This window comes from Tachyglossus aculeatus, chromosome Y3 (assembly GCF_015852505.1).
Source record: "Tachyglossus aculeatus isolate mTacAcu1 chromosome Y3, mTacAcu1.pri, whole genome shotgun sequence".
Classification (NCBI taxonomy): Eukaryota; Metazoa; Chordata; class Mammalia; order Monotremata; family Tachyglossidae; genus Tachyglossus; species Tachyglossus aculeatus.
Window position 1 is genome coordinate 3,252,452 of NC_052095.1, and position 59,673 is coordinate 3,312,124.

The following is a 59,673-nucleotide window of genomic DNA, read 5'->3' on the forward strand; positions in this document are numbered from 1 at the left end:
AGCACTTGAAGATGGAATTTAATAACAGAGGAGAGAAGGGAAGGGGTGAGAGATTTCATAAGATGAGAGGGAATGGGGTCTGAAGCACAGGTGGATGAAGCATCATCATCATCATCATCATCATCAATCGTATTTATTGAGCGCTTACTATGTGCAGAGCACTGTACTAAGCGCTTGGGAAGTACAAATTGGCAACATATAGAGACAGTCCCTACCCAACAGTGGGCTCACAGTCTAAAAGGGGGAGACAGAGAACAAAACCAAACATACTAACAAAATAAAATAAATAGAATAGATATGTACAAATAAAATAAATAAATAAATAGAGTAATAAATATGTACAAACATATATACATATATACAGGTGCTGTGGGGAAGGGAAGGAGGTAAGATGGGGGGATGGAGAGGGGGACGAGGGGGAGAGGAAGGAAGGGGCTCAGTCTGGGAAGGCCTCCTGGAGGAGGTGAGCTCTCAGCAGGGCCTTGAAGGGAGGAAGAGAGCTAGCTTGGCGGAGGGGCAGAGGGAGGGCATTCCAGGCCCGGGGGATGATGTGGGCCGGGGGTCGATGGCGGGACAGGCGAGAGCGAGGTACGGTGAGGAGATCAGCGGTGGAGGAGCGGAGGGTGCGGACTGGGCTGTAGAAGGAGAGAAGGGAGGTGTGGTAGGAGGGGGCGAGGGGATGGACAGCCTTGAAGCCCAGGGTGAGGAGTTTCTGCCTGAGAATGAGAGGAGGGAGGAGATCTCATCTAAAGATACTGCTGGGAAGGATGGGAGAGTAGCAGAGAGGGTTGAGAGCGGAGGGTTGGAGAAGGGGGAGGAATGGCTTTGGGGAGCTCAGACCTGATGGAGTTAATTTTACAAATGAAGTAGGAGGCCAGATCGTTGGGGGTGAGGGATGGAGGAGGCGGAGGCCTGGGAAGGAAGTTAAATGCATGGAAGAGCTGACGGGGATGATTGGCATGGGTGTCAATAAGTGAGGAGAAATAGTTTTGCCTGGCACAGGAGAGGGCAGAGTTAAGGCAGGAAAGGATAAACTTGAAGAAGTGAACAAGGTTGGCTTGGTGTTTAGACTTTCACCAGCAGCGTTCATCAGCTTGAGCATCAGAGCGAAGGAGGCGGACAGTGGGAGTGGGTTAGCGGTATGAGAGCGGCAAAGGGAAAGGGGAGCGAGCGAGTTGAGTAGAGAGGGTGGAGTTGAGAGCAGTAATCTAGTCATCAAGATGGGGGAGAGAGGATAGAGAGGTGAAGTGGGGTGTGATGCTCTGAGAAAGAGATGGGGTCGAGACAGCGGAGGTCTCTGTGAGGTAGTAATATAGATTGGTGCTGAACTGTACTTCCCAAGTGTTTAGTACAGTGCTCTATACATAGTAAGCACTCAACAGATAAAATTATATGAATGACTGAATGAATAAACTGCTTTCTTCAAAGTCATCTATGACCTCCACTTGTTCAATCCTCATTGTATCTAACCTCTCAGCTGCCTAATACTATGTACTACCCTATTCTCTGGAAACATAAATGCTTTCTCTGATGTTATTCTCTCCTGGTTCTCATACCTCTCATTCTGGTCCTTCTCAATATCATTTGCTAGCTCATTTATCTCATTCATACAATCATACTTAATCAATACTTATTGTGTGCAGAGCACTGTATTAAGTGCTAGGGAGAGTACAATATAAAAATCAACAGAAACAATCCTACCCACAACGAATTTATGGTCTATAGGGATAATGCTGGGAGTCCTTCCAAACTCAGACCTGGGTCCCATTTTATTCTCCATTTAAACACCCCTATCTTGGTGACATCATCCGTTACCATAATCAACTACCACCTCTATGCAGATAGCTCTGAAATCAGGCTCTCCAGCCCTGACCACTCTCTCTTTCCTCACATTTCCTCCCTTATTGACTTAGGAACATCTCTACCTTTATGTACCAATGTCCTCAAACTCAAAACTGATCCCATTTTCCCTCAAAACTCTCCCAACTTTCCGATCATCATCATCATCATCATCATCAATCGTATTTATTGAGCGCTTACTATGTGCAGAGCACTGTACTAAGCACTTGGAAGTACAAATTTGCAACATATAGAGACAGTCCCTACCCAACAGTGGGCTCACAGTCTAAAAGGGGGAGACAGAGAACAAAACCAAACATACTAACAAAATAAAATAAATAGGATAGCTATGTACAAATAAAATAAATAAATAAATAAATAGAGTAATAAATATGTACAAACATATATACATATATACAGGTGCTGTGGGGAAGGGAAGGAGGTAAGATGGGGGGGATGGAGGCGGGACGAGGGGGAGAGGAAGGAAGGGGCTCAGTCTGCGAAGGCCTCCTGGAGGAGGTGACAATACCATTATCTTTGCTGTCTCACAAACCCACAATCTTCACTCTTAGGAAACAGCATAAAGGCATAGGCCAGGGAGTCAGAGGACCTGGTTTTAACCCCAGTTCTGCCACTTCTTAAAAAAAAATTGTATTTGTTATGGTATTTGTGTTAGGCACTGTACTAATCACTGGAGTAGAAACAAGTTAACCAGGTTGGACATAGTCTCTGTCCCACAGGGGGTTCACAGTCTTAGTCCCCATTTTACAGATGAGGTAACTGAGGCACAGATAATTTAAGTGACTTGGCCAAGGTCACACAGCAGACAAGTGGTAGAGCCAGGATTAGAACCCAGGCCCTTCTGATTTACAGGCCCCAAGCTCTTTACACTGTCATACTACTACTCAAACTCTTTCCAAACTCCTTTAACAAGCTATTTCCAAAGCTGACCAATGGTAGCAACATGCAGTGGCTCTTGTCAATCAGTTAATCAATCAATCATATTTACTGAGTGCTGATGATGTGCAGAGCATTTAGGAGAGTACAGTACAACAAAATTAGTAGACACATTCCCTACCCATAACAAGCTTATAATCTAGACGGGTATTTCACTGCTTAGTGTGCAGCTCATTACATTTTTATTATTCTACCACCAAGTTAGGTTATAGTATGCCATGGCTTCAATACTTTTGGCAGCAACAGAGCCTTTATCCCCAGTTCCTGCTACCTCTTGCTTACTGCCACATTCAACTCAGCCCAGGAATACCTGTTATCTGCCAGACTCCTCCACCATAACCATGGGAAGCACCATGACTGACTGCTTCCCCTGACTCAGAAATAACCACTTGATATTCTGGGTAAAGGCATTTTTTTGTAATATCCAATTCATAGCCATATTAATGTTTTTGGTTTGTTGCTTAAACTCCTCACCCTTGGCTTCAAGGCTGTCCATCACCTCGCCCCCTCCTACCTCACCTCCCTTCTCTCCTTCTACAGCCCAGCCCACACCCTCCTCTCCTCGCCCGCTAATCTCCTCACCGTGCCTCGTTCTCGCCTGTCCCACCGTCGACCCCCAGCCCACATCATCCCCCTGGCCTGGAATGCCCTCCCTCCCCACATCCGCCAAGCTAGCTCTCTTCCTCCCTTCAAGGCCTTACTGAGAGCTCACCTCCCCCAGGAGGCCTTCCCAGACTGAGCCTCCTCCTTCCTCTCCCCCTCCATCCCCCCACCTTACCTCCTTCCCTTCCCCACAGCACATGTTTATATGTATATATGTTCATATGTATTTATTACCCTATTTATTTATTTATTTTACTTGTACATATTTATTCTACTTATTTTATTTCGTTAATATGGTTTGTTTTGTTCTCTGTCTCCCCCTTCTAGACTGTGAGCCCACTGTTGGGTAGGGACCGTCTCTACATGTTGCCAACTTGTACTTCCCAAGTGCTTAGTACAGTGCTCTACACACAGTAAGCCCTCAATAAAAACGATTGAATGAATGAATGGCTTGTCCATCTATGAGGGTTGTGCCTCTTGATATATTAACTGCCAACACCTCCCCTTAACTAACTCAATTCTTGACCTAAAACAATCCAGTTTCCAGTCTTTCTGAGACCAAACTCACCATAGTCCTCCTCTTACTGGGGTTCTAGTCTGACCTAACCCTTTTAAGATTAGGGCAGGTAGAGTTCTCAGAAGCCTTAGGGCATTTTTCCCATACAGGTTATCTCACCAAAATTTCACCACTCAAGGTAATCTACATAAATGCTGTGGGGCTGGGAGGGGGAATGAGGAAGCAAGTCAGAGCAAAGCATAAGGGAGTGGGAGAAGAAGATAGGAGGGGCTTAGTTAGGGAAGGCCTCTTTGGAGGAGATATGCCTTCAATAAGGCTTTGAAGGCAGGGTGTGTAATCGTTAGATAATGTAAATGAGCAGTGTTGCTAAGTTAGAAAAACAGATTTTGATGACAGTTTGACTATGGGAGTGGAATCAATCAATTGTATTAATTGAGCATTTTTTAATAGTATGATACACATTTATTATCAGTCAAACTGTTCTGAGTGCTAGGGTAGATACAAATTAATTAGGTCAGGCATAATCCCTCTCCCCCAACGGGCTCACTGTCTGAGTAGGAGGGCAAACAGATATCCTAATTTACAATTGAGGAAACTGAGGCACAGAGAAATTAACTTCCCTAAATGTTACACAGCAAGACCCACCAGTATAAGTCAGATAGTTCTGACTTCTGGGCCCGAGATTTCCCCATTAAACTACTTATTGCGTGCAGAGCATTGTACTGTACACTTGGGAGAGTATAATATAACAGAGTTTCTAGACATGGTCCCTAAAGGAGAGACGAGTCGAGGAAAACACCAAGGGTAAAGCACTGTGCAGTAGGGAGAGTAGTGATACTGTCTATCACAGTGACAGAAAAGACAGTGAGAGGACAGAGTTTGGTGAGATGAGTTCCATTTGGACATATTTAGTTTGAAGTGTCAATGGGACATCCAGTTAGAGGTATCCCAAAGACAAGAGGAAATGTGAGATTGGAGAGAAAGAGGTCAGGAATAGAGATGTAGATTTGGGAATAATACGTATAAAGACAGTAGTTGAAGCCACAGGAGTGAACGAGTTCTCCAAAGGAGCGGGTGTAGATGGAGAATAAAAGGGGACCCAAAACTGAACTTGAAGAACCCCATCTATTAGCGGGTGGAAGGCAGTATAGTGAATATAATATACACTTTGCTGCTCTCCTACAACCCAGCCCTCAAACATCGTTCCCCTGGTGCTAACCTTCTCACTGTACCTCCATCTCATCTGTCTTGACACTGACCTCTTGCATTGAATGCCCTCTCCCCCTCATATCAGACAGACAATTGCTTTCTCCCATTTCAAAGCCTTATTGAAAGCACATCTCCTTCAGGAAACCTTCCCTGACTGAGCCTTCCTCTTTTCCCATTTGCTCCTTCACTCATACTCTCTCCCTTCCTCATAACACATATGTATACATCTGTTATTTATATTGTCTGTTTCCCCCTGTAGACTGTGAGTTTTTTGTGAGCAGGGAATGTGTCTGTTGTTATACTGTACTCCTCCAAGTGTTTAGAACAGTGCTTGCATGCAGTAACTGCTCAATAAATGCAATTATTATTATTATTATTGTTAACAATGATAATAACAATAATAATAGCTGGGAAATAGTTTAAGGCCCTATAGGATATAACACCCTTTGCTTCCTGCAACATTATTCACGGTTACTCTTCTCACATCAACGTACTTGATTCTCTTCATGGACCAGCATTTATTAATTGCTGTCACATGGACAGCCAGGGGACTGGGCAGATCACCATGAAGTGGCTCAATCAGTTTTCTACTCTACCTTTTCTATTTCCTGGCACACCTTTAAAATAAATCATTGCTTATTATTTCTATTTGCCTATTATTTCTGTCCTCAAAAGCTTGAAATTGAGCCATACCCAGTCCTAGTATACAAACTCTTGCCTGTTTTAAAAAGATGGAAAAAAATTTCATCAAATCTCCACATCCCAATCACTTTTTCACTTACTCTGGTGAGAAGAAGTCAAAAAGCTGCAATTGAAGATGGAAGGAAATAAGGGACTTCAGGAGACAGGAGACATTCAAGGAACTCAAGCCTAGTCCTTTCTATGAATCAAAAGTCACAGAGAGCAATGTTAGTGTGACCTAGTAATGGGAAGATTCTCACTTCTACCCTACCAAATTTAGCTGGTTCCTTACATCTTTCCATTTACACATCACTTCCTAATCTTTCTCTGGATAAACCAACAGAATATACTTGTCAGTCAAGTTTGCTCAAAACCCAAAAAACTGTTAAAAAGGCTAGGTTTCCGCCTCTATTTGATGGTTAGTGGAATAAGTGGGAAATTAAGAAGTAAATCTAAACTGGGAGCCTAGCAGATAACTTCCCAAGGAAAGAAATGAGAAACAATTAAAGGTAGTCATTAAAATAGACAAACTTCTCCTCAAATGCAGTTTAATCTCAATGACTTTTGATTACAAGGGACAATGGCAAAGTCAGTCCTTAATTTCCCAATTACTAGATCTGTTTAGCTATTGTTCTCTCAGCCACTGGGAAGTGATTCTTCTTGAGTTGGGAATAAGGCTTTCTTTCTATCCTGCACAGATTTGAGGAACTTCAAGTAAGAGCACATAATCTCTCAAGGTTTACCCAAGGAACCTTGGAGTGAGATTCAGGATGGCCTGCAAAAACCATTGCAGCTTCCAAATAACACTGCTAGATGAAGAGGGACCTACGGATCTTTGACCTTTGCATATTTGATAGTTGCCACAGCCCAACCCTCTCAGCACTTGTGTGTTCATGTGTCTGTATATATATACTTTATATATATTGTAAATTGTTATACTTATTCATTCATTCATTCATTCAGTTGTATTTATTGAGGGCTTACTGTATGCAGAACACTGTACTAAGCGCTTGGGAAGTACAAGTCAGCAACATACAGACAGTCCTTACCCAATAATGGGATCACAGTCTAGAGGGGGGAAACAGACCTCTTGCAACTCCAGGAGGTGATGGAGTTCATTCTCAGTCTCTTTCGCAGGCTCCTCCTCCCCCTCCCATCCCATTATTGTAGGGGTTCATCATGGGTCAATTCTTGGTTCCCTTCTGTTCTCTATCTATACTCACTCCCTTGGTGAACTCATTTGCTCCCATGTCTATAACTATCTTCTCTATGCTGATGACACCCAAATCTATATCTCCACCCCTTCTGTCCCTCCCTCCAGGCTCGTATCTCCTTCTGCCTTCAGGACATCTCCATCTGGATATTTGTCCGCCACCTAAAACTTAACATGTCCAAGACTGAGCTATTGAGCTATCTTCCCTCCCAAACCCTGTCCTCTCCCTGACTTTCCTGTCACTGTAGATGGTACTACCATCCTTCCCGTCTCACAAGCCCACAACCTTGGTGTCATCCTTGACTCCGTGCTCTCATTCACCCCACACATCCAATCTGTCACCAAAACCTGCTGGTCTCACCTCCACAACGTTGCCAAGATCTGCCCTTTCCTTTCCATCAGAACCTCTACCTCGCTGGATCAATCTCTCATCCTATCCCAACTGGATTACCGCATCAGCCTCCTTTCTGATCTCCCATCCTCCTGTCTCTCCCCACTTCGGTCTATACTTCACTCTGTTGCCTGGATTATCTTTGTACATAAGTGCTCTGGGCATGTCACTCCCCTCCTCAATAATCTCCAGTAGTTGCCTGTCACCTATGAATCAAGCAAAAACTCCTCACCCTCGGCTATAAGGTTGCCATCACCTTGCCCCCTCCTACCTCACCTCCCTTCTCTCCTTCTACAGCCCAGCCCACACCCTCCGCTCCTCTGCCGCTACCTCCTCGTTAAGCCTTGTTCTTGCCTGTCCCGCCATTGACCCCTGGCCCACGTCCTTCCCCTGGCCTGGAATGCCCTCCCTCCACATCTGCCAAACTAGCTTCCTCCCTTCAAAGCCTTAGAGCTCACCTCCTCCAGAAGGCCTTCCCAGACTGAGCCCCTTTTTCCTCTCCTCCTCCCCTCCACACTGCCACTGAGCCCTTTTCCTCTCCCCCTCCCCTCCCCACTGCCCCCCAGCCCTACCTCCTTTCCCTTCCCCACAGCATTTGTATATATTTGTACATATTTGCAACTCTATTTTACTAATGATGTGCATATAGCTATAAGTCTATTTATTCTGACAGTTTTGACACTATTCATGTCTGCCTCCCCCTCTAGACTGTAAACTTGTTATGGGCAATGAACATACTCACCAATTCTGTTACCCTGAACTTTCCCAAATGCTTAGTATAGTGCTCTGCATAAAGTTAATCAATAAATATCATTAATTGATTAAATTATTGAGGTAATTATTTCCACAAATTCTAGAGGCTGGTCTAAGTCTAGTTCCTAATAATAATAATAATGACAGTATTTGTTAAGCATTTACTATGTGCAAAGCACTATACTAAGCGCTAGGGGTGGATACAAGGTGATCAGGTTGTCCCATGTAGTCTTAATCCCCATTTTACTGATGAGGTAGCTGAGGCACACAGAAGTTAAGTGACTGCCCAAAGTCACACAGCTGACAAGTGGTGGAGCCAGGATTAGAACCCATGATGTCTGGCTCCCAAAGCCCATGCTCTTTCCACTGAGCCATGCTGCTTCTCAGTGAAACTTGAGGGAAACACTGGAGGTGATCTGCTCTGTTTTAAGTGCACAATAACTACTTGACCTCATTTACCATCCTTGTGCCCCAAAATACTACTGTGTCCAGGATTTTCACTGAACAAAACCTTTTATTCACCAGAAAGGACACAAAAACTCATATTTTCCTTCATCACTAAAATATTTGTATAGCATTTTAACTGAGCAAATAACCTCTTTTAAATCCTTAACACAGATAGTGCTCCGTGGATTTAGAAGGGGTTTGTTTGTTTAATAGTTTTGTGACTTAAAAAAAGGAGTGAAAAGTTAAAAAACAACAAACATTTTTTTCATTTTGTTTTCAGTTCCAACTGCCTCTGCAAACAGATGTACTGTAACACACAGCCCATGAATAAAAAGGAGGAAGTGTTGCAGGGAAACCAAAACGAAGCAAGCAAAGCAGGGGAAAAACTGAGGCTTTACTGTTTAGATTCAAATTTTAAAATTTTAATTCAAGGACTATTCCAACTCCAACTAATGTTTTCTCATTTGAAGAATTCCATAAATAACTAATAACCAAGAACTAAGACACTGCTCATGAACAGTAGTGATGAGAAGGATAGTGGCCTAGTGGAAAGAGCATTACTCTTGGAGTCAGAGGACCTAATCTGGAATCTAATCCCAGCTCTGCCACTTGTCTGCTGTGTGACTATGGGCACAGACTATGTACCTCAGTTACTTCATCTGTAAAATGGGGATTACGCCTGAAGAGTCCCATGTGGGACAGGCACTAGGTCCAAACTGATCATCTTGTATCTTCTTCAGCACTTCAGAGCAAGCCTGGACTACAGTAAGTGCTTAAGAAAGGCAAGAAAGGCCTTTTATATTTTTTTAAAAAACACAGTACAGTGTCTAGCACATAGTAACTGCTTAACAAATAGCACAAAAAAAGAGAAAAATAAACACATCACCCTGAAAAACAGGCAGTTTCATGAAGGCTAATCATTTTATTTTAAATTTTTTGGCAGAGATTTTTATTTCTCATTCTTTTCTATAACTGAATAAGGAAGTTCTTGGTCTTCAAGAGAGTAAGGAAGGAAGAAAAAGAAAGGCAAAATGATGTTGCCCAACCCAAACTTGCTCTCCTTTCATATTCTCCCTTTGTACAGCTGCGGAAGGAGGAAGGGAGGGATGGAGGGAAGGAAGGAAGGGAGGCAGAAAGGGAGAAAAGAAAATAAGGAAAACTTTCACAGATGAGGAAGTTCTCATTCATTTGTTTCACTGAGCCTGTGGAGAGGGAATAAGTAGGAATTGGTCGATTGATCACTTCCAGAAGAGAGATAAAGACTAGGGGAGGGCTATAAGGGTCAAAAGAATGGGGTTGAAACAGTTCAGAATGCAGTGAAGTGGGCAAGTAGGAGAAAAGGCACAAACTTCCCTTCTCCCTTTTACAAATGTAAGATAAGTTACAGGTTTAGAGATTGTAGTTCAGCTCCTTATACAAACGACCATTTTATTTGTTTTCAAGGTAATTCTGTTTCCTTGACTGGGCAGGAGAATGATAATGGACTGGAAGAGTGGGCAGCTGTGGCAGGGTCTTTTACTAGCAAGGACAGACCCCAATACTTAACAAAACATTTAATTCATTGTGTCCCCACAACATCCCTGTGAGGTAGGTATTGAGGCTAATTATTATCTTCTTTTCACACCCAAGAAGAAGACAAGAGGTGCAAGAAAATGGAAGTGGTCAAGTCTTCTGAGAGAAAAAGGGAAAGAAGCAGGAACCATGGAAGAGTAGTTTTAGATGTTTTGTTCATTCCATGAACTTCCTTTTCTCACTGATATTAGTGAACATGCACATCTTCTTGAAAATGGGGGAAAGCAAAGGGCCATTATGAAAAGCAACAAAAGGAGTGAAACCCTTTCCAAAAAGCTTTTTTATTATCAGATTTAGAGAGATGAGATAATGAGAAAGACAGTGAGTTAATGGCCAGAACAGCAACCAAACTCACCCAAGTACTTGCTTTCCCAAAGACCAACCCACAACTTCAAAAAATCAACTTTATTGTGCTCTCCCCAAAATTACAACAGCAATACAAAGGAACAAACAGGCTGGTGAGAGAGGGCTCTTCCTTTAACTCTGGACCCAGTGCATAAAAACCCATCTATGGGGACACCTGGAAGCCTCCATGCACATGGTCCTTGCAGCTGGCATCAAGGACACACCCCACAGGGGAAGGGATTGCCAGTGCCACTCAAGGCAGGGTGAACAGTGGCAGGGGGTTGGAAAGAAAAAGGTGGGGGTGGGTGGCAATTGCCACTTGCCTGCTGTCCTGGTTGTACAGGTGGTGGTTGGGGGGCACCAGGACCAGAATTTTGTCCATAGTAAGCAGCTTGTTGTCTATAATATTCAGCCCAAGCAGCACTATAGTCTGGCTGTGAGCCAGGTGGTACTCCGGGTCCTCCACCAGTGACCACTTGTGCTAGAGTAAGGAGTAAGAGGAAATGCAAAATTAAATTTCACAGCACCCAGACCTTTCTCCACAAGACTCACTGTGCACCCATATAACCCTCCTTGGCTAGCTTACCTTGTTTCTTGTAGTACTCCTCCCAGGCTTTTGTATAATCCTGTGGTGGGGGAGCACCAGGCTGCTGGGGCTGCTGGCCTAAAAAGGTAAATGGGGCACCCATTTATGGAACAAGTAAGTGTTGCCTGTGAACTTCCCATTTTCCTAGTCACTGCTGGCTCCTCTCCCACTTATAAGTTTAAAAATTTCCCCCAATACCTTTAGCACTTTTTCCCAACTTACCTATTTTTTTGTAATACTCTTCCCAAGCCTTAGTATAGTCTGACTGTCCAGTAGGTGGGGGTTGAGGTGGTTCCCCCTGCGATGGTGGAGCTGTGGGAGTTGGCACTGAGCCTTGGATGGGAACAGGGGGTTGTTGGTAGTAATGTGAGTAGTATGCAGCCCAAGCTGTGTTGGGATCAGCTGTTGTAGTTGTTACTTTATCTAAAAAAGTGAGGCACAGAAAACAGGTAGAGTTTAGCCCACAGATCACCTGAGTTCTGAGTTCCTTATTTCTGGTCCATTACTTACTTGGGTCATGAGGAGCAGGTGGCTGCCACTGTGAGTAACTGCTCCCCCAACCCTGGGGTGGATACTGATGTGGGGGAGGACCCCCAGCACTACAAAACAGGAAAAGGGACAAAAATTCAGGAGAAAAGAGACTAGAACTGAAGAGAACTTCTCCAGAAAAGGCAAAAAAAAACCTAGAAGCATCAAGCCTCTCTGAAACAAAACATGAAAAGGAAATAAGTGCCTGAACATTTTAAAAATTGCTGCTTTAATAGAAAAATTCCATTTTGATAGGTTCTTCTTGCCCAACAATGCACCTGAAGATGATACTCACTGAGGAGGAGCTCCAGGTGGACCTTGGTTGAATGGTCCTGGATTGAAAGGTGCCATGGGGCCAGCAGGACCTGGTCCTCCAGGTCCAGGTCCTACAGGGCACAGAGGACCCTGGAGTAGAGAAAGTTTTGAAGTTAACAATTTATACTCCTGCACCAGTCCAAGATAATCTTTCTGGTGACTGTCCCTTTACAGCCTACCTCAATCTTTTCCTCAATGAGCTGCTTGGCATGATCAATTTGCTGTGGGGAGCCCCGGATAATAAACAACTTAAAGTTTGGGTCACCATTCGGAGGAAGCTGCCGGGATATCTCTACAAAAGCACCTGTTTGCTGGTTTACAGCTTTCACGTTCTCCCCACCTGAGAAGGAAGGAGAAGGAGTAAAAGCTCTAAATTATCTAGGTTAGGAAAAGAGGAATGTGGGTGTGGCAATAGGAAAGAATATGAAGCAAAGTGTAGCAGGCAAACCAAGGCCTGAAACTTACCTCGTCCAATCACTAATCCACATTTGTGGGTGGGGATAGAAAAAGTCATCTCACCCCCAGGTGGACCCCAATTTCCGTGGCCTCTGCCCCTACCCCTGCTTCCTGGAGGCATGCCAGGACCCCCCAGAGGACCTGGGTGGCCACTCTGGAAAAGATTAGGAGGCAAAGTGAAATTCTGAGACAAAACTGCAATCCAATATTAAGAGTTGCAAACACATATTGATAAAATCTGCAAGTTGTCATATTTTAGAGAAGCCAGAGGGGCAGGCAAGTCTAATTCTTTAAGTTTAAAGCTTTCTAGTTCTACAGTATCAGCAATGAACTTGTACGGTGTCCTGTAAACCTACCCGCAGGCTCTGGAGAAGATCATTGATGATTCTGGCAGCATGCTCACAGCGGTCTGGGGGTCCCATGATGTGGGCAATCTTTTCAGGGCCTGTCCCATCATCTGAAACCACCATATGTAGCAAACATTCAGTGGAGTTTTTTTAGTTTGCTAGTTTAGTTGGTGTCATCCTTGACTCCACTCTCTAATTCACCCCACATATCCAATCAGTCACCAAAACCTGCCCATCTCACCTTCACAACGTCACCAAGATCTGCCTTTTCCTCTCCATCCAAACCACTACCATCTTAGTACAATCACTCATCGTATCTCAACCGGATTACTGCATCAGCATCCTCTCTGATCTCCCAACCTCCTGTCTCCCCCGACTTCAATCTATACTTCACTTTGCTTGCCCAGATTACCTTTCTACAGAATCGTCCTGGGAACCCTCCTCAAAAATCTCCAGTAGTGGCCTATCAACCTTAAATCAAGCAAAAACTCCTCACTATTGGTTTTAAGGCTCTCCATTACCTTGCCACTCCTACCTCCCCTGCCTTAGCTCCTTCTACAGCCCAGCTCACACTCTCTACTCCTCTGCCTCTAACCTCCTCACTGTGCCTCGTTCTTGCCTGTCCCACCGTTGACCTCTGGCCTGGAATGCCATCCCTCCTCAATTCCACCACACTAGCACCCTTCCCCGCTTCAAAGCCCTACTGAAAGCTCACCTCCTCCTGGAGGTCTTCCGGAACTAAGCCCCCCTTTTCCTCTGCTCCCCTTTCGCTCCCCATCACCCCCACTCACTCCCTCTGCTCTACCTCCCTCCCTGCCCCACAGCACTTGTGTATATATATGTACATATTTACAGTTCTTTTTGTTAATGATGTGTATATATATCTACAATTCTATTCATTTAAATTAATGCTATTTTTACCTGTTTTCTTGTTTTGATGTCTGTCTCCCCGCCCCCCACCACCCCCGCCAGAAGACTATGAGCCCATTGTGGGCACGGATTGTCTCTATTTGTTGCTGAATTGTACTTTCCAAGTGCTTGGTACAGTGCTCTGCACACAGTAAGCGTTCAATAAATATGACTGACTGAATGAATGAATCTATTTTAGAGAATAGGTTCTGAAGGGCAGAGACCGGTGATTATTATGAACTTTTGTTTCATATGGATCAGGAAGACCTACTGATAATGCTAGTAGATACAAATCATATTATGTCCACTCAAAACAACCCATGGCCAAGATTCTTTCTAGAAAACTCTAACCAGCATCAACCACTTTCAAAAACACTACTCTTTTTCCTTCCCAGACCCCATATTTAAATTATTCACTTTCTGTTGATGGCTCCTTTCTAACTTCAAACATGACCACGTCTACCCTAGCTGAAAAAATGTTCTTTGGACACCACAGTACCCTCCAACTACTTTCTCATGTCCTTAGACCCATTCCTGACCAAGATCCTCAAACACCTTACATACCTTACCATACATACATACAAACATACCATACCATACATTACCTCCCCTTCTTATAAAGTCTAGCTTTGCCTACTTTGTTCTGGCACCACTGTCTCCACTGTTCTCTCCACTGTCATCAATAATTTCCTTTTATTTCTTAATGGTATTTTTTAATCATATTTGTTAAGCCCTTATTAAGGGCCAGGCACTGTACTAAAAATACGGTAGATACAGTACAGTCAGGTTGGCACCAATCCATGTCCCACAAGGGGCTCACAGTTTTAACCCAAGACTGAGGTAAATGAGGCACAGAGAAGTTAAGTAATGAGTGGCAAAGCTGGGATTTGAACTGAGGTTCTCTAACTCCCAGGCTCATGCTCTTTCCACTAGGCTATGCTGCAGCTCAAATCAAATGGACTCTAATACTCTAATCCATCTTAAACCTCCCTGCCCTCTTGACAGACCCAAACTAATACCACATTGGTCTAAGTACTTATATCGCAACTTGGCTATCACATCAACTTCTTAACTGATCTCCCTGCCTATGGCTTCTCCTCTCCTTTCTCCAGTCCAAATTTCATTCCTTTACATCATTGCGTTGCAGATGTCTCCCTAATTCCCAGAAACCTCCAGAAATAGCTCATTCACCTTCCGACTAAGGGAAATTCCCCAATATCAACTATAAGGCATTCCATCCGCTCTCTACACTACTTATCTGCGTTCCTGTTTAACTACCCTCTGTGATGTCATCACCTACTTATATCATTGCTACTGTTATTATTACTTCATTTTAATTAACCTCCCACTGTGCTGTCATTTACCTTGCTGACCTTACCATGAACTATCAGTTCTCCTGCTCCCAACTGCCATTCCCATTCCTTACCTGCCCCTTCCCTTCTCCCACCCAACTCTTTCCCACCCTTTCCCCTCCCCACCTCCCCAGGATCCCTCTGTAAAAGCGCCAACCCTCAACTCCTCCCTCTCAGCCCCCTCACTCCCCTCCTCCCTGCCCCCACCCCATCCCAGTTCTCCTTTCTCATCGCCACCCCTCTTCCCACCCTCCCTGCCCAGGCCCCCACCAACTCACCCCATTCCAAACCCTTCCCACCCCTCACACCCTTCCCCTTCCCTCCCCTCCCTCCACAGCTCCTGCCAAGTGTGGCCTTTGGAACTCCCGCTCCATTATAGGTAAGCTCCCTTTCATCCTGGACCTATTCCTTTCCAGCTCACTTCTCCTCCTCACCCTAACTGAAACATGGCTGTCTCCAGACGACACAGTCTCTTCTGCTGCTCTTTCCACTGGTGGCCTCTTCTTCTCCCACTCCCACAGACTCACCGGAAGAGGAGGTGTCGGTTTCCTTCTCACTCCCCAATGTCACTTTTGCACTATCCCTCCTCCCCCTTCCCTTTCCTTCCCCTCCTTTGAAGCCCACATTATTCACCTCTACCACACCCTCCAGATTCTTGTGGCCATCATCTACCACCCCCCTGGCCCCACCTCCAACTTCTTTAGCGATTTTGACCCCTTTCTCACCTTCCTTCTCTCCTTTTCCATGCCCACTTTGATCCTTGGAGACTTCAACATCCACATGGATGTCCCAGGTGACTCCTCTGCCGCCCGCCTTCTATCCCGCGTTGACGCTGCCAACCTCCTGCCCTACCCCACTTCGCCCACTCACCAACTTGGTCACACCCTACACCTCACCATCTCCTACCACTGACTCCCTCCACCCTCACCAACTCTGAAATCCCTCTCTCTGATCATAACCTTCTCACCTGCCTCCTCACTCACACTCCTCTCCCCTGTAAATCTACATTACTACCTCTCAGATACCTATACTCTCTCGACTCCATGTTTCTGAGTGCTTCACACCCTACCTCCTTCACTCCTCCCCCTTCTCCAACCCCCCTGTTCTCAACCCTCTCCACTACCCTCCCATCCTTCCCAGCAGTATCCTCAGATGAGAGCTTCTCCCTCCTCTCAAGTGCTACTCCAGCCTCTTGTGTTTCTGACCCCATTCCCTCTTATCTTATGAAATCTCTTGCCCTTTCCCTCCTCCCCTCCTTAACTTCCACCTTCAACCGCTCACTCTCCATTGGTTCCTTTCCCACTGCCTTCAAACATGCCCACATCTCCCCCATCCTAAAAAACCCCTCTCTTGACCCCTCCTCCCCTTCTAGTTATTGCCCTCTCTCTCTCCTACCATTCCTTTCCAAACTCCTTGAATGAGTCGTCTACACCTGCTGCCTCGGATTCCTCAACACCAACTCTCTCCTCAAGCCCCTCCAATCTGGCTTCTGTCTCCTACATTCCGCTGAAATTGCCCTCTCAAAGGTCACCAAAGACCTCCTTCTTGTCAAATCCAATGGCTCCTACTCTATCCTAATCTTCCTCGCCCTCTCAGCTGCCTTCGACACTGTGGACCACCTGCTTCTCCCCAACACTCTATCCAACCTTGGCTTCACAGACTCCATCCTCTCCTGGATCTCCTCTTATCTCTCCGGCCGTTCATTCTCAGTCTCCTTTGCAAGTTCCTCCTCCCCCTCCCATCCCCTTAATGTACGGTTTCCTCAAGGATCAGTTCTTGGTCCCCTTCTGTTCTCTATGTACACTCACTCCCTTGGTGAACTCAGTTGCTCCCATGGCTTCAACTTTCATCTCTACGGTGATGACACCCAAATCTACATCTCTGCCCCTGCTCTCTCTCCCTCCCTCCTGGCTCGTATCTCCTCCTGCCTTCAGGACATCTCCATCTGGATGTCTACCTGTCATCTAAAACTCAATATGTCCAAGACTGAACTCCTTATCTTCCCACCCAAACTCTACCCTCTCCCTGACGTTCCCGTCACTACAGACAGCACTACCATTCTTCCCGTCTCACAAGCCCACAACCTTGGTGTCATCCTCAACTCTGCTCTCTCGTTCACCCCTTACATCCAATCTGTCACCAAAACCTGCCGGTCTCACCTCTGCAACATCTCCAAGATCCGCCCTTTCCTCTCCATCCAAACTGCTACCTTGCTGGTTCAATCTCTCATCCTATCCCAACTGGATTACTGCATCAGCCTCCTCTCTGATCTCTCATCCTCCTGTCTCTACCCACTTCGGTCTATACTTCACACTGCTGCCTGGATCATCTTTGCATAGAAACGCTCTAGGCATGTTACTCCCCTCCTCAAAAATGTCCAGTGGCTACCAGTCAACCTGCTCATCAAGCAAAAACTCGTCACTCTCGGCTTCAAGGCTGTCCATCACCTCGCCTCCTCTTACCTCACCTGCCTTTTCTCCTTCTGCAGCTCAGCCCACACCCTCCACTCCTCTGCCACTAACCTCCTCACTGTGCCTCGTTCTTGCCTGTCCCGCCGTTGCCCCCGGCCCACGTCTTCCACTGGCCTGGAATGCCCTCACTCAGCACATCCGCCAAGCTAGATCTCTTTCTCCCTTCAAAGCCCTACTGAGACTTCACCTCCTCCAGGACGGCTTCCGAGACTGAGCCCCATTTTTCCTCTATTTATTTTGTCAATGATGTGCATCTAGCTTTACTTCTGTTTATCCTGATTACTTGACACCTGACCACATGTTTTGCTTTGTTATCCGTCTCCCCTTTCTAGACTGTGAGCCCGTTGTTGGGTAAGGACCGTTTCTATATGTTGCCAACTTGTACTTCCCAAGCACTCAGTACAGTGCTCTGCACACAGTAAGCACTCAATAAATATGATTGAATGAATGAATGAATGACATCGCAGCTTTGCTCATTTCAAGTCAACCTCATTCTTATCTCTCTTGCTAATGGTCTTATGATTCCTTTCCCTCTTGCCTGAATTATCCCTTGCTTCACATCTAAGAAAGCACTGCTTTCCCTTTCTTCAAGGCCCTTCTGAAATCAAGTTTCTTGTAGGAGACTTTCCTTGAATATATCTTCTTTTGTTCTCCTACCATTCCCACTTCAACTCTTTTTTGATCAATACTATTTGCTAATATTTTTATGTCTCCTTACCCCCATCAGAAAATGAGCTACTTGTGGAATGGAATGTGTTGCTTGTTTGGTATTTCCCAATTCCTAATGGGGGCCTAATAAACATCCCTACTACTTCCACATCCCAAAAGCCTTTGGGTGCTTGTACTCACGTTCATATCTTTACACGCTATTTTCTCTGTATATTTAATTTCAGGGAAGTGTAGAAGTACATTTTAGCAACATGACCTACAGGAAAGAGCCTGGGTTGGGAGTCAGAAAACCTGGGGTCTAATCCTAGCTAATTCTGCTACGTGGACAAGTCAACTAATTTCTCTGTGCCTCATCTGTAACTGTGTCCAATCTTATATCTTTTACCTACCCCAGCACTTGGTAAAGTGCCTGGCACACAGGAAGTGCTTAACAAATACCATTAAACTTTTTTTTTAAATCAACCCTCTGCTGTACTATCTCCCAAGAAATTCAACAGTAAGGGCTTACTCAATAAGTATGTCATTTATGTGGGAAGAAAGGTGGTCTAGGTTGTAAACACCTTATGGTCATGGCATGTGTCTAGCAACTCTGTTATATTCACTGAAAACCTTAATATAATGTTCTGCACACAGTGAGTGTTCTGTAAATACAATCAGTTGATTCATCTGTCAGATAAATATTAAGGCAGAGAGAGTTCCAAGACAGAAGGAGGATTTGAACAAGGGGTCAACACCGGGAGAGAGGAGTTCATGGTAAACTGCACAGGTGTGTGTTTGAGGAGTAAAGTATGGGCTGGGGTATTGGAAGATAAGTTACTGTAGGAGGGGACAGTACTTTCTGAGCTCTATGTGCAGAGTACTCTACTAAGCACTTGGGAGAGTACAATACAACAGAATTGTTACACAAATTTCCTGCCCTTAAGGAGCTTACAATCTACCACTAAATGTAATGATATGAAGTTTCTGTTTGATAAAGAAATGGACAGTCAAGATTAGAGGCTTCTGAGGAGTAGGAAGGCATGTGGAGAAGCAGAGTGAAGTATGGACAGGAAAGGGGAGACCCAGGAAGCAGGGAGGTTAGCAATGATGTTGTTGCTGTGCTTGGATCAGTATGGAAACAGTTTGGAAGCAGTATGGAAGCAGACATGCTCCAGGCCCACAGTGAGGATAAAGCCAAAACTACCTTGCTTAAGTCTCCACAAACACCTTAGGATATGTCTACTCTGATAAAATTTAGCCATTTTGAGAACAGAATTGAATTTTCTAATGTAATGTATTCTCTCAAATCTTTGAACAGTGCTCTGCACACCACTGATACTTCATAAATGGAATTAACTGATCAGCATTTCCCAAAACAACACCTCATTTTTCCTAGACTTTAGAACAAAAATCTGGCAAGATATATAAGAGTGATTTGAGAAGCAGCATGGCTTAAATAGAAAGAACAAGGGCCTGAGAGTAAGGAGACCTGAGTCCTAATCCACCTCTGCCACTTGTCTACCGTGTGACTTTGGGCTAGTACTTAACTTCCCTTTGCCTTAGTTTCATCATCTGTAAAATGGGGTTTCAGTACACATTTTCCCTTCCACTTAGTGAGGGATGTGTCAGTTACAAACTGTTTACAGACTATTATCCAACCTAGTGATCTTGAATCTACCTCAGTGACTAGTACAGTGCTTGGCAGATGGTAAGCTTTTATCAAATACCACAATTAATATTATTATTAAAAGTAACACTAGTAAATCTCATTAGGAGAGACCTAAGCCACCTGTGATCTGAATGAAATCATGAAAGTGTCTTTGATGTCTTAGCGCTGGCTTATGAACTGGCATTTAAAATACTTCAATATCTGGGTAGGACTAAACTAAGAAGGGTGCAAAGGTATATTTTGGCTCAATCTCACCTGATTAGACATCACACAAAAGAACTACATCAGTTTCCAAGCACGGTGTTACAACTCGGTAGTGTAACTTGGCCTGTTAGCTAAATTACCCAAAGAACGGTAAAGTGGACCTAACTCCTCCTGGGGTCAAGTATCGGAGTGCAATTTGATCATGGCTTAAAAAAATTCTGCCCTGCCAACTAAGGAGTACTCTGAACCGCTCTCCAACCCAGGCAGTCAGTCAATCACATTTATTATTATTATTATTATCATATTTTAAGAACTTACTTTATATCAAGTACTGTTCTAAATACTCAATAGACTCATTCATTCATTCATTCAATCATATTTATAAGTGCTTACTGTGTGCAGAGCACTGTACTAAGCGCTTGGGAAGTACAAGTCAGCAACATACAGAGTCAGTCCCTACCCAACAATGGGCTCACAGTCTAGAAGGGGGAGACAGACAAGAAAACAAAACATATAGACAGGTGTCCGAACCGTCAGAAGAAATAAAATTACAGTTATGTGCACATCATTAACAAAGTAAACTGAATAGTAAATATGTACAGGTAAAATAAGTACAGTAATAAATCTATACAAATATATACAAGTGCTGTAGGGAAAGGGAAGGAGATACGGTGGGGGGAGATGGGGAAGAGGTGAGGAAAAAGGGGACTTAGTCTGGAAAGGCCTCCTGGAGAAGGTGAGTTCTCAGTAGGATTTTGAAACGAGGAAGAGAGCTAGTTCAGCAGATGTGTGGAGGGAGGGCATTCCAGGCCAAGGGAAGGATGTGGGCCAAGGGCGATGGTGGGACAGGCAAGAACAACGCATAGTGAGGAGGTTAGTGTCAGAGGAGTGGAAGGTGCAGGCTGGGTTGAGAAGGAAAGAAGGGAGGTGAAGTAGGACGGGGTGAGGTGATGGAGAGCCTTGAAGCCAAGAGTGAGGAGTTTTTGCTTGATTCGTGGTTTGACAGGCAACCACTGGAAATTTCTGAGGAGGAAAGTGACATGCCCAGAGCATTTCTGTACAAAGATAATTCGGACAGCAGAGTGAAGTACAGACTGAAAGGGGGAGAGACAGGAGAATGGGAGATCACAGAGGAGGCTGATGCAGTAATCCAGTCGGGATAGGATGAGAGATTGAACCAGCAAGGTAGTGGTTTGGATGGAGAGGAGAGGGCAGATCTTGGCAATGTTCTGGACATGAGACTGGCAGGTTTTGGTGACGGATTGGATATGTGGGGTGAATCAGAGAGCAGAGTCAAAGATTACATCAAGGTTGCGGGCTTGTGAGATGGGAAGGATGGTAGTGGCGTCTACAGTGACGGGAAAGTTTTAAGGAGAGGACAGGGTTTGCGAGGGAAGATAAGGAGCTCAGTTTTGGACATACTCAGTTTTAGATGGAGGGAAGACATCCAGATGGAGATGTCCTGAAGACAGAAGGAGATACGAGCCTGGAGGGAGGGAGAGAGAGCAGGGGCAGAGATATAGACTTGGGTGTCATTAGCGTAGAGATGATAGTTGAAGCCGTGGGAGCGAATGAGTTCATCAAGGAAGTGAGTGTACATAGAGAACAGAAGGGGACCAAGAACTGACCCCTGAGGAACCCCTACAGTAAGGGGATGGGGGGGGAGGAGGAGCCCGCAAAGGAGACTAAGAATGAATGGCCGGAGAGATAAGAGGAGAACCAGGAGATGACAGCGTCTGTGAAGCCAAGGTTGAATAGTGTGTTGAGGAGAAGGGGATGGTCCACAATGTCAAAGGCAGCTGAGAGGTCATGGAGCATTAGGATAGAGTAGGAGCCATTGGATTTGGCAAGAAGGAGGTCATTGGTGACCTCTGAGAGGGTAATTTTGGTGGAGTGTAGGGGATGGAAGCCAGATTGGAGGGGGTCAAGGAGAGAGTTGGCATTGAGGAATTCGAGGCAGCGGGTGTAGATGACTCATTCTAAGAGTTTGGAAATGGAGGGTAGGAGGGATATAGGGTGATAACTAGAAGGAGCAGTGGGATCGAGAGAGGGTTTTTTTAGGATGGGGGAGATGTGGGCATGTTTGAAGGCAGAGGGGAAGGAACCAGTGGAGAATGAGAGGTTGAAAATGGAAGTTAAGGAGGGGAGGAGGGAAGGGGCGAGAGTTTTCATAAAATGAGGCAAGCACTTAGTACAGTGCTCTGCACACAGTAAGCGCTCAATAAATATGACTGATTGATTGACTGACTGACTGACTGACTGAAGGAATGAATGAATGAAAGGTGGATGGAGTAGCACTTGAGAGGAGAGGGGAGATTTCATCTGAAGATACTGCTGGAAAGGTTGGGAGAGTAGCGGAGAGGGTTGAGAGCTGGGGGATGGAGAAGGGGAAGGGGTAACTTTGGGGAACTCAGTCCTGATGGTGTTAATTTTACAAATGAAGTAGGAGGCCAGATCATTGGGGGTGAGGGATGGAGGAGGGTTAGGAACAGGGAGCCTGAGATACGAGTTAATAACGTTGGACAGAGTCCCTGTTCACAGTCTAAAGGGGAGGGAATACTATTTGATCCCCATTTTACAGTTGAGAAAACAAGAGGCACAGAGTGCTTACTGTGTGTACAGCATTGTATTAAGCGACTGGGAGACAGAAGTGTAATGAGTTTACAGTCCCACATCACCTTTAAGCATTTTTATATTTTAACACTCACCAACCCTTACAGTCCCACTGAACCTAATGTCTACAAACACTGTTGCTCCATACTCTCCCAAGTACTTAGTACAGTGCCCTGCACGTAGTAAGTGCTCAATAAATACCCATGACTGATATCCTTGTACTCTGCAATTCCCCCTCTTGTACTTTATTTTCCTGTATCTCCCAGTACTCTGTAAACTCCTTGAGGGCAGGGATTATGTGTTCCAAATCCACTGAATTGTACAATACGGAATGACACTGTGGACCACCCGCTTCTCCTCAACACGCTATCTGACCTTGGCTTCACAGACTCCGTCCTCCCCTGGTTCTCCTCTTATCTCTCCGGTCGTTCTTTCTCAGTCTCTTTTGCAGGCTCCTCCTCCCCCTCCCATCCTCTTACTGTGGGGGTTCCCCAAGGTTCAGTGCTTGGTCCCCTTCTGTTCTCAATCTACACTCACTCCCTTGGTGACCTCATTCGCTCCCACGGCTTCAACTATCATCTCTACGCTGATGACACCCAGATCTACATCTCTGCCCCTGCTCTCTCCCCCTCTCTCCAGGCTCGCATCCCCTCCTGCCTTCAGGACATCTCCATCTGGATGTCCGCCCGCCACCTAAAGCTCAACATGTCGAAGACTGAGCTCCTTGTCTTCCCTCCCAAACCTTGTCCTCTCCCTGACTTTCCCATCTCTGTTGACGGCACTACCATCCTTCCCGTCTCACAAGCCCGCAACCTTGGTGTCATCCTCGACTCCGCTCTCTCATTCACCCCTCACATCCAAGCCGTCACCAAAACCTGCCGGTCTCAGCTCCGCAACATTGCCAAGATCCGCCCTTTCCTCTCCATCCAAACTGCTACCCTGCTCATTCAAGCTCTCATCCTATCCCGTCTGAACTACTGCACCAGCCTTCTCTCTGATCTCCCATCCTCGTGTCTCTCTCCACTTCAATCCATACTTCATGCTGCTGCCCGGATTATCTTTGTCCAGAAACGCTCTGGGCATATTACTCCCCTCCTCAAAAATCTCCAGTGGCTACCAATCAATCTGCGCATCAGGCGGAAACTCCTCACCCTGGGCTTCAAGGCTCTCCATCACCTCGCCCCCTCCTACCTCACCTCCCTTCACTCCTTCTCCAGCCCAGCCCGCACCCTCCGCTCCTCCACTGCTAATCTCCTCACTGTACCTCGTTCTCGCCTCTCCCGCCGTCAACCCCCGGCCCATGTCATCCCCCGGGCCTGGAATGCCCTCCCTCTGCCCCTCCGCCAAGCTAGCTCTCTTCCTCCCTTCAAGGCCCTGCTGAGAGCTCACCTCCTCCAGGAGGCCTTCCCAGACTGAGCCCCTTCCTTCCTCTCCCCCTCGTCCCCCTCTCCATCCCCCATCTTACCTCCTTCCCTTCCCCACAGCACCTGTATATATGTATATATGGTTGTACATATTTATTACTCTATTTATTTATTTATTTATTATCTTACTTGTACATTTCTATCCTATTTATTTTATTTTGTTGGTACGTTTGGTTCTGTTCTCTGTCTCCCCCTTTTAGACTGTGAGCCCACTGTTGGGTAGGGACTGTCTCTATGTGCTGCCAATTTGTACTTCCCAAGCGCTTAGTACAGTGCTCTGCACATAGTAAGCGCTCAATAAATACGATTGATTGATTGATTGATTGATTGATTGGTTGACCATTAGACATCTTCTTCTCATCAACAGATCACCTTCTTGCTCAATCCAAAAGGCTCTACTCCAACCTAATCCTCCTAAACTTCCCAAATGTCTTCCACTCTTTGTACCAATCAATCAATCAACTGATCATAGAAGCAACAAAGCCTAGGATATACAGCAAGAGTCTGGGAGTCAAAAGGATATGGGTTCTAATCCTGACCCCGCCAACTGTCTGCTATAGGACCTCGGACAGGTCACTTAACCTCTCTGTGTCTCAGTTACCTCACCTGTAAAATGGGGATTAAGACTGACAGTGCCCAACCTGATTAGCTTGTATCAGCAATTGAGTACTTGATACATAAGTGCATAACAGATACTGTCATCATTATTACTACTACTCTCCCAAGAGTTTAGTGCATGTATCTGCACCTAATAAGCCATCAAAAAAATACCATTGATTGTCTTATTGACTGCAACAGATCAGCTTAATTTGACTTATGAGTGGGAAATGTGTTGTTCCTATAGGACTAAGAAAAACAAATGCTTATTAAAGGATAGAAATAATAGCCTGCAACCAGAGTTTCTGGGTCATCAAATCAACCTCAGTGAATCCCCTCTGCCTTTCCAAAGTCCTACCTTGTTTGAATTGAATCCGCACTCCAGCATCATTTTGTATTTTTTTTATCATCTCTCCACTCCGTCCAATCACCACACCTACAGAATGCCTGGGTACTGGGACCTGAATGCAGAAAGGAGACATTCAAGAATCTTTCACAAATTTCTGTTGCTCGCTAAACCACATCTCCGACATACCTAAACTTGCTTAGTAGAAGGATATTTAAGAAGTTACTTACATCTATTCCTCCTCCAATTCTGGATCCAAACTCATTACGATCCCCAAACCCTCCCTGGTCACGTTCCCGAAGGATGTCCATCACCATTTCACAGGCTTGCTGCAAACACACACACAAGTAGATATATGCGAATATATAGTCCTCCCCTCTACAGTCCCTGTTCAAAGCACCTGCTTCTGAATTATGAGACCTAAGTCTTTGACTTATTATGAAAACTGTAAAATCACATGAGCCAAACAAAAGAGCAAAACTCCCAAATATCACTATATAGTAGATATTTCTGACTAGTTCTAGAAAGTTGAAAAATGGCTTTTCTAGCAACTTGACTTATTTTGCTTCATGCCAGACTGGGTCTCATGTGATTCTCGAGTCTCTCCCAACTTTTCCAACGTTCAAGGGACCTGAATTCTTACAATTCCAAAGGGACCAGTCCTTAACTTTGTGAAATTAAGCTGTTCACTTTGAGTGTGGAACTGGAAAAGGGGCAGGGGCACAGGGGAGGGATGAGAGGGAATGGGACAGGACGGACTTCAAAGTGCTAGTAAGAAGAAAACAATCATTTTGTGCCTTTTTAGCTCTGCTAAGAAGTTGACCTATGGTTGCCACCTTACACTTAGCTCTCTCTTCTCTGTCCGTTACCTGTACTTTGTATGAATCCCCAATGATCCGGAGAGGTTTGTCCACATTTGTGTTTTGGGACCCATCTTGGATTAAAATCATTTTTACTCCAGCTCGCTCCTATTTAAAAGAACCAAAGTGTTAGTGTTCATCTCTACCACCATCACATAAATTGTAGGCAAATGGTTAGAGCATCAGCAACTTTAGCAGGGACCAGCAATAACCCACCCCTCAGTGAAGGTTATAAAGGTTGCAAGAGAGGAGTGAATAGCTGTGATATTAAAGGAAGAGAATGAAAAGAAGGGTGTGAGTTAGATTCAAGATCCAGAGCTGTGGGAGGTGACCTCTTTAAAAGGTGTCAATACCTTTCTGATTAAGTAGCTCACCTGCAGCTGTTTAATGGTCTCACCACCTTTGCCAATTACCAAGCCTGCCTTTCCTGCTGGGATCATGATCTCCTGCACTGTGCCACTCTGGCCCCCATTTGCATTATCATGGAACTGACCAGGAGGGCCACCACGCCCTCGAGAAACAATATCATCCAGCATCAACTTTGCTTTCCTGTGGGAAGATGAGATTCATGCAGAGGTGAGAAGTAATGAACATGTTCTTTGTCCCACTGACATACCTCTTCTCAAAAGGCTGTTATCCAGATATAGAGAAACTTTTCTGAGGAGACAGCTGTGGAGGACTGTCAACAGATTTCACTGAGCTATTCTGTCTCCACAGAAGGAATAGTGAGGTGCGAAACTTAATCAGATCCAATACCAATGCAGTTAAACTGCCACAGACTGAAGTAAATAGCATTGTTGATTCAGCAAAGGAAAATCTTGCACTGAGAGCTACTTTTCCTGTCAAGCCTGCAGGTCTCCTCAGGCCTGGGAGAAAATGTAATAAAATTAATACATTATACTTTTTGGAATCAGAGGACCTAGTTTCTCATTAAAATTTTTTCTAACTCTTCAATTACATTGTCAGTCACATCCCACATCCCACCTCCCAGTGTCAAATACCAAGACTTCACAGAGTCAGTGCTCAATAGGTTGCAGATTGACTTGATTATACTATGCTCTTATTGTCAAATCGCAGGAAGAAAAACAACAGATTAAATTGAGAAGGCCTCTGTCATAAAAAGGTACTCACTGCACAGATTCAGGGGCTCCAGTTAGTGAGACACTACGTTCAGGTAAGCCACCACTATCTGCAGAAAGACAAAAGTATTCTAGTTCAGGACTGCAGAAGAGAAACATTTAGAAAATTTTACAGAATGCCAATTACACTTCTAAGTTCTAGTGAAAGTCACCAAATGCTCTTCTTGCTAAATCCGACAGCCTTTACTCTATCCTAAATCTCCAAGACCTTCTAGCAGTCTTTGGCTCTGTGGCTCACCCCCTTTCATTCATTCATTCAATCGTATTTATTAAGCACTTACTGTGTGCAGAGCACTGTACTAAACGCTTGGGAACTACAAGTAGGCAACATATAGAGACGGTTCCTACCCAACAATGGGCTCACAGTCTAGAAGGGGAAGACAGAGAACAAAATAAAACGTGTAGACAGGTGTCAAAGAATTATAGCTATATGCACATCATTAATAAAATAAATAGAATAGTAAATATGTACAAGTAAAATAAATAGAGTAATAAATCTGTACAAATATATACAAGTGCTGTGGGGAGTGGAAGGAGGTAGGGCGGCACGGGATGAGGAGAAGGAGAGGAAAAAGGGGGCTCAGCCTGGAAGAATTAATGAATTTTCAATTAATCAATCACCAAGAGAAGCAGCATAGCATAATGGATTGAGCACAGGTTCTAATCTTGGCTCCACCATTTGTAAGCTGTGTGATGGTGGGCAAGTCACTTAATTTCTCTGGACCTCAGTTCCCTCATTGGTAAAATGGCGATTAAGACTGTGAGCCACATGTCCGACAGAGATTGGGTCCAACCTGATTACCTTGTATCTACCCCAAAGTTTAGCACAGTGCCTGGCATATAGTAAGTGCTTAACAAAAATGATTTCAAAAAAAAAAATCAATCATTTGATTGGTATTTACTGGGCGCTGTGAGCAGCACACTGTACTAAACACTTGGGAAAGTACAATACAGTGAGTTGGTAGACATGTTCCCTGCCCACAACTAAGTTTGCCTGGAAACATGAACCAACACTGGCTTCACTGACACTGTTCTCACCTGGTTCTCGTCCTGTCTTTCTGACCACTCCTCAGTCTTATCTGAGGTCTCTTTCTCTGCCTTTCACACTCTGACAGGTTGGATCCCTGAAGCCTCAGTTTTGGGTCTCCTTCATTTTCCACCTGCACCCACTTGGAGAACTCATTTATTCCCATGGCTTTAACTACCATTCATTCATTCATTCAATCGCATTTATTGAGCACTTACTGTGTGCAGAGCACTGTACTAAGCGCTTGGAAAGTACAATTCAGCAATAAAGAGAGACAATCCCTGCCAACATAGGGCTTACAGTATAGAAGGAGGAAGACAGACATCAAAACATGTAAACAGGCATCAATATAAAAAAATAAAATTATAGATATGTACACATCAAAACAAGTATACAGGCATCAATATATAAATAGAATTATATACATAAACAAAAATACATAAGTGCTGTGGGGTGGGGGGAAGAGCAAAGGGAGTGAGTTGAGGTAAAGCGGACAAGCAGAGGAGCTGAGGAAAAGGAGGGCTTAGTCTGGGAAGGTCTCTTGTAGGAGGGGAACCTTCAGTAGGGCTTTGAAGGGGGGAAGAGTGATTCATTCATTCATTCATTCATTCATTCATTCAATCGTATTTATTGAGCGCTTACTGTATGCAGACCACTGTACTGAGTGCTTGAGAAGTACAAGTGGGCAACATATAGAGATGGTCCCTACCCAACAGTGGGCTCACAGTCTAGAAGGGGGAGAGAGAACAAAACAAAACATATGAACAAAATAAAATAAGTAGAATAAAAATGCACAAGTAAAATAAATAAATAAATAAATAGAGTAATAAATACGTACAAACATATATACATATATACAGGTGCTGTGGGGAAGGGCAGGAGGTAAGGCGGGGGGGGATGGGGAGGAGGGGGAGAGGAAGGAGGGGGCTCAGATTGGGAAGGCCTCCTGGAGGAGGTGAGCTCTCAGTAGGGCCTTGAAGGGAGGAAGAGAGCTAGCTTGGTGGATGTGGGGAGGGTGGGTATTCCAGGCCAGGGGGACGACGTGGGCTGGGGGTTGACGGCGGGACAGGTGAGAATGAGGCATGGTGAGGAGATGAGCAGCAGAGGAATGGAGGGTGCAGGCTGGGCTGTAGAAGGAGAGAAGGGAGGTGAGGTGGGAGAGGGCAAGGTGATGGACAGCCTTGAAGTTGAGGGTGAGGAGTTTCTGCCTGATGCGTAGGTTGATTGGTAGCCACTGGAGATTTTTGAGGGGGGAAGAGTGATGTTTTGGTGGATTTGAGGGAGGGCATTCTGGGCCAGAGATAGGACGTGGACCAGGGGTCTACAGCAGGACAGGCTAGATCAACGCATGGTGAGAAGGTTAGAGCCAGAAGGGCGGAGTGTGAGGGCTCTGAGAAGATTTCCTCCTGCCTTCAGGGCATCTATACTTTGATGTCCACCCATCATCTCAAGATCAACTTGTCCAAAACAGAACTCCTTATCTTCCCTCCCAAAGTCTCTCTTCTTCCCTCTCTTCCACTTTATTGAGTGCTTACTGTGTGCAGAACACTGCACTAATATCTTGGAACAGTATAATAACAATAAACAGACACATTCCCTGCCCACAATGAGTTTACAGTCTAGAGGGGGAGATGAACATTAACACAAATGAATTACACATATGTACATAGGTCTTGTGGGTCTGGGATGGGGAATGAATAAAGGGAGAAAGATGGCGCAATGCAGAAGGGAGCAGGAAGAGAGGAAAGGAAGGCTTTGTCAGAGAAGGCCTCTTGGAGGAGATATACCTTCAATTCATTCATTCATTCAATCGTATTTATTGAGCGCTTACTGTATGCAGAGCACGGTACTAAGCCCTTGGGAAGTACAAGTTGGCAACATATAGAGACGGTCCCTACCCAACAGTGGGCTCACAGTCTAGAAGGGGGAGACAGACAACAAGACAAAACATATTAACAAAATGAAATAAATAGAATAAATATGTACAAATAAAATAAATCAATAGAGTTCAATGAGGCTTTGAAGGAGGGAACAGTATTTGTCCCTTGGATTTGAGGAGGGAGGGTATTCCAGGCCTGAGGGAGGATGTGGGAGAGGGACTGGCAGAGAGATAGGCAAGATAGGCACAGTGATAAGCTTAGCATTAGAGGAGTGAAGTGTGTGGGCTGGGTTATAGTAGGAGAGTAGCTAGGCGAGGTAGGTGGGGGCAAGGTGATGAAGTGCTTTAAAATCACTGTGAGTTTTTGTTTGATGCGGAGGTGGATGGGCAACCACTGTGAGTTTCTTGAGGAGTGGGGAAACACATTTTGAATATTTTTGTAGAAAAAAGACCTGGGCAGCAGACTGGGATTGTAGAGACAACAGGCTGAGAGGTCAACAAGGAGGTTGATACAGTAATCACGGTGGGAGAGGATAAGCAACTGTACTAATGTGGCAGCAGTTTGGATGGAGAGAAAAGGGGGGATTTTAGTAATAATATGAAGGTGGAACCAACAGGATTTAGTGATGGATAACGGCAAGGTGACTGGCTTGTGAGAAAGGATGGGGCTGGTGCCATGTACAATGATGGGAAAGTCATGAGGAGGTCAAGGTTTGAGTGAGAAGAGTTCATCTCCCCACTCAAACACTGCCCTATCTTTCCTATCATTTAGACAGTGTCATACAACCCTACATCTGCCCATATCCTTGGCATTAACCTCAACTCATTTCACTCATACAACCCATACATTTAATCTGTCGTCAAATTCTGTTGGCTCAACCTTTACACCACCATAAAAATCCACCCTTTCCTCTCCATCCAAACTACTACTAGGCTGACGAAAGCATTTTTTTCATCTTGCTTTGGACTACTTAGACTCCTTCCTGACCTTCCTATTACAAGTCTCTCCCCTCTCCAGTCTACTCTTCACTCTGCTGCCTGAATCACTTTCCAAAAAATCTGTTCAGTCCATATTTCTCATTCAAGTACCTCCAGTGGTTGCCTATCCAACTCCACAAGAAATAGAAATTCCTTACCAACCGTTTTAAGGCACACAATCATGTTGCCCCCTCCTATCTTACCTCCTGATTTCCTATTACAGTCCAGCCTGTATACTTTGCTCCTCTAGTAGTAATCTGTTCATTGGGCCTCAATCTCACCCACCTCACTGCCAATTCCCTCTGCAATGAACCACTCCTAGCCCCGACCATATACACCAGACAACCACTTTTCCCAACCCCAAAGGCTTATTAAAATCACATCTCCTCTACAATGCCTTCTCCGATTAAGTCCTCTTTTTCCCAGCTCCCTCTTCCTTCTGAGTTACCTAGCCACTTGGCTCTGTACCCTTGAAGTACTTGGTATTCACCTCATCCTCAGGCCCAAAACACTTATGTACATATTTTTAATGTATCTATTCATTAATTTTAATTAATATTAATTAATTAATATTTATATATGTTTACGTCTTGTTCCTTGTGGGCAGCTGACAAACTCTGGGATACTAAACTCTTAAGTGTTTAATACAGTACTCAATACAGTAGAGTTTAATACACTGCTCAATGAATATGACTGATGGACTGATTGATTGGACTGACTGCTCCAATGAGACCCTTGTTGGGGGAGGGAAAATGGTTTTAGCTTTTTTTTTTCATCTGACAGTGCTGAACTGGGGTCGCAAAGATCCACAAATGAAGATAAGCAGCCCTTAATCCTGACTCTACTTTTTATCTTACTTGCTCTGGGTAACTCTCTTTTTGTTGCATAAATTCATGTATGAACTTCAGAAAGTCAGACTATGGCATTTTCTTGAGTACACTCTCAGTAAAGTTTTAGGCCAGCAAAAGTAATTTTCCAATTTACCTGGAGAGATCTGTACTTTGCAACCAGAGTCTTGCTGAATTTTGTTGATCTGTTCGCCTCCTCGACCAATGACTGGGGAGGGAAAAATGCAAATATCTCAAGGGCTCCACCAAAATTAAGGGTATTTATATTCCGTTAAGTCTTGGGTGGGAAAACTAGTCAATAACCTCTTCCACCGCTCCAGGTCTTCTTCCTCCCACTATCCCTCCCCAGTTTCCTAGCTCACTTAAGGCCACCCTCAAAACTACTATCCAAGAGACAAAGGAAATGGAAATTCAGATTCTGCTTAGAGGGTAGTGGTCTTTCTATTAAGCCTGGGGGAAAAACACTTTCACATAGCCTCATCTTCCAGGAGAGAAAGTGTCATTTACTAAGAGATTTCAGGGTCCACAGAAGAGGAAATATAGATAATTTAAAACATTACAAGAGGCTCTTTCAGATCAAAGATGCCTGGTTTGATACAAAAATGTACAAAATTATCTCTGAGGATTAAAAATAATGAGACCCCATGATCTCCTTCCTCTGATCCCATACTCACTCAATCCCACCATGCCGTCTGGGACCCTATATTCTTCTGTCATTGTAGATCTGCTAGGGGATACAAAACAAGTGAATATGGTGAAAAAAGGAGGAACAAGGATTTTGAAGAAATTTAGATTTGAAAATCTGAGGAGTCATCTGAAAAAAGGATAGTTAGAAATGTTTCCAATCAATGAACCGGGGTAACAGGGATGACTTTCCCGGACAAATAATAAATAATCCTCAATAATAAAAACTGTACCCAACTAGATAAGAGAATGAAAAATTCCAGAGCCAAGATAGTGCAGTGAAGCTTAGTACGCTTCTTCTTCTAAACCCACTTTGAGGAGCAGCGTGGCTTAGTGGATAAAGCATGGGCCTGGGAGCCAGAAGGCCATTGGTCCTAATCCAGGCTCTGCCTCATGTCTGCTATGTGACTTTAGGGAAGTCACTTAACGTCTTTGGGCCTCAGTTACCAAATCTGTAAAATGGGGATTAAGACTGTGAGCCCTGTAGGGAACAAAGACTATGATCAACCTGACTATCTTGTAACTATCCCAGTGTTTAGAATAGTGCTTGGCATACAGTAAGCACTTAATACCATAATTATTTATTGTTAATTATTTATGCTGAGCATCAGCAAGGCAAGACACCATCTGAGCCTAGATAGCCCTGCTCTAACCTCCCCCTTAGAAATGAGGTACTTTCTAAGTGAGCAAAAATAAAATAACATTCATTTTAGGGGGAAAATGATGGTGATCCCAGTGCTGATAGGCAAACCTCAGGAAAGCATAACAGAAGGAGAAAAAGAGCAGATACCCACTTCTCCTATATTACTTTTTTTTTATTGAGTTTAACACAGGTTCTTGTTAATTCAATGCCAATTAAACCAAAGACAAAATCCAGAATTTTCATATTTTTATCTGTACTAGTATCCACCTCTTCTTATTCACTAAATTGGTCTCTCAATGACCAAAGACCAATCCTAAAAAGAGAAGGAAAAAATAAAGGATGATCTACATAACAGATAATCCGCCTCTGAATAACTGAATAAACACAATATGTATTATGAGTCCCAATCTTTGGCAGGGTTACAAATTAGTCCAAAAAGACTGCAGCTTACCTTGGAGGAGGGTGAATGGGTCCCAGCTGTGAACCAAGAGCTAGAGAGATAAACAAAAATATATGCTTGGTTAGAACTGGCTCAGAGGGATTGCAGATCTTCAAAAGTACTATACCAGCCTTGACAGACCAAAGTTGTGCCTTTGAGCAGAAATAGGCTCCAGTTCCAACTAATTTAGGGATCAACTATACAGTTTTCAATTGAAAGATAATGCAGAAGACTTTACTCTGTTGTACCCAACTTGTCTCTACTCCATAAAAACAAAATATACTTACACTCACTTTGAGCTGCCAGCTTCTTGCTCTCTGGCTGATCTGCTGAAGCAAAATAAAAGAGGTTTGGCTTTATTTTAAAGGTCCTTGTTAAGCACTTAATATGTAATAATAATAATGATAGCGATGACGGTATTTGTTAAGCACTTACTATGTACCAGCCACTGTATTAAGCTTTGGGGTGGATACAAGTAAATTGAGTTGGACACAGACCCTGTCCCATACTGGGCTCACAGTATCAACTTCCATTTTATAAGTGAGATAACTGAGGCACAGAGAAGTGAAGAGGCTTGCCCAAAGTCACACAGCAGACAAGTGGCAGAGCAAAGATTAGGAACCATGACCTTCTGACTCCTAGGCCCATGCTCTACCCATTGAGCCATTTTGCTTCTGCTGCAGCAGTTCATACCGAGTACTGTACTAAAAGCATTGGACAGACACAAGATAATCAGCATGGTGTAGTGAGAAACAGCATGGCCTAGTGGACAGAGTGCAGAACTAGGAGTTTGAAGGACCTGTATTCTAAACCCAGCTCTGCCACTTGTCTGCTTTGTGACTTGGGCAAATCACTTACTTCTGTGTCTCAATGACCTCATCTGCAAAATGTCAATCCCCGGCCCACCTCATCCCCCTGGCCTGGAATGCCCTCCCTCCCCACATCTGCCAAGCTAGCTCTCTTCCTCCCTTCAAGGCCCTTCTGAGAGCTCACCTCCTCCAGAAGGCCTTCCCAGACTGAGCCCCCTCCTTCCTCTCCCCCTCCCCTCCCCTCCATCCTCCCCGCCTTACCTCCTTCCCTTCCCCACAGCACCTGTATATATGCGTATATGTTTTTGAACGTATTTATTACTCTATTTATTTATTTATTTTACTTGTACATATCTATTCTATTTATTTTATTTTGTTAATATGTTTTCTTTTGTTCTCTGTCTCCCCCTTCTAAACTGTAAGCCCGCTGTTGGGTAGGGACTGTCCCTATATGTTGCCAACTAGTACTTCCCAAGCGCTTAGTACAGTGCTCTGCACACATTAAGCGCTCAATAAATACGATTGATTGATTGATTAAGATTGTAAGCCCCATGTGGGACATGGACTGTGTCCAACCTGATTAACTTGTATCTACCCTAGTGTTTGGTACAGAGCCTGACCATTAAAAAAAACAACAACAACACACCAAGGGAATGTCCCTTTCCACATAGGGCTCACAGGTTAAGAGGGAGGAAGAACAGATAATTAATCCCAATTTTACAAGTAAGGAAATCTGAATACAGAAAGTTGAGTGAAAACCCAAGATCATACAGCAGATAAGTGGCAGGGTCAGAGTTAGAACCCAAGTCTTCTGACTCTCAAGCCTGCCACTCTTTCCACTAGGCCACAGTGCTTTCCCTAAGATCCCATCTTCTTGTTATCTAAAATCTGATGCCCAAGTTATATGATTATAAAACCATCTGAACTTACAAGAGGATGCTAAGCAACACAAAAGAAGAATCCTGGGAAAGTCTTGGATTCCCAGCCCAGTCAGCAGAAAAATTCAATTCACTTGTCCAAACCTACCTCACCACACTACAAAGAACATCAGAAAAACTAGAAGCACTGGAATTATTCATGTTTTAAGGCCTAAAATCATATTTTTAAATTTAAAAAATTATTTTTTCAGCCCAATCCATTATTTCTCCCAACATCATTCCCTGTATAAAAAATGCTATTCACCTTGGTTTTAGGGATTTAGGACTGCCATTATCTCAACTGTGGCAGACCTAACATCTGGGCCTAGGTAGTAAACCAGGCTACCTGGCCTTCTGTGCTCACAGGAAGACTTACAAGGAGCAATGAAGGAAGTCAGACTGCTAGATGAATAACTTGACGCTGTTCTGAGAATGGGAACGTGCAGACCTAGGCATGAGCTCAGCCTTGCTGATAAGCTTAGTCTTGGTGATGAGCTCAGTCTTGCTCATGAGCTCAATCTTGCTGACAAGTTCCGCCTTGCTGATAAGCTCAGCCTTGCTGATAAGCTTGCAGTCATCCGCCTGTCCCCTGACTCCCTTGAGGCTCCTCACTGTATAAAATCCTCCACAGTGTGCTGAATAAACGGTCTCCTTGTCCACCTTGAGACTCCCCTGGCCTGTGTTCTTCCATTGCGAGTGCCCGTCTCCCCGCTGCGCCGGACGCGTGGAGGCAGACAGCAACAAATGGCGCCCGAACAGGGACAGGGACATGAAGCCTGGACCCTCAGACTCAGCACCGCAACCCTCACGAAGCAACTCATCACTGCGCAGTGACTCACCAAAGGAACGGAAGAGGTGAGGGCATTTAAGTTTACTTTCATTTTCAAACACCAGGCTTACAGCAGGGAAGAAAATGGGACAAATTCAATTCCGTTCTCGGAATCATTATATCCAATTACTTAAGGATGTTGTAAAGGAGCGTGGGTTGATTATCACCACTGCCCAGATTGAACAATTTTTGGAATGCGTGGAAAAATGCTGCCCTTGGTTTCCAAAGGAAGGAATAGTGGATTTAGAACGATGGGAAATAGTGGGAAGGCAGATGAGTTCCAGACTATGAGAAGAACGACCCCAGGCTTTTCCTGTCGCTGCGTTCTCCTTATGGAATGTATTAAAAATCTGCCTTACTCCTGAACACAAAATTCCCTTGAAGGAAAAGTTGGCAGGGATAGATGTGGCCTCCGGCCCAGACGAAGCTATGATTTGTCTTGACCCCCCTTTGCCTCCCCCGCCTGAATCTGCATTGATAGACTGTAATCCCAAGCAGTGGCTGAAAGGAAAGTGGAATCCTTTCACTGAGCCAACTCTGTCCGCACCGCCCCCCCCCCCCCCCACCACACCCTCCATGGGTCCCGAAAGCAGCACAAACACCTCTGCAGCGAGCGATGGGGGCTGCTATGGAAGGGGGAGAGGAGATACCTATTGAACTGTTGATGGGTTTCCCTGTGATGGAGCAACCTGACCCTGGTAATCCTGGTCAGGTAATACGTACCCACGAACTCTTGAATTTCAAATTATTAAAAAGAAGTGAAACAGGGTGCTACGACATATGGACCCACGGCTCCTTATGTGCTGGCACTCGTAGAAAGTATTGCTTCCTCAATCCTTTGCCCGTATGATTGGCAAACCTTAGCCGAGACTGTCCTGGATGGCGGAGACTATTTGCTTTGGAAGGCAGAATTTTTTGATTTGTGCGCGGAGCAAGCGCGTCGTAATGATCGCGCCCAACCTCCAGTTCAAATCACTTTCAAGATGCTTACAGGGACTGGGCCTTTTGCGGACACTGCCAATCAATTAACTTACACTCTGCAAGCATATCAACAAATAATGATAGCGGGGAAAGCTGCATGGCAAAAGCTCCCGGCGAAAAAAAAACAAAACTCCAGTTTTACAAAAATATTACAAGGACCGTCAGAACCATTTGAACAATTTGTCAGCCGCCTGACGATGGCTATCCAGCGCAGCATCAGTGATAATGCGGCAGTAGTTATTTTATTAAGACAGCTGGCTTATGACAATGCTAACCAAGACTGCAACCGTGCCTTAGCTGGGGGCAAACGGACGTTGTCCATCACTGACATGGTACGCCGATGTCAGGATGTAGGGACAGCCTCTTTCAATGTAAATCTAATGGCCACAGCAATGCAAAGACAAACTAAGGCAGACATGGTGTGCTTTCACTGTGGAAAGAGCGGACATTTGGTGAAGGATTGTCGTAGCTCACGACAGAACTTTTCCAGACTGCTACCAGCCTCAGTATGCCCAAAATGCGAAAAAGGACGCCACTGGGCTTCTGAATGCCGCTCAATGTTCTCAAATAATGGCAGCCCTGTGCCGGGAAACAGACGCAGGGGCCGGCCCCAGGCCCCAACAACAATAGGGGCAGCACTCTCTCTGCAGCGCGCAGCTGTTCCGAAGGAACAGGCTCTGACTTCTCCCGAAAACTGTCCACCATCGGCGAATTGCAGCAAGCCACTAGCGGCTCCGCTGGCCTCGACCTCCCTGTGGTGGGACACTTGATTATAACCCCTGAAATGGGGGTTCAACGAATCCCCATGGGGGTCGCTGGCCCTCTCCCAAAGGGTACTGTGGGACTCATCTTGGGCCGTAGCAGACTAACCCAAAAGGGGTTGATTGTCTTGCCGGAAGTGGTGGATGAAGACTATTTGGGGGAATTAGCTGTTTTGCTGGTGCACCAAAAGCAATTATTTTTGTTGCACCACTGTTGGCTCTGGCTCTTCTCCCTTTGGACGCTACAAGCCGCAGACTCGCAAGCCCACCAGCGCTTCCACCAAGGGGCGGGAATGTTGCGCCGTCAATTTGGCATTTCTCAGGAAAGCGCGCGGGCTATAGTGAAAGCCTGTACCTCCTGTGTTACTACATTACCTGTGGCCTCTGAAGCCACGAATCCCCATGGTCTTGCACCAAGAAAGCTGTGGCAAATGGATGTCACGCATTACCCTCCCTTTGGCAGATTGGCTTTTATTCATGTTACTGTTGATACCTGTACATTATTTACTTTTGCATCGGCTCACACTGGTGAATCAGCCAAACTTGTTATGGATCATTTGTTTCTTGCTTTTGCCTTTATGGGAATTCCACAGGTATTGAAAACCGACAATAGTCCCGCATACACTTCTAAAGCGTTCCGGTCTTTCTGTAATATTTTTGCTATTCGCCATGTTACGGGTATTCCATACAATCCCACGGGTCAAGCCATTGTCGAAAACCGTCATCGTTGGCTCAAAATTTTTTTGGAAAAACAAAAAGGGGGAGATGAACTGACCTCTCCCCATAGACAATTACAACCTGCTATATATACCCTTAATTTTTTAACTATGGATGACAAATGTCTCACCCCTGCTGAAAAATGGGGCAGCAGGGACACTAAAGAACATCCCAAAAGAGTAAAATGGAAGGACCCTCTCACGCGCCAGTGGCGAGGGCCAGATCCCTTATTAACATGGGGCCGAGGGTATGCTTGTGTCTTTCCAGAAACTGAGGACCGCCCGATCTGGATACCTACAAAGAACATACGTCGCGTCTTTTCTGCAGCACGCCCTCCCTCACCCTGCATACTTCAGGAGCTGACAGAGAACCAGGATACAGCCTACGCGACCCTTCCTCTGGAGGATCAGCAGCAAAGTTCCTAAAAATGATGATCGCTTTCCTGATTCTCACCTCCTCCACTGTTGTGATTACTGAGGACTATTGGACTTTTGTTCTGTACCCTCCGTGGGTGCGGCCAGTTACGTGGCAGGACCCGGTGGGAGATATTCTCACTAATGCTTCTGACCTTGTAGGGGGGGATGCGATTCAATGGGAAGGACCAGGAGAAGAGGCACTTGTCAATGTCTCCCTCCTTGCTACTCGCACTCAACTTTCTTTTCAACGTTGTGATTATCGTTACCCTCATATCTGTATGACCCCATATTATTATAATGCCACATTTCCCGGATTTTCGTGGTCCGCAGTCCGAAACTGGCTCCAAGGAGCCTGGCATTCTTCGAATGTCTCCCTTGATTTGTCACACCTTGCCTTACTCTCCGATGCTTTGCAAAATACCCCTCCCTTGACCATTCCCGCCGATATTGCTTCACCGATCATCTCTGCCCTTGAGGCGGTTAATCCTTTTAATTGGCTCTCAGTGCTGCTTCATAGTCTCCCATATATTATTTTGTTGATCTTGGCCGTTTTGCCTGCCCTGCGTTGCCCGATGGCTATCTGTTTTCCTTAGCCCACTTCTTACTCAACTCCATGCTTTGCAATTGTTTCAAAAACAAAACGGGGGACTTGTGGCAGACCTAACATCTGGGCCTAGGTAGTAAGCCAGGCCACCTGGCCTTCTGTGCTCACAGAAAGACTTACAAGGAGCAATGAAGGAAGTCAGACTGCTAGATGAATAACTTGACGCTGTTCTGAGAATGGGAACGTGCAGATCTAGGCATGAGCTCAGCCTTGCTGATAAGCTTAGCCTTGGTGATGAGCTCAGTCTTGCTCATGAGCTCAATCTTGCTGACAAGTTCAGCCTTGCTGATAAGCTCAGCCTTGCTGATAAGCTTGCAGTCATCCGCCTGTCCCCTGACTCCCTTGAGGCTCCTCACTGTATAAAATCCTCCACAGTGTGCTGAATAAACAGTCTCCTTGTCCACCTTGAGACTCGCCTGGCCTGTGTTCTTCCATTACGAGTGCCCGTCTCCCCGCTGAGCCGGACGCGTGGAGGCAGACGGCAACACTCAACCATCATTAAGATGAGCTTCACTCCCTGGTATGAGTGGAGGATGGAAAAATACCCCACCAAAAACTTTATATTACAATGAGACTTCTGTGAAAGTTAGGTAGTCTTTCAGATGGCTTTGCTTAAAGTAGTATGAGGAGCGGTGTCCTCAGAAGGAACTTGGATAGAGGAGTCGGAAACTGGGCTTCAACCCCAGCATAGCCACTGCCCTGTCAGGGAACTTTAGGCAGACAATTTCAAACTTTTTGTGACTCCATTTCCTCATTAGTAAAATGGTGATAATAATACCTGCTTCGCCCTAGCTCAAAAGGAATCTGTCAGGACAAAATGAGTTAGGTAGAAGGGTCTATGGTAAAACTAAAATCCAATTATTATTATAAATAACAATAATAATATTATTTGTTAAGTGCTTACTATTACTGCTTACTATTCACTATGGAGAACAGATACATTATAAACGAGTCCCATGAAGAGAAAACAGGCATCAAATCCCCGTTTTACAGGTGAGGAAAATGAGGGGCAGGTGACAAAGCAGGCAAGTGGCAGAACTGGGATTAGAACCCAGTTCCTCTGACTCCCAAGCTTTTCTACAAGACCTTGCTACTTTTCCTAAATTAATACTGATAACATTATGTGGCCCGAAGAATATCATTTCAGATAAATAACTCACTTTAGAAGCCTCCCATAACTATAAATTATTTTAAAGATTGTAAGCTTCTTGAGGGCAGAGATTTTTTACTCTACCCTCCCAAAGCTTTAGTACAGTGTTCTACACACAGTAAAGCAATCAATAAATATCATTAATTACTTGATTTTACATTTGATATTTTGGAATTTCTGAATTTCAATTGAAAAGCAACATTATCTAGTGGATCAACCATGGGCTTGGGAATCAGAAGGACCTGGGTTCTAATCCTGACTCAGCCCTTGTCTGATATGAGGCCTTGAGCAAGTCACTTCATTTCTCTGTTCCTCGGTTACCTCATCTGTAAAATGGGAATTAAGACTGTGAGTCCTGTTTGGGACACACTTTGTGTTCTACCTGATTAGATTTTATCTATCCCATTGTTTAGTAGAGTGTCTGGTACATAGTAAGTGTAAATGTATTTTTGTCAAGTGGATGTTTCCAATGTTCTATAACACATCCAATCTCCACTATTTAGACTGTGAGCCCATTTATGTAGGTAGTTATGTATGCATATGTTTATATGATCATTATGAGCAGGGAACATATGTGCTAATTCTGCTGCACTGTACTCTCCCAAGCACCTACTACAGTGTTCTGCACATGGCAAGCACACAATAAATACCACTGATTGATTGACTGTATGTATGTTTGTTTGTTCATTCATTATTTAATTCATTCATTGCATTTGTTATGCACTTATTATCTGTCAATCACAGTACTAAGCACTGGGGTAGATTCAGGAAAATCAGGTTGAAAATAGTCCATGTCCCACATGGGCTCATTCTCTTACCTCCATTTTACAGATGAGATAACTGAGACACAAAGAAATTAAGTGCCTTGTCCACGTCACACAGCAGACAAGTGGTGGAGCTAGCATTAGAACCCGGTACCTTTGGACTCCCAGACCCATGCTGTATCCACCAGGCCTTGCTCCTTCTCAATGAATGTCATTTACTTTTCATGAATGCATCTCAAATGTTTAGGATAATGCTATTTTGTACCACGTTCTATTATTATTAGCAAAAACAATAAAAATTACCTCCATCTTCCAGTTGTCTCTTTTGGCCCCCAAACCCAAAATCTGGAGTACTGTTATTCACTGATGTGGCTGCATCACCTCCAATTTTAGCTGCTATCTAAAAATAAACCAGAATGGGTCAATTACAGTTTAGGAGTCTGCTTCTGTCTTTTGCATTCCCAGGAGAATGAAATACATTTACATTACTAACTGGTTTAGACATTTCGATTACACAAATTATCTTCAATAGCTTCAGAGCAAAACAGATTCATAAAAACTCACTGAATCTTAATATTGAGAATTTCTTGGAAACCCAAAACAGGTGAAATATTTAAAAATTTTTGCTCTACATTTTTCAGGTGGGACCAACTCTGGAACTTTTCTACCATATGTAAAGCAGTACCAAACCCTTTGCTGTTAAAGGAGGACATCTCTGGTTGCTATTTTGCTTTCTTAGTGAAAGAACTCTTTCAATCAATCAATCAATCAATTGTACTTACTGAGCACTTACTGTGATTGGGAAAGTAAAATCTAACAGCAGGCAGATATGTTCCCTGCCCACAATGAGCTTATCATCTAGAGAGGGAAACAGACATTAATAAATAAATTATGGGTATGTACATAAGTGCTTGGGACTGAGGGACGGATGAATTAAAGGCGCAAATTTAAATGCAACAGGAACCCAGAAGAGAGTGCCGGAAGTAGTGCCTGGTGGGGAAGGCTCTTGGAGAAGACGTTGCTTCAGTAAGACTTTCACGAGGAAATATTATTTCAATAAAGATAGTGATAATCTGTCAGACATGAATATATGATAAGGAGTTTCTATTTGAGATGCAGATGGATAGGCAACTACTGGAGGTTCTTGAGGAGTGGGGACACATGGACTGAATATTTCTGTGGAAAAATGATCTGGGCAGCAGAATGAAGTATGAACTGGAGTCAGAAGAGGAAGGAAGCAGGGAGGTCAGCAAAGAGGCTGAATTAAGGTGGGATAGGGTAAATGCTTGGATTAACGTGGTAGCAGTTTGGATGGACAGGAAAGACCAGATTTTGGTGATGTTATGAAGGCTGAACAGACAGAATTTAGTGACAAATTGAATATGAATCAAGGACAATATCATATCACTTTCCTGCCATTTGTTTATTTTAATATGTATCTTCCCTTCTAGACTGTAAGTTCCTGCTAGGCAGGCAACATGACTTCCATCTCTTTCAGACTGTACTCTTCCAAGAGCTTAGAACAAGATGTAAACATAGAAAGCACTCAATAAATTCCACTGACATTGCCTTGGGTACTCACAACCACAGTTCTCTCCATTTTCAATGTTCTTCTGAAGTTTCAATTAATTTTCTTTGACATTAATTACCAATCCAACACCATCTTTCTTCCCAATATTTCACTACAAAATTATTCTCTGAAGCTTCTACTTATACATCATTCTAAAATCTTAAGATTTGAGTTCAGATGACAAAAGTTCCTTAAAGGCTGAAACAAACGTGCCAAAGTGGTTCTTAAATTAGAAATAAAACTTCACTTTAAAATTTCACCTCAAAACTTCACTTCAAATACTGTTTTACAGAGACTTACCAAAAATACCAGCTAAAGATTAATTAGTTAATTCCCTACTCAACCAGCCCTTTTAGGCTATTTTAAGGCTGCCGAAAAGTGATACTCATTTTGGTCAGCAAATGAAATAATAAAAATAATAATAATTATGGTATTTATTAGTACTGGCAAGGCCCAGTACTATGCACTGAAGTAGACACAAGCAAACTGGATTGGACACGATCCCTGTCCCCTGTGGGCTCATAGTCTCAATCCCCATATTAAAGATGAGGTAACTGAGGCACAGTGAAGTTAAGTGACTTTCTCAGGGTCACACAGTAGACAAGTAGCAGAGTCAGGAATAGAACCCATGATTGCATGACTCCCAGGCCGTGCACTATTCACTATGCCATGCTGTTTAACATAGCAACAAGTTTCTCACCATACCAGCATGCTTCTCAGAAATGAAATGCATTTTCAAGACATCAAATCTCCCACATCTAATAATAATAATAATAATAACGATTACATTTGCTTAAGCGATTACTACATGCCAAGCACTGTTCTGAGCACTAAGGTAGATATAAGGTGATCAGATTGTCCCATGTGGGGCTCTCAGTGTTCATCCCCATTTTACAGATGAGATAACTGAGGCACAGAAAAGTTAAGTGGCTTGACCAAGATCTCACAGCAGATAAGTGGCAGAACTGGGATTAGAACCCATATCCTCTGACACCCAAGCCCATGTTCTTACCACTGAGCCACACTGCTTCTCTAAGCCAAACTACATCCAATTATCATCTCAACCTTGAAGGGGCAACGCCCTACAGATTTTTTTTACTCAAAAGCACCAGTCAGGGAAAGAGTTTATCTAACAGAACTTATCACTCTAGGAGTAGCTTGCCCCAATTTTGATATGACTGATGCCCACAGTGACACTGTATCTCTTAAACATAGTGAATATATACAGGCAGACCTGTAAGTATGTAACAGAAAGTGACAGTGTATTGTTGTTGTTATAACCTATCAAAACATCCTTTAATACTTCCATAGTAATATTAAAGTAAGAAGCAGCGCTTAGAACAGTGCTTTGCACATAGTAAGCACTTAATAAATACCATCATTATTATTAAAGCAGTAAATCTGACATAACTGATAAGTGGCTAATCCCACTGCCAATTTCTCCGAAATAATCTCTTAGAACTCTTCCATAGTATACCATAATACCTGACATCCTTAAATGAAAAAGTCCTTGGATGGACATCTTAAATTGAGTCACTTTGTATTCTTTCTATTTGTATGACATACAAGGAAAAACATTTACTTCTGGATCCACCTGAACAAACATAAAATGAGATATCATGACTTTCTCCATGAACTAAAAGGCCTGGGATGGGAGAATTAAAATAAACACATTAAAGCCAGTGCCCTTTAAATTCATAAATTCAAAGAGTTAATTAATAATTAGCGGATTGATTGATTGATTGATTGAGCTCAGTATTTAAAAGTGAATACAAGACAGCTACTCAGAATTGGCAGGAGAGTTAGAAATCTCCCACTTGGATTAACGGACTATTCATTTTTTCCCTTATTCTTAAATTCCCTCCAACCTCTCACTGGAAAACGCCTCAGGCCATTCTTACGGCTCTGGCGTACTGGAGGGCTTCTCGCCTCGCCACTCAAAATTTCCTTTTCTTCCTCTGAACTCCCAGAAGTTCTTTCCCTTCGTGTTTTCTTTATGCGAAGTATAAACTCCCCTAGCGAGCTGTCATACAGTAGATACCTCAGACCCCTCGTTCAGTCCCCAATACGACCTACATAATGAAATTCCTATCACCCATTCTCTGCTCCCAAAATTACATCTCATCCCACCCCGGCTCTTAACTCCCCGACAACCCCTCCATGTAACTACTGCCAGATTCATCCCCCATCCCGTCCCCACCCTTCCCGTGGATTAAGGTGGATTTGGTACAGTTTTCAGTTTGATCAGGACCCTGTCCGGTACTGCGTGCCAGAAGAGGGGAAAGTGCCTGGGGAGCTGTTAAGAGACGGGCAAAGCGGTGCCCGGTATTTTTGAGTGCCGATGGTAGCCACCCTAAACACGGGCCCACTTCTCACCTGTCGGGCCCGCTGAACGGCATCAGCGAACGCGTCCTTACGTATTCCCGAGTTACCCCCTACTGGCGGTGCAGCTTGTCCTCCGCTTCCCCGGTCCCCGACGCCCGAAGGGCCTGGAGGTCCTCCACCACTGACTCCGAGTCCTATTCCCCCGGCGGTTGGGGGTCCCCCTGCGTTGTAGTCCGCCATGACGGTGGCGGGAAAACGAGGAAGGAGCTGAGAAGTATACAAGGCCTAAACTGAAAAGACGGAGGAGGTAGCTCAAAGCGGGAACAAGGCCACAGAACCGCAAAGGATTCTGGGAGTCAACGGACGAATAGGGGTAGGGAGTTGATTTAAAAAAAAGCCCTGATAGACAACTCCAAATAACTAATCACAAGGTCCTATTCAACCAATCACGTTGCCAAGCTAGACGATGCAGAGGTGGGCACTTTCAGTGGTCACAGGGGATTCCGTTACCCAATTAGATAGGTATAAAAAGCCGGGGTGAGGGTGACGGGCATGAAATGTAGTTTGGCTGTAGTTTCTTCACGAAAGAAAAAATTGGGAACCGCCGGACAAGATGGAAAGCCAATTAGTACTGAGATGAGCGCTAATATTCTCAAAACCTACCAAAACTAAGTTGTTTAATAAATGTCCCTCAGAGAATAGATGCTAATAATATGAACCAATCCCTGTTCCGAAGCCATATCTACCCCAAAAAAACAGAAGTGGTAATGAGAAGCAGTGTTATCTGGAAGACAGAAGGACCTAGGTTATAATCCCAGCCCTCCCACTTTTCTGCTGTGTGACCTTAGGCAAGTAACTTAACTTCTCTGTAGCTCAGTTGTGTAGTCTATAAAATGGGGATTAAGATGGTGAAGCCCATTTTCACTCATTCATTCATTCAATTGTATTTATTGAGCGCTTACTGATTAGGTAAGCAGCATGGATCAGTGGAAAGAGCACGGGCTTTGGAGTCAGAAGTCGTGGGTTCGAATCCCGGCTCTGCCACATGTCTGCTGTGTGACCTTGGGTAAGTCACTTAACTTCTCGAAGCCTCAGTTGCCTCATCTGTAAAATGGGGATGATGACTGTGAGCGCCACGCGGGACAACCTGATCACCTTGTAACCCCCCAGTGCTTAGAACAGTGCTTTGCACATAGTAAGCTCTTAACAAATGCCATTATTATTATTATGTGATCTATGTCAAACGAAATGAGCTTACATCTACCCTAGATCTTAGTATAGTGTTGGGCATATAGAAAATGCTAAATAAATACCATTAAAAAAATAATACTCCCAGACCTTGAAAATATACTATAGCCCACCATGACACTTCTCTCCTCCAATGTCAACATACTCACTATACTTCAATTTATTCTGCCTTTCCACCAACCCACTGTCCATAACCTCCCTCTGGCCTGGAACTCCCTTCCCCTCTCCATGTATGCCTGACCATCACTTTTCCTACCTTCGAAGCCTTATTAAAATCACATCTCCAAGAGGGCTTTCCTGATTTAGCTCTAATTTCTCCACTTTATTCTCCCTCTTTATTGAGTGCACTAGGATTTGATTCTCTTTGATTCTTTTCCCAAATCACAGCACTTATATGCATGTCCCTGTGCTCTCCATTTCCTCTATATGAATGTATTTTATACCCTTCTAGACTGTGAGCCTGTTGTTGGGTAAGGACTGTCTCTATATTTTGCCAACTTGTACTTCCCAAGTGCTTAGTACAGTACTCTGCACACAGTAAGCACTCAAAAATAGGATTGATTGAATGAATGAATGAATGAATTTTATCATATGTCTACCCCACTAAGACTGTAAACTCCTTTTGGGCAGGTATTGTGTCTACACATTCAATTGCTTTCTACTCTCCCAAGTGCTTAGTTCAGTGGCTCACAATATGTGCTCAAAAATGTCACTGATTGATTAATCCATAATAGGGAGCAGAATAGCACCACATTATCACAGTCACTCATCCTATCCTGGATTACTGCATTAGCTTCCTTGCTGATTCCAGCCCCCTGCCCCTCTCCACTCCAGTCCATACTGCACTATGCTGCCCAGATCATTTTTCTATGACAATGTTCAGCACATGTTTCCCCACTCCTTAAGAAACTCCAGTGGTTGCCCATCCACCTCCATCTCAAACAAAAACTCCTCATCATTGGTTTTAAAGCACGCAACCACACCTCATTACTCTCCTTCTACACCCAGCCCTCACACTTCACTTCTCTAGTGCTAAGCTTCTCACTTTGCCTCTGGCTCAAATGTCTTGCCACCAACCCCTGGCCCATATCCTGTCTCTAGCTTGGATTGCCTTCCCTCTTCAAATCCAACAGAAAATTACTCTCCCCTACTTCAAAACTTTACTGAAGGAACATCTCCTCCAAGAGACCTTCCCAAACTAGGCCCCCCATTTCCTCTTCTCCCACTCCATTTTGCATCACCCTGACTTGCTCCCTTTGTTCTCCCCCTCTCCCGGCCACATAGCACTTATGTCCATATCTATATTTTATTTATTTGTGTTGTTGTCTGTCTCCCACCTCTAGACTGTAAGCTCACTGTGGGCAGGGGATGTGTTTGTTCATTGTTGTGTTGTACTTTCCCAAGCACTTAGTCCAGTGCTTAAACAGTGCTTTGCACATAGTAAGCACTTAATAAATGCCATCATTATTATTATTATAGTGCTCTGCACACAGTAAGTGCTCAATAAATACAATTGAATGAATAAATGAAAGAACACAGACCTACAGGTCAGAGCCTGGGTTTAATCACTTTCACTAATTCATTCATTCAGTCATATTTATTGAGCACTTACTGTGTGCAGAGCACAGTACTAAGCACGTGGGAAGTACAAGTTGGCAACATATAGAGATGATCCCTACCCAATAACAGGCTCACAGTCCAGAAGGGGGAGGCAGACAACAAAACAAAACATGTAGAAAGGTGTCAAAATCGTCAGAACAAATAGAATTAAAGCTATATACACATCATTAACAAAATAAATAGAATAGTAAATATATACAAGTAAAACAAAGTAATAAATCTGTACAAATATATATATATATATACAAGTGCTGTGGGGAGGGGAAGGAGGTAGGGTGGAGGGGTGGGGAGGAGGAGAGGAAAAAGGGGGCTCAGTCTGAGAAGGCCTCTTGGAGGAGGTTAGCTCTCAGTAGGGCTTTGAAGGGAGGAAGAGAGCTAACTTGGCAGATGTGTGGAGGGAGGGCATTCTGGGCCAGGGGGAGGACGTGGGCTGGGGGCCGGTGGTGGGGCAGATGAGAATGAGGCCCAGTGAGGAGGTTAGCGGCAGAGGAGTGGAGGGTGTGGGCTCGGCTGTAGAAGGAGAGAAGGGAGGTGAGGAGAAGGGGATGAGGTGACGGAGAGCCTTGAAGCCGAGAGTGAGGAGTTTTTGCTTGATGCATAGGTTGACAGGCAGCCACTGCAGATTTTTGAGGAGGGGAGTAACATGCCCAGAGCATCTCTGCACAAAGTTAATCTGGGCAGCAGCGTGAAGTATAGACTAAAGTGGGGAAAGACAGGAGGATGGGAGATCAGAGAGGAGGCTGATGCAGTAATCCAGGCAGGATAAGATGAGAGATTGAACGAGCAAGGTAGCAGTTTGGATGGACAGGAAAGGACGGATCTTGGCGATGTTGTGGAGGTGAGATTGGCAGGATTTGGTGACAGATTGGATGTGAGGGGTGAACAAGAAAGTGTAGTCGAGGATGACACCAAGGCTGTGGGCTTTTAAGACAGGAAGGATGGTAGTACCATCTACAGTGACGGGAAACCCAGGGAGAGGGCAGGGTTTGGGAGGGAAGATAAGCTACTCACACCATGCATCCACCACTGCCATCAGAGAGAAGGGGGATATGAAACTTTACCAGAGTTTCAGCTGGGACTCACTGATGAATAGACACCTGGTTCCTGACCCTAGCTCTTTACCCTTCCAAGGACATGGAAGTTGGTGGAGTTGGACTAGAAAACCTCCCACTCACTAATTTTTTTAACTCTGAACTTCCAACTAAGAGCTGAATGCATGTAGACTCCCTAGTTTCAACTGTAAATATTCCAGGGCCTACAGAACTCTGGAAACATTTTCCTGTCCTTCATTTTAATAGCTAATTTCCATCACCCCTACTAAAACAAAGCCTTAGGGAAGGGGCAAGAGAGACAGCAGAACAAAGCCAAGTTTGGAGAAAAAGGGATCAGAAAAGCCTCTAAGGTTGGGGAAAGAAAAGAGTAGATGGAGGGAGGGATAGATTTCCAAGTAATTTCTTCTTACGTGCAGTGCTTGGCCATCAGGTTGGGTTTGGTTCCAGAATGAAACTTAACTGTTCTTTACTTGTACACTACTTATTTTACTTATACATATTTACTATTCTATTTATTTTGTTAATGATCATCATCATCATCATCAATTGTATTTATTGAGCGCTTACTATATGCAGAGCACTGTACTAAGCGCTTGGGAAGTACAAATTGGCAACATATAGAGACATTCCCTACCCAACAGTGGGCTCACAGTCTAATGATGTGCGTATACCTTTAATTCTATTTGTTCTGACGATTTTGACACCTGTCTACATGTTTTGTTTCATTGTCTCTCTCCCCGTTCTAGACTGTGAGCTTGTTACTGGGTAGAGACCAACTCTATATGTTGCCAACTTGTACTTCCCAAGCACTTAATACAGTGCTCTGCACACAGTAAGCACTCAATAAATACAATTGAATGAATGAATAAGGAGTTCAGTCTTGGACATACTGAGTTTTAGATGGTGGGCAGACATCCAGATGGAGATGTTCTGAAGGCAGGAGGAGACACGAGCCTGAAGGGCGGGGGAGAGAGCAAGGGCAGAGATCTAGATTTGGGTGTCATCAGCATGGAGATGATAGTTGAAGCCATGGGAGTGAATGAGTTCACCAAGGGAGTGAGTGTAGATAATAATAACAATAATAATAGCATTAATTAAGTGCTTACTATGTGCAAAGCACTGTTCTAAGCGCTGGGGAGGTTACAAGGTGATCAAGTTGTCCCACGGGGGCTCACAGTCTTCATCCCCATTTTACAGATGAGGTAACTGAGGCTCAGAGAAGTTAAGTTGATTTTTAAGATAGAGAACAGATATATTTAAGAACAGATTATAATATTTAAGAAGATAGAGAACAGATATATTTAAGAACAGATAATAATATTTAAGAAGATAGAGAACAGAACTGACCCTTGAGGATCCCCTGTAGTAAGGGGATGGAAGGGGGAGGAGGAGCCTGCAAAGGAGACTGAGAATGAATGGCCAGAGAGATGAGGAGAACCAGGAGAGGATGGAGTCTGTGAAGCCAGGGTTGGATACCGTGTTGAGGAGAAGGGGGTAGTCCACAGTGTCGAAGGCAGCTGAGAGGTCGAGGAGGATTTGGATTGTCTGCTGAGTGAATTCAGCAAACCCCTGTCCTCCTTCTCACTTGCTCAACACAGAGACAGCACCATTATCTTCCTTATCTCATAAACCCATCCTGGGTCACCATGACCCTACAATACCCCCCAACATCATGTCTGCCCAACCCAATCCTCTTCTTCACCTCCTCCCTTGCTGCCCTAATCCTCGCACCACTCCCACCTCTGCCCCATCTCCTTCCCTGGAATCCATTTGTCCCAGGGTCACCCCTTATCCCATCCCCCTGCTCCGGTCCCTGCCAACTCATTCCCATCCAAACCCTCCCCATCCCATGTGCTCTCTCCCCACACTCTCCCCCCTCTACAGCTGCTGCCAAATGTGGCTTAGGGAACCCCCTCTCTATCATGGGGAAGTTCCCTTTTATCCTTGACCTTTTCCTGTCCTGCTGTCTCTTCCTCCTTGCCATCACTGAAACCTGGCTCTCCCCTGACCAGTCCTTCTCCCCTGCTGCTCTCTCCAGTGAGAGGCCTTTTCTTCTCCCACTTCCCCAGACTCACTGGGAAAGGAGGAAGTGTTGGCTGCCTTCTCCAGCCCCGGTGTCGCTTTCACACCTTTTCACCTCCCCATCCTTTTCTTTATACGCCTTCAAAACCACTCCAGATTCTAATCACAGTCATCTACATTCCCACTTCCAACTTCTTTAACCATTTTGACCCCATTCTCATGTTCCTTCCTTCTTTCTCCATGCCCAGTTTGATCCTTGAAGACTTCAATATCCACATGGTTGTACCTGGTGACTCCTTGGCTAAACCCTAACACACATCCTGCCTCTGCTCTAGAATGCCCTCCTGCTTCAAATCCAACTAATTACTGTCCCTCCTCAAAATCATACTTGAAGGCATATCTCCTCCAAGAATTCATCTCTGCTAAACCCCCACTTCCTGTTCTCCCACTCCCTTCTGCTTCACCTGACTTGCTCCCTTTATTCTTTTCCTGTCCCAGCCACAGAGCACTCAAGTACATATCTATAATTTATTCATTTATATTAATGTCTGTCTCCCCCATTATAGACTGTAAGCTCTTTGTGGACAGGTAATGTGTCTGTTTATTGTTGTATGGTACTATGCCAAGTGTTTAGTGCAGTGCTCTGCACACAGTAAATGCTCAAAAAATATGATTGAATGAATGAAGGAAGGAATGACTAGAGGGGGAGACATACATTAATATACATACATACATTAATAAATATTTACAAATATAATAAATAAATTACAGATATGTGAATACTGAAGTCCCCAAGGATCAATGTAGGCATGGAGAAAGAGAGAAGGAATGTGAAAAAAGGGATCAAAATGGCTAAAGAATTTGTGCTAGGATGATAGATGACTTTGATGAGAATCTGGAGTGGATAGTAGAGGCAGAAGACATGGGGTTTGAAGTAATGTAAAGAAAGGGATGGGGGAGGTGTAAAGGTGTGAAAGTGGCATTGCAGAACAAGAAGGAAGCCAACACCCTTTTATTCCCTAGTAAATCTGGGGGAGTGGAAAAAGATGAGGCCCCCTCTGGAGAGAGCAGGAGGGGAGACTGTGTCATTTAGGGAGAACCAGTTTTCAGAGATGGAAAAGAAAAGTACTCATTGGCTCAGAAACATGCCAATAATGAAGAGAAGCTTCCCCTTGATGGAGTAGAGATTAAGGCTATTGTTGGGGGCATCATGGGAGAGGAGAGGACTTGAGGGGTGGGGAGAAGTGAGTTGACAGGGTCTGGTGCAGTGGGGAAGGGGACAAGGGGTGGCACTGGAACTGGGTGACTGGGTTGAGATGGGGAGAAGTGATGGGGATGCAAGGGGTGGGGAGGTGTTGGGTGGCAGGGAGGCAGAAGAGGTAAGGTAGGAGAAGACAGTTGGGATGGGCTGACTGGAGGGGATTGAAGAGTCATGATGTCATGTCAGTGAAGTTTAAGCATAATAATTGAGGTAAAAGGCAGCAATAACTACATAATCATTGATACCCTGAGGAGATGGTTAAACTGTATTTGGGTCCTTGAGAGTAATAAGGCCAATGTTTAGAAAAACCCCAAGGTGATGGCTGAATTGTCCTTGGAACTTACATCTTCAACTACTAACTCTCCACTGGTTCCTTTCTGTCTGCCTTCAAACATGCCCACGTCTCCCCCATCCTAAAAAAACCCTCTCTTGACCCCTTTGCCCCTTCTAGTTATTGCCCTATCTCCCTCCTACCCTTCCTTTCCAAACTCCTAGAATGAGTCATCTATACCCACTGCCTCGAATTCCTCAATGCCAACCCTCTGCTTGATCCCCTCCAATCTGCCTTCCATCCTCTACACTCCATTGAAACTAGCCTCTCAAAGGTCACCAATGATCTCCTTCTTGCCAAATCCAACGGCTCATACTCTGTCCTAATCCTCCTTGACCTCTCAGCTACCTTCGACACTGTGGACCACCCCCTTCTCCTCAACACGCTATCTGACCTTGGCTTCACAGACTCCGTCCTCTCCTGGTTCTCCTCTTATCTCTCCAGTCATTCATTCTCAGTCTCTTTTGCAGGCTCCTCCTCCCCCTCCCATCCTCTTACTGTGGGGGTTCCCCAAGGTTCAGTGCTTGGTCCCCTTCTGTTCTCGATCTACACGCACTCCCTTGGTGACCTCATTCACTCCCACGGCTTCAACTATCATCTCTACGCTGATGACACCCAGATCTACATCTCTGCCCCTGCTCTCTCCCCCTCTCTCCAGGCTCGAATCTCCTCCTGCCTTCAGGACATCTCCATCTGGATGTCTGCCCGCCACCTAAAGCTTAACATGTCGAAGACTGAACTCCTTGTCTTCCCTCCCAAACCTTGCCCTCTCCCTGACTTTCCCATCTCTGTTGACGGCACTACCATCCTTCCCGTCTCACAAGCCCGCAAACTTGGTGTCATCCTCGACTCTGCTCTCTCATTAACCCATCACATCCAAGCCGTCACCAAAACCTGCCGGTCTCAGCTCCGCAACATTGCCAAGATCCGCCCTTTCCTCTCCATCCATACCGCTACCCTGCTCATTCAAGCTCTCATCCTATCCCATCTGGACTACTGCATCAGCCTTCTCTCTGATCTTCCATCCTCGTGTCTCTCCCCACTTCAATCCATACTTCATGCTGCTGCCCGGATTATCTTCGTCCAGAAACGCTCTGGGCTTATTACTCCCCTCCTCAAAAATCTCCAGTGGCTACCAATCAATCTGCACATCAGGCAGAAACTCCTCACCCTGGGCTTCAAGGCTGTCCATCACCTCGCCCCCTCCTACCTCACCTCCCTTCTCTCCTTCTCCAGCCCAGCCCGCACCCTCCGCTCCTCTGGGGCTAATCTCCTCACCGTGCCTCGTTCTTGCCTGTCCCTCCATCGACCCCCGGCCCACATCATCCCCCGGGGCCTGGAATGCCCTCCCTCTGCCCATCCGCCAAGCTAGCTCTCTTCCTCCCTTCAAAGCCCTACTGAGAGCTCACCTCCTCCAGGAGGCCTTCCCAGACTGAGCCCCTTCCTTCCTCTCCCCCTCGTCCCCCTCTCCATCCCCCCATCTTACCTCCTTCCCTTCCCCACAGTACCTGTATATATGTATATATGTTTGCACATATTTATTACTCTATTTATTTATTTTACTTGTACATATCTATTCTATTTATTTTATTTTGTTAGTATGTTTGGTTTTGTTCTCTGTCTTCCCCTTGTAGACTGTGAGCCCACTGTTGGGTAGGGACTGTCTCTATATGTTGCCAATTTGTACTTCCCAAGCGCTTAGTACAGTGCTCTGCACACAGTAAGCGCTCAATAAATACGATTGATGATGATGATGATGTCTGCCTGCCATCTAAAACTCAACATGTCCAAGACTGAGCTCCTTACCTTCCCTCCCAACCCCTGTCCTCTCCCTGACTTTCCCATCACTGTAGACGGCACTACCATCCTTACTGTCTTACAAGCCTGCAAACCTGCTGTCATCCTTGACTCTGCTCCCTCATTCACCACACACAACCAGTCCGTCACCAAACCCTGCCAGTCTCACCTCCACAACATCACCAAGATCTGCTCTTTCCTCTCCATCCAAAACACTACATTGCTATTTCAGTCTCTCATCCTGTCCCAGCTGCATTGCTGCATCAGCCTCCTCTCTGATCTCCCACCCTCCTGCCTCTCCCTGCTTCAGTCTATACTTGACTCTGCTGCCCGTATTATCTTTGTACAGAAACGCTCTGGGCATGTCACCCCTCTCCTCAAAAATCTCCAGTGGTTGCCGGTCAACCTTCAAATCAAGCAAAAACTCCTTACTCTCGTCTTCAAGGCTCTCCCTCACCTCACCCCCTCAATCAATCAATCAATCGCATTTATTAAGCGCTTACTGTGTGCAGAGCACTGTACTAAGCGCTTGGAAAGTACAAGTTGGCAATATATAGAGACAGTCCCTACCCAACAGTGGGCTCACAGTCTAGAAACAGTCACACCCCTCCTACCTCACCTCCCTTCTCTCCTTCTCCAGCCCAACCTGTATGTTCTGCTCCTCTACCTCCACTAACCTCTTTCCTGGGCCTTGTTCTCACCTATCCCGCCGTCGACCCCTGATCCACATCCTACCCCTGGCCTGGAATGCCCTCCCTTCACACATCCCCCAAATTAACTCTCTTCCTCCCTTCAATGCCCTACTGAGAGCTCACCACCTCCAGAAGGCCTACCCAGAATGAGTCCCCCTTTTTCCTCTCCTCCTCCTCTGCCTTTCTCCATCGACCCTCCTGCCCTATCCCCTTCCCCTCCCCACAGCATTTGTGTATATTTGGACACACTTATTACTCTATTTTATTAATGATAATAATAATAATAATAATAATGGCATTTGTTAAGTTCTTTCTATATGTGAAGCACTGTCCTAAGCAATGGGGGAGCTACAAGGTGATCAGGTTGTCCCATGTGGGGCTTACAGTCTAAATCCCCATTTTACAGATGAGCTAACGGAGACCCTGAGAAGTTAAGTGACATGCCCAAAGTCACACAGCTGACAAGTAGCAGAGCTGGGATTAGAATTTATGACCTCTGACTCCCAAGCCCATTCTCTTTCCACTGAGGCACAGTGCTTCTATGAGGTGTGTGTGTATATATATAATATATATATATATATATATATATATACACATATATAATTCTATTTATTCTAATGGTGTTGACTCCCATCTACTTGTTTGGTGTTGTTGCCTGTCTCCCTCTTCTAGACTGTGAGCCTATTAGTGGGTATGGACTGTCTCTATATGTTGCCGATTTGTACTTCCCAAGCGCTTACTACAGTGCTCTGCATACAGTAAGGGCTCAATAAATATAATTGACTGACTGACAGACTGACTGACTGAAGAGGTCTGTCTCTACCCTCTAGACAGCAATACTGCTGTGGGTAAGGAGCATGCTTCCAACTCTGTTTAATTGTACTATGCCAAGTGCTTAGTACCGTGTTGTGCATATAGTAAACAAAAGCAGCTTGGCTTAGTGATCAGAGCACAGTCTGGGAGTCAGAAAGACCTGGGTTCTATCCCATTCCACCACTTGTGCCGTGTAACATTTGGCAAGTCATTTAACTTCTATGAGCTTCAGTTATCTCAACTGTAAAATGGGAATTAACACTTTCCCCACTCCTCATATGAGCCCATACAGGACATTGACCCTCCTACCATTCCTTTCCAAACTCCTAGAATGAGTCAGCACCAGCTGCCTCAAATTCCTCAACACCAACCCTCTCCTTAACCCCCTCCAATCTGCCTTCCATCCCCTACACTCCACCAAAACTGCCCTCTCAAAGGTCACCAGTGACTCCTTCTTGCCAAATCCAATGGCTCCTACTCTATCCTAATCAATCAATCAATCAATCATATTTATTGAGCGCTTACTATGTGCAGAGCACTGTACTAAGCACTTGGGAAGTACAAATTGGCAACATATAGAGACAGTCCCTACCCAACAGTGGGCTCACAGTCTAAAAGGGGGAGACAGAGAACAAAACCAAACATACTAACAAAATAAAATAAATAGAATAGATATGTACAAGTAAAATAAATAAATAAATAAATAGAGTAATAAATATGTACAAACATATATACATATATACAGGTGCTGTGGGGAAGGGTAAGATGGGGGGGATTGAGAGGGGGACGAGGGGGAGAGGAAGGAAAGGGCTCAGTCTGGGAAGGCCTCTTGGAGGAGGTGAGCTCTCAGCAGGGCCTTGACCTCCTCAACCTCTCAGCTGCCTTCAACACTGTGGACCACCCCCTTCTCCTCAACACGCTATCCGACCTTGGCTTCACAGACTCCGTCCTCTCCTGGTTCTCCTCTTATCTCTCTGGTCGTTCATTCTCAATTGCTTTTGCAGGCTCCTCCTCCCCCTCCCATCCTCTTACTGTAGGGGTTCCTCAAGGGTCAGTTCTTGGTCCCCTTCTGTTCTCTATCTGCACGGACTCCCTTGGTAAACTCATTCGGTCCCACGGCTATGCTGATGACACCCAAATCTACATTGCTGCCCCTGCTCTCTCTCCCTCCCTTCAGGCTCATGTCTCCTCCTGCCTTCAGAACATCTCCATCTGGATGTCTGCCTGCCATCTAAAACTCAGTCAGTTCAGTCCAAGACTGAACAGATTACCTTCCCTCCCAACCCCTGCCCACTCCCTGACTTTCCAGTCACTGTAGATTGCACTACCGTCCTTCCTGCCTCACATGCCTACAACCTCGGTGTCATCCTCGACTCTGCTGTCTCGTTCGCTCCTCACATCCAATCTGTCACCAAAATCTGTCAGTCTCACCTCCAGAACATTGCCAAGATCTGCCATTTCCTCTCTATCCAAACTGCTATCTTGCTGGTTCAATCTCTCATCGTATCCCAACTGGATTACTGCATCAGCCTCCTCTCTGATCTCTCATCCTCCTGTCTCTCCCCACTTCAGTCTATACTTCACTCTGTTTCCCGGATCATCTCTGTGCAGAAATGCTCTGGGCATGTTACTCCCCTCCTCAAAAATCTCCTGTGGCTGCCTGTCAACCTACGTATCAAGCAAACACTCCTCACTCTTGGCTTCAAGGCTCTCCATCACCTCACCTCCTCCTACATCAGTTCCCTTCTCTCCTTCTACCATCCAGCATACATTCTCCGCTCCTCTGCTGCTAACCTCCTCACTGTACCTTGTTCTCTCCTGTCCCACCGTTGACCCCTGGCCCACGTCCTCTCCCTGGGATGGAATGCCCTCCCTCCGCACATCCACCAACCTAGCTCTCTTCCTCCCTTCAAAGCCCTACTGAGTGCTCACCTCCTCTAAGAGGCCTTCTCAGACTGAGCCCCTTTTTCCTTTCCTCCTCCACATCCCCCCCACTCTACCTCCTTCCCCTCCCCACAGCACTTGTGTATATATTTGTACAAATTTATGACTGTATTTATTTTACTTGTACATATTTACTATTCTGTTTATTTTGTTAATGATTTTAATTGTTCTGACGACTTTGGCACACTTGTCTACACGTTTTGTTTTGTTACCTGTCTCCCGCTTCTAGACTGTGAGCCTGTTGTTGGGTAGGGACCGTCTCTACATGTTGCCAACTTGTACTTCCCAAGCACTTAGTGCAGTGCTCTGCACACAGTAAGAGCTCAAAATATACAATTGAATGAATGAATGGACCGTGTCTAATCTGATCATCTTGTATCTACCCAGCACTATACCATAATAAAATAAAACTTAAACAAATAAGAAATAAAAGTACTCAATAAATACCATTGAGTGAAATGACATATACAAAGCAAAGCTAGTGTTCAAACAGTAAATTAATCAATATATCAATAAATTTATTTTGCAGAACATTTTATGCACTACTTTGAAAGCAAGGTTTTAAATTCTCCCTACTATTCTACATCAGTTGTTGTTAAATCAAAATAATGTGCAGTGTATATACATCCAATTAGACATATTAATTTACAATTAGTTTTGAAAAAAGTAATTAACAGTGCATTATAATAAAGGTGGTTTGGGGGCTCTCTAGAATTAGCATTAAAAGATGTAGGGCTGGCCCAACCCCAGTGGCGAACCAACCCTTCCGGAACACGTTCCTTCACCAGCTGACCACCAGAATGGCACCGGGCCAGGCAGGAGGCTTTCTGGGCTGGTACCCCTGCCTCGGGTCCGAACCCCTACATCCCTCGGTGGGCCTTGTGCTAAGAAATCATATTTAGGACCCTTAGGATTAGGAGAACAACCTCAGCACATCACCCCTCTTCTTCAACCCTCTTCCACCCCTCCCCATCGCCCTGATTCCCTCCCTCTGTTCTAGCTGCCTCCCCGCTCCACAGCACTTGTGTATATACGTACATAATTATTATTTTATTTATTTTATTAGACGTGTATATAGCTATAATTCTATTTATTTACTTTCATGCTACTGATGCCTGTCCACTTGTTTAGTTTTGTTGTCTGTCTGCTCCTTCTAGACTGTGAGCCCTTTGTTGGGCAGGGATTGTCTGTTGCCAAAATATACTTTCCAAGCTCTTAGTCCAGTGCTCTGCACACAGTAAGCGCTCAATAAATATGACTGAATGACTGACTGAATGAATGAATAGATCATCTGGTAAAGAAGTGAGGAAGCAGCATGGCTCAGTGGAAAGAGCCTGGGCTTTGGAGTCAGAGGTCATGGGTTCAAATCCCTGGTCTGCTATTTGTCAGCTGTGTGACTTTGGGTAAGTCACTCAACTTTCCTCATCTGTAAAATGGGGATGAAGACTGTGAGCCCCCTTGGGACAATTTGATTGCTTTGTAACCTCCCCAGTGCTTAGAACAGTGCTTAGCACATAGTAAGAGCTTAATAAATGCCATTATTATTATTATTATTATTAAG

At 44.7% G+C, this 59,673-nt stretch overlaps 1 protein-coding gene across 4 annotated transcripts; it reads right to left on the bottom strand.

Annotated features, from left to right (window-relative positions):
* Nucleotides 1-10,447: 10,447 nt before the first annotated feature.
* On the bottom strand, nt 10,448-45,683 carry LOC119946751 (far upstream element-binding protein 2-like). Of its 4 annotated transcripts, none has more exons than XM_038768193.1 (19): nt 45,384-45,683; nt 41,741-41,837; nt 33,777-33,815; nt 33,502-33,541; nt 32,398-32,447; nt 31,860-31,931; nt 26,984-27,041; nt 26,227-26,401; nt 25,862-25,960; nt 25,223-25,321; nt 25,005-25,107; nt 12,769-12,869; nt 12,422-12,566; nt 12,136-12,296; nt 11,937-12,046; nt 11,624-11,712; nt 11,336-11,536; nt 11,114-11,191; nt 10,448-11,008 (listed from the first exon to the last, which is right to left on the bottom strand). In XM_038768193.1, the coding sequence occupies exons 1-19, from the start codon at nt 45,570-45,572 to the stop codon at nt 10,740-10,742; spliced, it is 2,175 nt and encodes a 724-aa protein (XP_038624121.1). In that variant the 5' UTR covers nt 45,573-45,683; the 3' UTR covers nt 10,448-10,739. The 4 variants fall into 4 exon arrangements, with proteins under 4 accessions (XP_038624121.1, XP_038624119.1, XP_038624120.1 ...); XM_038768191.1 differs by having other exon boundaries at nt 32,398-32,450; XM_038768192.1 differs by having other exon boundaries at nt 33,777-33,818.
* Nucleotides 45,684-59,673: the final 13,990 nt, after the last annotated feature.

Coding starts and splice junctions, on each gene's coding strand:
- LOC119946751 (XM_038768190.1), bottom strand. CDS start 45,572: ATGGCGGACTACAACGCAGGGGGACCCCCAACCGCCGGGGGAATAGGA. Junction 27,042..31,859: donor CAAAGTACAGATCTCTCCAG/GTAAATTGGAAA, acceptor GTCTTTCTGCAG/ATAGTGGTGGCTTACCTGAA. Junction 11,537..11,623: donor ACCTGCTCCTCATGACCCAA/GTAAGTAATGGA, acceptor TCACTTTTTTAG/ATAAAGTAACAACTACAACA.